Below are 72,089 nucleotides of genomic sequence, written 5' to 3' on the forward strand. Positions count from 1 at the left end.
CTGCTTTGTAATTTTGAAAAGTGTTTAGTTTTTCATCCTCTGGAATACAGTTTTGACGTGGATAACGGACCAAAAGCTGCTAAATTTATTAAGGTTTGTCACCTATCTTCTCCTTTGTCTAGTATTAGTTCTTGATTGTTTGATGCTTTGCTTCTATTAACTAATGCTAATCCTTTTACTAGATATGCGATGGCATGTTTGCACTTAGATTATATAAACTCCTAGGGTTGTTGATGGTGTTTTTGAGAAACACACACATGTATTTATGATGCCTTCAGTTTCTATTATTTAGGAAATTTAATTGGGAAGTGGTATTTTAATTATTTAGGAATTCTTTTGTTCAGAATTTCCTAGATAGTGTTGGTTTTATTTTCCTAGTTAGATTGGTTTAGTGTTTGTTTATTTAAAATAGCAGTTCCAATCCTTTATGAGCTTATTATTATGAGTAAAGATATGGGCATTCTCGTTGCAGTTGTACACTTAGGAGAAATGATTGCAAAATAGGAAAAGAACGTAGATATTCTGTTACCTAAAAGGATCTCAGTTTTCTAGTTGATTCTGGACTTCAAAATAATCAGTAATTAGTTATTATTGAGGCATATTACTTTTGAGGAATTATGCAATTACCCTTCTTGGATTAGCTATATTCAGTTTTTATTTTGAGCTCTATGGAATAGATGAGATATTTGTCCACACTCCATATCAAGCGGGTAAGTGATAAAAAGTAACTACAAATGCATTCATCCAGGACAATGACCTTGATAAAATACTAGTACATCCCACTTGGAGTTTCTTGTGTCCAGTGCACACTGAAAGTCGAAAAAGAATTAGAGAATGCAATATATAGTGTCATATTAGGTTAAGAATATAAATAGTACACACTTGAAGCAAAATAGATAGATTTAGAAAACAGATTGCAAGGATAGACAATCACCCATCAAGAGGATTTACAGCACCAGGAAAATATTCTCCAAAAGCTAGCCTATTAATCTTATGACTTATCTGTATCACAGTTAAATTAGTCATATGGCTTGTCCAACAAAACATGATAACTAGATTACAACCAATTTAATAATTTCTTTTTTATTTTTTTTGCACAATTTCCAATAATAGATGTCTAATCTCCTGCTAGGCTAAAAGCATAGATTATCTCTTGCATTAAAGCTGTCCTTTTGAAACGCCAGCAGATCGTGCACATGAACATTTGATTGTTGAAAACTCTTACCGGTTGCGAATTGAAAATTACTAGCCACCTTATTAACTTCCAAAAATCCATAAATATTGCATCCTTACCTTCCCCATCCTTAATCTTTTGTAGAAAACGTTCCCTTTTGCACTGAACATCAATATGCTTGTCACTTTCATCCAATCATGTTCTCCCAAATATAATCTAGTAATAGCATGACCACATCTAATCTAAAAGTTGCTTAGCTCCAAAAAACAAAACAAATTGAAAAACAAGCCAACCGACCTCGTCAATCAAATCCGGATTTGACAGTGCCCAACCTTTTTTTCGATATGCTTCACGAACTTCCTCACAAGAATTGCAACAATCCTCATCTGACTGCAATATATAAGAAAATATCAGAAAGCACTGCAGACAATGTTTAAAGACCTATCAATGAAATCTATTAGCTATATCTTCCATTCTAGGACACACTAACCCTGACCTGTACAGACAAAACATTAGACGACAAATTTACAGTGAGCCACTTATTTTACAGCCACATCTTAACGTCCATTTTCTAAAATGAATTATCTACACCTCCAAAACACAATTATTTCTTTGTGAGAATTATTTATTTTCATCCCTAATTATCTCTTTGCTTCTCACAGATGGAATATTTATTGATAATTAAAGAGTATATGTATAAAATTAACTTTAATTTTAGTTGTTAAGTCCTGCAAGTGTAAATGATAATATGATATACTCATTTACAAATAATAATAATAATAATAATAATAATAATAATAATAATAATAATAATAATAATAAAATAAATAAATAAATAATAAATAAGGTTACTAAAAACCTAATATGAACATCAAGTTTGAGATTACATACATTTGTTGAATTCTGTTAATAAGTACTATTTTAATTGTTTAGGAATTTCATTGTTTAGAATTAGTGCATTGATAATTATATTGTGATTTTTTAACTGGTGTATTGATAATTCTTTTAATTGGTGTATTGATAATCTTTTTATGATTTTTTTACTTTTTGATGTATGAGTTGTAAAAAAGAATTGCATATAATAGCTATGCAGGTTGTTTTTCATTCAAGTTTTGTATTTGATATATTGAGATATGGCCAAAATTTAGGGAAGATTCCACTGGATTTTCGGTTGAATTATTAGATATGCTAGTTAACTATAGAAACCCTATAACGATTGGGTTCCAATCACTAGAGGAATTGTCCGCTTTGGTCGTAAGCCTCACTGTTTTGTCCCATAGGTAGAATGGAGAACTTCCCAGGAGGTCACCCATTCTAGGATTTCTCTCAAGCGAGCACGTTTAACCCTGGAGTTCTTCCAACTCTCCAGGCCATTCCACCAAAAGGTGCCTCTAATAATTAGTTTTCTTATTTCATATATCATTACTTTTTGAACCCAAGACCATCTCCGTGCTTTGCCGATGTGGGATTTGCCTAAGGGACCTTTCTCCCTCCCCTTTCGGGACTTAGCATCCTCGCTGAGGTTTGCCCCACCATCTCCCAAGAGGACACGCGACCAGCTCTGATACCAATTGTAACGATTGGGCTCCAACCACTAGAGGAATTGTCTGCTTTGGCCATAAGCCTTACAGTTTTGTCCCATAGGTGGAATGGAGAACTTCCCAGTAGGTCACCCACCCTAGAATTTCTCTCAAGCGAGCACGCTTAACCCTGGAGTTCTTCCAACTCTCTAGGCCATTCCACCAAAAGGCGCCTTTAGTGATTAGTTCCCCATCTTATATATCATTACTTTGTGAACCCAAAACCATCTCCATGCTTTGCCGATGTGGTATTTGCCTAAGGGACCTTTCTCCCCCCCTTTTGGGAATCAGCGTCCTCGCTGAAGTTTGCCCCACCATCGCCCAAGAGAACATGCGAGCGGCTCTGATACCAATTGTAACGATTGGGCTCCAACCACTAGAGGAATTGTCCACTTTGGCCGTAAGCCTCACGGTTTTGTCCCATAGGTAGAATGCAGAACTTCCCAGGAGGTCACCCATCCTAGGATTTCTCTCAAGCGAGCACGCTTAACCCTGGAGTTCTTCCAACTCTTCAGGCCATTCCACCAAAAGGCACCTCTAGTGATTAGTTTCCCTATTTCATATATCATTACTTTTTTAACCCAAGACCATCTCCGTGCTTTGCCGATGTGGGGGGAGAAAAGTCCTTTAGGCAAATCCCACATTGGCAAAGCACGGAGATGGTGTTGGGTTCAAAAAATAATGATATATAAGATGGGGGAACTAATCACTAGAGGCACCTTTTGGTGAAATGGCCTGAAGAGTTGGAAGAACTCCAGGGTTAAGCGTGCTCGCTTGAGAGAAATCCAAGGATGGGTGACCTCCTGGGAAGTTCTCCATTCCACCTATGGGACAAAACCGTGAGGCTTATGGCCAAAGTGGATAATTCCTCTAGTGGTTGGAGCCCGATCGTTACAAACCCGTTCATTGCCTTACTCACATTTGATGCGAAAGGGCAGTGAATTGTCCTTGTAGAGAGTTTGGATTTGCATTCTCTACTGGTAAATGGTGTGGATAGCAATGTTTCTCCAAATATTTATGTATATTCTGTATGGTGTCTCCCTTTGTTCTCTAGGTGCATGTTTCGTATAGTACACTCGGAGAACTATGGGAAAACGCTATCTGAATTTGTACAAATATATGGAGAAACATTATCCATTCTGAATAGGCTAGGTTCGAACCTTTTCAATGGAAAAATAGAGATATAAGGAATTTTATGAACCCTTATATGGAGTTATTTATAAAGGCATGTTGCTATTTTGTTTATTCATATCAAGAATTTGTTGCTTTGATTGCATGGAATAAACTTATACTAAATGTTTCCATTGCAACATATTTAAATATTTTTATAGAATATGGATACCCCCAGGAGTTGGATGTATACTAGGAAGTTGCCAGATGGACTATTGAACTAGGAGTTTGTTCGTGGTTTGGAAGCATTTATCAATTTTTCTTGTAGTAAGCCAAAATTATGGTCGGTGGTAAAATAAGATGTCCGTGTACCATTGTTATCAAAGGCGCGCCTCAGGTGCAGGGCGCAGCAAGCATCACCTGAAGGGAAGAAAGGCGCAACATCTCACTAAGGAGCACCAAGGGTCGCCCTAACGAGACCAGGCACAGGAAATATATATATATATATATATATATCAATTTTTCTTGTAGTAAGCCAAAATTATGGTCGGTGGTAAAATAAGATGTCCGTGTACCATTGTTATCAAAGGCGCGCCTCAGGTGCAGGGCGCAGCAAGCATCACCTGAAGGGAAGAAAGGCGCAACATCTCACTAAGGAGCACCAAGGGTCGCCCTAACGAGACCAGGCACAGGAAATATATATATATATATATATATATATATATATATATATATATATATATATATATATATATAAGAGGGATTCTAGGGTTTCTTTTAAAAGTCTATCAGCAATACCAAAGAAAGAGGAGAAGAAGAAGAAGAAGAAGAAGAAGAGGAGGAGGAGGAGGAGACAACCCAAACCTATGATTTCCAGCAGCTCCAGCCAAGTATGTTTTAATTTTGCTTGTTTCTTCTTCTTCTTCTTCTTCTTCTCTCTCTCTCTCTCTCTACCACTCTCTCTCGTCCATGGTAGGGCCTTCTTCTCTCTCTCTCTCTCTCTCTCTCTCTCTCTCTTTCTCTCTCTGTTTTGTCAATGCACTACTACACTTTTTTTTTCTGTCATGCTCTCTTCGTCCCATATGCCCCCCCCCCCTCTCTCTCTCTCTCTCTCTCTCTCTCTATCTCTCTGTTCAACCAAATCCCAGCAGTTGTGCTCTTTTTTTTTTCTTCTGTCATGTTAATATGCCAATGCTGGTTTTCTTTTTATTATCTAAATTTGTGATTTTGTTTAGTGTGAATTTGAAAGAATTTTGACAATTTGGCATGTGATGTCCATTTGTTGAGACTTGAGACGCAATTTCCATTACTCTAAATTTCTTATTAGTTATTAGCTTTTAGTTTTATGATTGATTTAAATTGGGTTCATTTTCTTACTGCTACTTGCTATTAGGTCTTATTATAAATTGTTAAAAATATTATAATTGAGTTATGAATTTGTTATCGAAATTATTAATATCTATTATTATAGTTAATTATGGTATTATAAATTAGTTTGTATATTGCATTATTGCTACTTGATATTAGGTAAATATGGTTTATATTATTATAAATTATTAATTTCCTTGTCTCTAGTTTACTAGTTTATTAAACTTTACCTTTTAAGTAATTTATTAGTGTCTTTAACTTTTAGTAATTTATTTTTACCTTTTTTGGATTGCAAAATTATTATTACCTAAATGCTTATTAGTTATTATTATGTAGTTTTATGTTACTTAAAGTGTGATAGAATATTTATAATTTTTTTAAATTTTTGCGCCTTACCTCGCTTGGAGGTGCGCCTGAGGCTTGCGCCCAGGCTCCAGAATACTTTGGTGTCTTAGTGCGCCTTAAGCCTTTAATAACTATGTCGTGTACAAAGTGCATAAATTAAAAGTACCTACTTGTGGATGATGTTAAATTTCATTTTGTTAGCAAGGGGTTTAGACTGAATTATCTAGAATGGAGTGCACAAGGTGAATCATTGAGTTCTTCAACATATGCTATTGAGGTCAATGTACCAAGGCAAGAACATTTCCAAGGAGACAATAACCCATACCGTACTATGGTGTTTGATGTTGTTGGTCCTCATTTTGAAAACATTGCAGCTGATGCTCCTTCTCTGAAATAATATGGAAGACCTATCGAATCTAAAAGCACAAAAATTTTATGACATGCTAAAAGCAGCTAAAGAGGAATTGTGGTCTGGTTGTGAGATGCATTCACAATTGTCTGCCGTAGCTCGGATTGCATATTAAGTCGAAAAATCATTTGTCCGAAAAATGCTACCACCAAATTGTGAATTTTGTAAATGAAGTATTACCATATGAAAATTAGTTTGTTGACAGTTTTTGCAAGACAAAAAAAGCTTGTACGAGGGTTGGGTCTACCTGTGGAAAAATTGACTGCTGCAAACTTGATTGTATGATATATTGGGAGGAAGGTAGTACTTTAACCGGATGCAAATTTTGCGGACAACCAAGATACAAGCCTTGCAGTATAGTCTCACTACCTAAATTAAAATGACCTGATTAATAAATAAAAAAAATAAATCAGTGTCTACTTTAGGAATCAACGAAATAAGAGAATTTTGATCTGAATGATATTGTTATGAATAGAAATTTTTGGGATATGAGTGTTAACGCTAAAAGACAAAATAACAGCAATATTTAATTTGTTAAAGTTTGTTGACTATCTTTTCTCGGTCTAATAGCTGGTTTACGAACTCATCTATAAAAGCCATTGTTTATCTTGCTTTAAAGGCATGAAAGCATGAAAATTTTTTCTTTAATTTGAAGGGTTTTCATCCTTGAAAAACAAATTTATTGATTTCCATAGGCAAATGAGTTGAGAGGCTTCTAAAACACCAACCAAAACATATAAAATGTTGCAAAAGGTTGCAAAGTATAGTTATATAAAAATCATCTTTGTTCTTTCCTGCTTTTAATGACTCAAAGAAGTATTTAAGCTAGTTGCCGTTGCATGTGTTTGAGTAATCTGCTAAGATTATTTGTTATGTTCATTATTGGCACATCCTGAGTTTTTAGGGTATTTTCTCTACTTTAATGGAATTATTATATGTTTTGTTATTGGGATATTTTGTTTTTTTTTTTTTTAGAATAGTATTCTTAGAAATGCAGATTTTTTTCATTCAATAAGAACTCAAAATTTGAAGGTTATTTAATGAGCTCGTAAAAAGACCTGTTAGATCTTTCAAATTTTTAATATTATTTTTTATATGAGTGATTAATTTTATTTATTAAAAATATAATATGTTGATTTGTATCTCCTTTGCACTCTATTTTTAATTAATGAAATGTTTTTCATTTCTATATATAAAAAAATTATTTTATGGGACAACAAATTAATTTATTCTTTAATTTACCTCTTATTAAAAAAGTTGGCTAATAACCAAAAAAAATAACTTTATAATATTTTATAATCTACTATATTTTTTTAATTTTTAGCCTAAATTATAATATATTAATAAAATTTATCAATATAGCCTAACTTAACAAGAAAAATTAAACAAAAATGCATGTATAAATACTTTACAACTATATCTATTTAAGAAATAATTACATGTGCATTTTGTAATGCTAGTGAACATAAACACTTTTCCGTCACTACAAAAAAAAACAAAAAAAAAAAAAAAAGAGATTAGGGGACTATCAAAATCGTCCCCTAAAACCTTAAAAATGGTCCCCTAAACTTTAGGGGACGACAAAAATCATCCCCAATGTCACGACCCAACCTATGAGCCGGACCGGCACTAGGACCTGGGCGTTAAAGCTCCCGAGGCCCGTAGTAAGCCTAACTATTCATCAACTTAACTCTAAGGCCCATTTGGGCCTAATTTCAAGAATTCGATAGGACAGAGTCCGGCTATAAAATGGACTTTTTAACGGGGAGTTTTTGACTCATCCGACCTGTAAACATAATATGTAATCAATTAGGGAGCTCAACTCACCCTCCACATACTCATAATAACATAACGTCAAATGGGAGCTCAGCTCCCTCATCTAGTCCAACATACATGCATATAATAAGTTTACAGGTCCAACATGGCAAATTATATTACAGACCCAAATCAAATAAATATTTCTAATACATGCGAAAATTCTAGGAGTTAACAGAATTATACAAATATTACAAACATTAATAAATAATCTCTATAGCTATCTAAAACTAATGCACCCTGTAAAGTGAAATGCAACACCACCATAATTTTCATACAAATTACATCAAAAAGGCAATTTGGAGCACTCACACACCCAACACTGTCAAACAATACATATATGGGAGCTGATCCCCTATACAACCATCTTAATCCAACCTCTGCCAGCGAAAATCTCAAGCCAGACTTTCGCTTAATAAACCAATATAGAGTCCCAGCGAAGAACTCAAGCCATGTCTACCCCGAAGGACTGGGTCCTAGCGAAGATCTCAAGTCGTGTCTACCCGTCCTATCCATACCCAACACTATACCACACGCATGCCAACGCACACACACTGCTCTAAATTACTACAAACAACATCTATGGCACTTCAACATTTATAAATGCAATGTAAAATGTGCCTAGTGTTTAACTACATAGATACATACATATAAGTGATGCATGGGCATGCTTGAACATATAATAATATCGAAATTACAATTAAAATTAATATTTTACTCACAGACTTAATTGCAGTCACTGTGGTGGCTGGGTGGAGGAGAAAGGCTGTCCCAGCTCACCTGAAAATTTTTATTACAATTATTTAGTACATTTGACTCAATACAAGCTAAGAAAAAGACCAAAGATGTCCTAAGTCGTGCCGAAAATCCGACAGAGTCTCCCCTATACCTAGAACCTACTCAACCTGCAAAAGGACTTAAAACGCACTTCTATATCCACAAACCATATACCCACAACTCAATCACATCCCCCTCCTGGGCCCATCCAAACATTCATCAATCACAATATGTAAAATTACAGTTTAATCCTCATAATTTAACCCTTTTGCAAAAACTATCCAAATGAGTTCTAAAATTTTGAAAACTTTGCCCCGTTGTCCTTAGCATCATTACTAAGCTAATGCAAAAGGAATTATAATTTTTTGAGCTACCACGAATATTTTATAAATTTTTAATCCAATTCAAGCACTAGAAAATTAAGAAAAAGTAAGGTTCGGGTTTACCTATGCCGATTCCGACTCCGAGGACACACTCGGAACGTCTGATAACGGTGGAGTAGCTAAAATTTCGAGCCAATTCTAAGACTTTTTCGGTAGCCTGTCTGTCTCGCCGGAAACTCACAGACCCAGGCAACCATCATATTTTCGTAAATTGAAGGTACCTACACGAAGCCCACAACATGGGGGTTACTACATTATTTTTACGAAATTTTCTAAGCTCATTTAGTGCTCAGAAAAATACTACGAAGTTTTGTGGGACCCACCGAAAAACGATGTCGAAAAATTTTGAAATTTATATTGCCGCGAAGCTCTCGATAAGTGGAGCGCTCTAATACTCTCAGTTTTCTCATGGGATTCATGGTTTGCAAGAAATCTAGCCCAAAATTCGAAATTGGCTAAAACTTCCTGGACAAAAATTGGGCAAACCGCTAGATAGATTTTGGTGTTCTTGGTGTCTATAGAAAGCTCTCGAGGTGTAGATGAGTTTAGACACAAGACCCGGCCCAAATGCGCGTGCATGTAGGTGGGATTTCACGTGCGTTTTTCAGCCGCCTAGGACGTTGGCCGGCCGTGGGGAGCCATTGGGGAGGCGCCCCGGCGAGGTGGGGAGGGCTGGGTGGCGGCAGCGCGGCCTGGGGAGGAGGGAGGAGAGAGAAAACGAGAGAGAGAGAGAGACAGATAGAAATACGCAGGGAAGGGAACAAAAGAAGAAGAAGGCCAATTCGATTCAACCGGTCCGATCCGGTCCAGTTTGTTTCGGCCGGTCCGATTCAAGATACAAAATTTTGAATTTTTTACTTTCCCTTGAGACCGAAAACGAGGCCTAAAAATTCCGAAAAAAATTCTAAAAAACTCAAAAAAATTTGTAGAGTCTAAATATATTTTTAGTTTTGCCACGTGGTTTTTAAATTAAATTTTAAAAATCATCAAAGTTTTACATTTTCGGAAAATCAAACCCGATTTCTAAAATCTGAAAAATTTCAAATAATTCCCCAAAAATTAAAATAAAATAATATATTAATATTTACCCACAAAATAATAAATTTAAATATTAGGTGTGTTACATTCTTCCCCCCTTACAGAAAATTCGTTCTCGAATTTTATACAAGGTAGAATAAAGTATAGAATTACACATTGAATAGATAAGGGTACTTGCTATGTTTGTCCCGCTCTAACTCTCAGGTGCACTCTTCCACTGACTGGCTCCTCCACAAAACCTTAACCATAGGATCTGTTTTGATCTTAGCTGCCTCACTTGGTAGTCCACTATGGCCACAGGTTGCTCCTCAAACGTTAAGTTTTCTTTTAGCTCTACTACATCCGACTGTAGCACATGAGAAGGATCAAGTATGTATTTTCTAAGCATGGAGATGTGAAATACAAGATGAACATGAGAAAGGTTGGGTGGTAACTCCAACCGGTAGGCAATTGCTCTAACTCTATCAGTAACCTCAAAAGGTCCAATATACCGAGGTGCCAACTTGCCCTTCTTTTCAAATCTCATGACTCCCTTCATCAGAGAAACCTTCAGGAATACGTAATCGCTTACTGCAAACTCTACATCCCTCCGTCTGGGGTCTACATAACTCTTCTGCCTACTGAAAGCTGTTTTCAATCATTCCTTGATTAAAGAAACTATCTCTGAAGTGTACTACACTAGGTCTACATCATGTACCTTTGCTTCTCCCATTTCCATCCAACATAGAGGAGACCTACACTTTCTGCCATATAGTGCCTCATAGGGTGCCATCCCTATGCTAGAATGATAACTATTGTTGTAGGCAAACTCCACCAAAGGTAGCTGATCATCCCATTGACCTCCCAAATCCAAAACACTCGTGCGAAGTATGTTTTCCAGTGTTTGGATTGTCCTTTTCGGATTGTCCATCTGTCTGAGGGTGGAAAGTGGTACTAAAGTTCAATTGCTTGCCAAGTGCCTCCTGTAACTTTCTCCAAAATCTAGAAGTGAACTAGGGCCCTCTGTCAGATATTATGGAAGCAAAAACTCCATGCAATCTGACTATTTCTCGAATATAGAGCCGATCTTACTGTGCAACAGAATATGTGGTCTTCACAGGTAAGAAATGAGCTGATTTAGTCAGACGGTCTGCAATTACCTATATCGAATTATATCTCTGCGTGGTACGAGGCAACCCAGTCACAAAATTCATAGTAATCATTTTCCACTTCCATTCTGGGATAGGGAGCTCTTGCAGCTTCCCTAATGGCCTCTAGTGTTCAAACTTCAACTTCTGACAAGTCAAGCATTTGGACACAAAGTTTGCTATGTCTCTCTTCATGCCATTCCACCAATAGCTATCTTTCATATCATGGTACATCTTGGTGGAGCCTAGGTAGACATTGTACAGTGTATAGTGTGCCTCTCGCATGATTTCATTTCTGAGATTGTCCACATTGGGCACACATATCCTGGATCCTTGCATAACGGCGCCATCACTGGCGAGGTGGGGAGGGCTGGGTGGCGGCGGCACGGCTTGGGGAGGAGGGAGGAGAGAGAAAATGGGGGGGAGAGAGAGAGAGAGAGACGGGAACGCACGGGACAGGGAAGAAAAGAAGAAGAAGGCCGGTCCGATTCGATCAGTCCGATCCGATCTGGTTTGATTCGGTCAGTCCGATTCAAGATACAAAATTTTGAATTTTTTACTCTGCCTTGGGACTGAAAACGAGGCCCAAAAATTTTGAAAAAATTCTATAAAACTCAGAAAAATTTGTAGAGTCCAAATATATTTTTAGTTTTACTACGTGGTCTTTAAATTGATTTTTAAAAATCATCAAAGTTTTATATTTTCGAAAAATCGAACCAATTTCTAAAATCCGAAAAATTTCAAATAATTTCCCAAAAATTAAAATAAAATAATATATTAATATTTACCCATAAAATAATAAATTTAAAAATTAAGGGTGTTACACCCAATATTTTTCCCCTTAGTAAGCATCCCCATTTCTTTAGGGGACAACTTTAGAGAGTCGTCCCCATTTTTGGAGACAATTATCATCCCCTAGTATGGAGACTGTTGTCATCTCCATTTTTAGGGACGAGCGTCTTGGAGACGATTATCATCCCCTAACATAGGGACTATAGTCGTCCCCATACTAAGGGGACAATAATCATCTCCATATTTGGGGACAACTATCGTCACTTAATATGGAGACCTATCCCCATTTTTAGGGACAATTATCGTCCCCAAACATAAAGATTAAAGTCATCCCATATTAAGGAACAATGATAGTCTCATTTTTGGAGACGATTACGTCACCTAAGATGGAGACTAAAGTCGTCTCCATGTTATAGGGATGATATTCATTCCAATTCTGTAAGGGACAATTAGCATCCCTAATTTATAAGGATGAATCTTCTCGAAGGAAAGGACTACTGTCTTCCCCATATATCATATTATAGGAGACAACTAGATTTAATTATCTCTAAATTTAATGTTAATTTAATAAATTGGGCATGAATACTGGCGTTAATGTTAATCGATAAAGGATCATTGTTGTCGTCAAATATAAACATGAATATTATATTAAATTTTATTTTAATTTACTATATGTTTGGCATTGAGGTAAGAGTAATCATTCATACAATCACAATTGTTATTAGACGTAGTCACTTGTAATTGAATAAAAAAAAATTATATATTTAACAAACTAAATATTTATTAATGAGATATTTAAAAGATTACAATTATCGAAAAATAGTATCAAAAAAGAAATATTCTCATATGATAAATGGGATAACACAATGCATCTACACTAATTACAAAAGAGAGCCATATACACTAGAGGTTTACAACTTAAGTGCCTTCACATAAAATATAGTCATAAAAATCTACGAACATAGAGATGGTTACTGTTGTAGAAGATTTCTCCATACCAACACAAAGAAAGGGTAATACATTACCTTGCCAGATTCTAGCAGTTCACTCAAGTCATGAAAGATTGAAATGCAAGATTCATAGCACAAGTAAATGCCAATAGATTGTTTGCATTGCAAATAAGTAAAAAGAAAAAAAATAAAATAATTAATATAATGAAGAAGAAGAAGAGAAACTGACCTAAGCTTTCTTTGGCAGTTTAAAGTGTTGTAAAGTTCTCATTGGAACCTCACCAACTCTAATGTAGTTAGTCCTTGCTCATTGGAAAATATAATCTCTATCATGTCTTATCTCTCCCCCTCTCTTTGTTTCTTCCCTCTACCCCATTTTCTTCTGAATTTTTTTTTTTTATGCCACCAGACAGTCAAAATAAAAGAGATGTGATAATAAATAGATGACAATGAGGAGTGAAGGTGAATGGATGACAGAGAGAGAAGAGAGAAAGTAAACAACAAATGGTGGAAAACATGAAAGAGGTAAAAGTGAAAAGTGAGAATAAAAGAAAAAATTTAGGGATTTTATTATGCAAATTCAATGTTAAAAACTAATTGTTTTGATTGCTTAAAAAATTAATTGTTTTGTTTTTATAGAAATATAATAATAGATACAAAACTTTTGCCAAAAAGATATTTTAACTTCAACGTTAATTGATTATTTGTAATTGATAATAATATTAATTTTAAATATTAACCTTTGTAATATTACTTTACTAAAAATTTTAAGATAAATTTCAAAGATAGATTATAACCATTTCTCATTGTTTTCTCCAATAAAAAAAAATTAAGAATAATAATTTTAAAATATTTTAATCAATATAATATTATAAGAATATCTTTTATTTTTTTAATATATAAATTTTATACACTTTAATAAGATAATTTTTTTTTCTTTTTCCGAATTCTCTCTTTCAATAAATAATAAGATGTGAATATTTTCTAAGAAGAAATCCCCTATCGCATTTATTTTTTTTTTAATATTTAAAACTTTCCTAAATTCTCCTTCCTTGATTCTTGTTTGATGTATGATAAAATAGTCTCCTTCCTTGATTAGGTCTTTTCAAATAGATGAGTTTTCAATTCAGGATAGTCTCTTTTTTTTTTTGTTTTTTTTCGTTGTTTCATTATATAATAGGTAAGATATTAGAAATGGGCTTTGGTAATTAGGGAAAAATTTATAACATTTATAACTGTTGTTTTTACAATAAATTTTGTGTTTACCATATTTTGTATCAAATTATAAATTACAGAAAAAAAAAAGTCTAATTTGGAACACATTGCAAAAGTCTTCTTACTTGGTTCTTTTTTATCTTTTTTTTATTATTATTAATTACTACCTTCTCATAAAAGGTCAACTAAATTAAACATATGATTAAATTTTAATTTAAGAGCCAATAGATGTCACGTCTTGAACCCACAGGCCTGATCGACACTAGTATCAGAGCCGACATCAAACCCTCGAAGCCCGTAGTAAGCCTTATTAATCCTACATCGATAATCAGGGCCCAAAATTTGAGGCCCATTATGTAAATAAAATAAGATAAAATATTATATTATAGTTTAATTTAGGTCAAACCAACCCGATAACTATTCAAATCTAAAGCCAAGGGAGCCCAGCTCAACCCTTAATCAATCAATTATAAACTATATAAATATCATAAACATTTCATTTATTAATATCAAAACTTAAATTAATATAGTATCCAACAAGGCCCATGCTACTACTAATACATGCAGAGCTTTAGATTTTAAATTTTGAAAATAATAAAACAAATAAATAACTAATGTTAAACCTGCGAGGAAGAAAACAGATTACTCTGAAAAAGAACTCCTCCTGTAGCCTGGAAAAATGATTAACAGGAGAGAGCGTTCGACTCAGAGAGTAAATATTTATTTTATATACAATTTAAATATTTATTTTACATACAATTTCTATAACTATCTAAATCTAATGCATCTTTGGAAATGAAATGCATCCTCATACAAAGTCAAACAAATCATATTGAGTCACATTAAAGATAATTTGGAGCACTCATGCACCCGTGTCAAGTCTATACTTACGCATATATATATGGAGAGCTGATTTCCCTACCCAGCTCTCTTAATCTAATGCCTGCCAGCAAAATCAACTCGAGCCTAATTTTTGCTTAATAAATCCATATGCGGAGGCTAGCGAGATCAACTCAAAGCTATGCCTACCCCGACTTATCCATAATAAGGATCAGGTCTCAGCGAGTCAAGCTCCAACCGCGTCTATCCGTCCTGCCCATATTCATATACTCCACATACACACCAATTCACACACACAGCTTCCGATTATCAAAACACAACAACCAAAGTAATATCATCATGTATAAATGCAAAACAAGGCATGCCTAATATTTAACTATATAAATATAAGTATAAGTGATGCATGAGCATCTGATAAATATAATAATATTGAAATTGTAAATAAAATAAATATCTACTCACTGATTGATCATAAACTGCTACGGTGGCTGAGAAGAGAAGAGAAGATGGATGACCTTGATCACCTAGATAATTATGTTATAAATTTATTAATGCTATCCCAAATCAAAATTTTAAAGAAATAAGGATACCCTAATTTATGCCAGAAATCCGGCAGAGCCTCCCCTGTACCTAAGACTTACCCAACTTGCAAAGCAATTCAAATCACACTTCTAAAGCCACACATCATCTCAATGACAACATATGGCCCCTCCTGGGCCCTCCAACTCAAATAAATCTCACATAATCTAACAATTCAATTATAAGGTTTAACATATATATTTTGCAAAAGTCATTTTAGCTAGCTCTAAAAATTCTAAAATTTTGTTCCGCAGTCCTTAGCAATATTATAAAGCTAATACAAAAGAAATTATAATTTTCTAACTACCTATGAATATTTTATAGATTTTTTATCTTCAACCATGTATTAAGCAAAAATGAATAACTTAGAGTTCGAGTTTACCTATGCTAAATCTAACACCTAGAACACGTCCAGAACGTCTGAAAATGCTAGAATCGACTATAATATTGACTACGTTCCGGGACCGGCCATCAGGCAGCCGGGTCTGTCCGAAAACTTAGTCCTGAGGCCGGTGAGCTGTTATCGATCCAATCGCACCTACATGATGCCCAAAAATTATCAATAATTATCATCAAATTATTTCTAAATTTTTCACAGTTAAAAAAGCTCGAATTCTCACAAGCGATCTGGACCGTTCGATGATCGCCTTTTTCAAACGGTGTCTGATTAGAGTGGGGCCAGTCCTATCTTGAAGATTTCGCTGTCCTAAGTCCATCGATGGTCTCGGATTTTTGATCCGATGGTCGAATCGCGGGGAAAATGGCTTGAAAGTCCACTACCTCAACTTTCTCTCTCCCCTTTCTCTATCTTCAACTCGCTGGAAAACTCCATTAAAACTGGCGAGTCTTGGTTGGAGGAGGAACCCAGTGCTGCCAGAAGCTCGCTGCCAGCGTCCCCTGTCTTCCCGTCATCGAAGATGGCCGGAAACGGTATTAAATGGCCCTCTCCCCATCGCATGGGTTCCTCTCCTTTCTCTCTTCATTCCGGTGGCTGGAGGAGCTTTAGTCGGTGTTTATGGCTACTGGAGTTGGACTGGTCGACGTTGAAGCCGCTGAGGTGGTCACCGACAGGGGATCTCTCGCCGACAAGAAGAAAAACGGGGGGGGAGGAGAGAGCATTGGGGAGAAAGGAAAGCGAAAAAAAGGGGGGGTGGGGTGGTGTGGGGGGCGAGGGGGAGAGGGCCTATGCACTGCGTTTTGGATTTCTTTCTTTTTTTTTTAACTTTTGATTTTATTGAAATCCCTAAACTTTTCTTGTTTGTTCACATAGGTCCCTAATATTTCTTTAATACATTTAAATTGATAATAATAATAATAATAATAATAATAATAATAATAATAATAATAATAATAAATGACCACTAAATCAATTATTAATAATATAAAATAATATTTTATTAAACATTTAATATGGATGTTTAAAACTAGTCATATAATAATAATAATAATAATAATAATAATAATAATAATAATAATAATAATTATTATTATTATTATTATTATTATACATGTAAAAATAATACCCATTTAACTAAAATAATTATTGTAAAAATATTAATTTACATCCATGAATAAAATATTAATAAATTATTAACTCAATAAAAGAAAAAAAATAAAAATATATTTATTTAAAAAATTGAGTTGTTACAACAGAGATAATTATTTTCATTAGTTTAATTAAATATTACACATAGCATATCCTTTTAAATTATAAATTTGGTATCCAACTCTTAGTTTCATAGAAATTGAAATAATAAAATATTGTGCTCCTATTGTATTTAATATTATTTAACAGGAACCACAAAAATAATTGGTCTCCTATTTTTTTTCCCTTATTTCAGTAATTTTTTTTATAGTCACTAAATCTCTATCATAACTATAAACCTCATAAAATATTCATTTTGAATTCTACCATACGAGTTACAATTTGAAAATCATAAGAATGTATCAAAATATGAAGAATTCATGTTCCTCTATGAACAATTTTATTTTCATCTTTTATTAGTGATTATTTTTTATAAGAAAAAAAATGTGAGATTAAATTCTACATATGATTAAATTTTAGTTAAAAAGTAATAGCAAATGAAAATTGTACATCTCCTAATTAGCTAAAAATTGACCTTAATACTTTAATACTAATTTATTAAATATATATATTTTTTTTCAATTACAAATTTGGTCTCCTAATATATTTAATAGGGACAACAAAAAATCATCCCCTACAGTCAATTTTTACAATATTTAGGATGACATACATATATGTTTCCCTTGTATATGAGATTTGTATCATTAGAGACAATTTTTAAGTGATCCTCTTTTATTGTTCCCACAATATATTTTTGGGGATCATTTATTTTTTATCCTCCCTAAATATTATTAATAGGGGACGATAAAGAAAATTGTCCACAATTATTTAAGAAACTATTAATTTTAACTTGTCCCCTAATATGGTCCCTTATTCTTACTAATTTTGTAGTGCGTCAAGCCAGTGGTCATTCCTGCGATCATCAGAATCCAATGACCACAAGTGCGTGCTATGGGATCGCCTACGACGTTTACGATGCTTTGCATGGCTTCTGCTGTCCTCATCACTTGAGAAATCTAAATCACTCGACTCTGACCTGCAGTGACGCTCGTGATGCTTTGAATAACTTCTCCTCTTGATTGTACCATTGTCATCATCACTTGAAGAATCAGAAGTACCGGATTGTGATTGCCTGAGGCATCGGCGATGCATTGCATGGCTTCTTCCTTTGATCACTTCATCATCATTATCTTCATTTGAAGAATCAGAAGCACTGGAATTTGATCTTGCATTGTGATGCCTATGTCTTCTATGGTTTCTCTTCTTCCTCCTTTCTTCTTCAGAGTCGCTCTCAAAACCATCACCGATAACGTCATTGGAGTCTGAGGATCGCCTTTTTGGCTTTCGCTTGGATTTCTTTTCGCTCCTTTTCTCATTGTCACCTGAATCAAAATTAGCATGCTTTCTGTGTTTTTTATGGGTACTTTTGCGGGACTTTTTCCCATCTTTGCTATCACCATCACTGTCAATGTCAGACTTTGAAATAGATCTTTTATGTTTTGCCACCTTCCGCTTCCTCTCTTTGGCTTCAGCATCAGCCTTTGCCTTCGCAGCAACTTCTAATTTTTGCTCCCATTTCAGAGGGGCTTCTTTCTTCTCCAAAGCTTTCTTCTTTTTCTCCTCAACCAATTTAACTAGATGAATTTTTTACGGTCCATTCATATATAAAAACAAGCTCAATATCTGCATTTTTGTATGGCGATGACCAGAAATACATCTCACAAAAGAGAAAAAACAATGTTAGTTCTTCCATTATAAAAAAAATCCAAAAAAAATGCCATAAAGAGAACAGAGAATAGTGTTTCTTCATACAAGTTCTTGATGAGCAAGAAGTGCATGTGACATCTTATATGATAAAGCAGATATACAATTAACAAAAATGTAAATTACGGACAATTGGTAAAGCACTGTTGACTAAACAATTTTTATGTCCCCAACACAGCTAAATGCTTAGCATTTCTACCACCTTAGGTTCAAATCCCATTGTGATAAGGAAGGAGTTATGGGAAGAAACTGTTGGAGGTAAACAGAGAAATTTTTCTAAAACAGAGGAAAGAAGTTCTGCTAAAGATAATTGGTTCAAAGAGTGCTAACATTGCTATTACATAATCATATTTAAAGATACAAGTTTCTCAATGGCTTATACCAATTAAGCATGGTTGCAAAACAACTTTTCAGAAAGCATGCCTCCCCTTACTTCCAGAAGTACAAAAGTAGATTAACAAGACAATTCTGACCCATACTTGTAACTGACAAACAAGTTAAACAAAAGAAATCAAAATAATCAGATTTTGAGATTTGATTTAAAAGTGTTAACTGTCAACAGAAACAAAGCTATCATAGTTATGCAGGAAAAAATAATTTTATGACATCAGATTTTACGGTAATTTCATGGCAATATATAGAAAAGGGAATGTGACTGACAAATGCTTCATGTGCAACCATAGAGTGATTATAATTGTTGTTACACTAGCCATCCTATGTAAGCCTTCAAATGGTTACAGTCATGTTAGGGGACAAAAGGCTAATGCATATCATAAAATGATCTGGATAGCATATTATAGCATGCCATACGCATGTTATGATACTAAGAAACATGGGATGATATGAATAAAAAGCCATATCATGAATAACAAGCAGGAGTAATTAATTTGATTCTAACTTTCCTACCTTATGTACAAACAAGAAGCACATCTGTCCAAGCTCAAGCTAACTAGTCCACCTCAGTCAACAAGAAAATCTGCAAAGTTGATAGAGCATAGCTAAATTTTGATTGGAAGAGCACTTCAAAAACGAAGTAAGGAAAGTGAAAATCAGTGAATATTTAAAAGCCTGGTTTCATAAAAATTAGAGCTAAGCCAAGATTGAAGCAATTAAGAGAGAGAGAGAGAGAGAGAGAGAGAGAGAGAGAGAGAGCATAAGGGTGTCACTCTCAGGAATCAAATACAGTTTACACAGAGTTGAGCCATAATTCATACACATATGTGCTCACATGTGCATAATTAGATTAAATTAAATTATATATATTTTCTAACAACTATTTAGGGCTAAATATACATTTGACAAATTCTACAAATATCAGAATTAGTTGCTTTGCTCTGTGTGTTTGATTTTCATTAATTAGTAAAAGCAATTCTCATGTACTACCAGTTAGAAACAGAATTTAAAACACATAATACCTACTTAGCAAGGTGTGGTGAGGATGGAAGTTCTTGGGGTTATTGTAAAAGAACTTATGATGAACGAATTTGTTATTACTTATAACCATAACAAAAGAATGTCCCATGACTAAATATTAAAGCCAGGCTAGTCGAATTCCTTGCCAAACTCGAAGCAACTGGTGATAGTTAGTTCCCCAATTACCCAGTTACTTCTCTTTGTTTTAGTTTATGTTAAAGTCCAAGTTCAATTAGAATTAGAAAAGTAGATAAAATTTTAAATTGTGAAGTTTAATAATTAGAGTCCCAAAAGAATTACATTTTAGTGGTCTATATATATATATAGTTGATTGGCCATTATATTGAATGTATTGTAGAGAGCTCATGAAGTGGAGAGATGTGTCAAATTTCATGAGTTCTGTTTGAGTGATTTGTGAGGGTGAGAAAAATAATTATTAGTTATAATTATTTTACCTTGACAGTGAATTTATTTGGTGAAGTAGGCTTATATCGAATCATGTTAAATTTTGTATTCTTTATTTTCTGTAGGTATTGTTTTTCATAACAAGTAGTATCAGAGCTGTGGTTCGAGATGTCAAAGATGGCAAGCACAAATTTTGAAGTGGAGCTATTCAATGGGAAAAATAATTTTAGTCTGTAGCAAAGCACCATAAAGGATGTATTTGTGCAACAAAGATTAATCAAAGATTGAATGAAAAGCAACCGGAGACCATGAAAGATGATGACTGGGAGGAGCTTCAATAAAGTGCGATGAATACGATTAGATTGATGCTAGCCCCTAATTTGAAGTACAATATTTTGAAGGAAACTTCGCCAGTTATTCTATGGAAGAAATCAAAAAGATTGCACGTGTCAAAGTCACTCACAAATTGCTTGTACTTGAAGAAAGATAAAGATAAAGCATTCTTACTTCTAACCTCTCTCACAATCTTATAAAAGTTTGGTGATAGCCGTAACAGTTGGAAAAGAGACTTTGAAGGTAGAAGAAGTTACCATAGTTATTTTGGATAATAAGAAGTTCAAGAAGACAAGTGGTGGCAATGAAGATGGAGCTTTTGTTACTGGTTCTAGTCGTGATAGAAGCAATCTACGTGAAAATAATTGGCAAATAAATAGTAGATCGAGCTTAAAAGCACAAGTAGACCTTGAAGATAGACAGTGTTATTGTCACGACCCAACCTATGGGCCAGACCGGCACTAGGACCTGGGCCAGCCTAAAGCCCCCGAGGCCCGTAGTAAGCCTTACTATTTCTCAACCCAATTCTAAGGCCCATTTGGGCCCAATTTTAAGAATTCAACCGGACAGAGTTCGACCATAAAATGGACCATTCAACGGGAAGTTTTTTACTCGCTCGACCTGTAAACACAATATATAATAAATTGGGGAGCTCAGCCCACCCTCCACATAATCAAAATACCACAACTCAAATGGGAAGTCAGCTCCTTAATTCAATACCATCATGCATACAGTTAATAATTTTACAAGTCCAACATAACTTTTATAATATAGGCCCAAAATAAAAATAAGTACTTCTAACACATGCGGAGTCTAAAATTTAACTCAATTAGATAAAATACATTAAATACTATTAATGAACCTACGAAGAAGAAGAGCAGGTTAGCCACAACAAATAATCCTTCTGTAGCCTGAAAAAATAGATAAACAGGAGTGAGCGTTCGACTCAGAGAGTAAAATACCAATTTTAACCATAATCTCTATAGCTATCTAAAGCTAATGCACCCTGTGGAGTGAAATGCAACGCCGTCAAAATTTTTATACAATTCATATTATAACAGCAAAAAGGCAATTTAGAACACTCACATACTCAACACTGTAAAGCAATACATATATGGGAGCTGATCCCCTATACAACCCTCTTAATCCAATCTCTGCCAGCGAGTGTCTCTCATGTCGAACTTTCGCTTAATAATCCAAATGCGGGGTCCCAGCAAGTATCTCTCAAGTCGTGTCTACCCCGACTTATCCATAAAGGACTGGGTCCCAGCGAGTGTCTCTTAAGCTGTGTCTACCTGCCCTGTTCATATCCAATACCATACCACACGCACGCCAATATACACACACTGCTCCAAATTACCACAAACATCCATAAAACTTCATCAATTTAAAATGCAATATAAATCATGCCTAGTATTTAACTACATAGATATATATTTATAAGTGATGCATGGGTATGCTTAAACATATAACAATATTGAAATTATAATTAAAATTAATATTTTACTCACAGACTTAACCGAAGTCACTGCGGCGGCTGGACAGAAGAGAAAAGTTGTCCCGGCTCACCTGACAATTTCATAGCAATTATTTAATATATTTGACTCGATACAAGCTTGGAAAAGACCAAAGACACCCTAGGTAATGCCGAAAATCTGACAAAGTCTCCTCTATACCTAGGACCTACTCAACTTGCAAAAGGGTTCAAAATACACTTCTATATCCACAAATCTCACATCCACAACTCAATCACATCACATGGCCCCTCCTAGGCCCATCCAAACAATCAACAATCACAATATGAAAAATTACAGTTTAGTCCTTATAATTAACCCCTTTTGCAAAAATTACCCATATAAGCTCTAAAAATTCTAAAACTTTTCCCTGCGGTCCTTAGCAATATTACTAAGCTAATGCAAAATGAATTATAATTTTTTAAACTACTACGAATATTTTATAGATTTTTAATCGAATTCAAGCACTAGATAATTAAGAAAAAGTAAGGTTCGGGTTTACCTATGCCGATTCCGACCCTGGAGGCACGTCCGGGACTTCTGAAAACGGTTGAATAGCCTAGAACCTCGACCCAATTCGAAGACTTTTTCGGTAGCCTGTCTGCCCGGCCCGAAATTACAAACCCGAGCAACTGTTGAATTTCTGCGAATTGAAGGTACCTACGCGAAGCCCACAACGCGGGGATTAGTATATAATTTTTATGGAATTTTCTAAGCTCATTTAATATTCGAAAAAACACTGTTAAGTCTTATGGGACCCACCGAAAAATTGTGTCAGAAAAATTTGAAATGGGTATTGCCCGAAGCTCTCAACGAGTGGAGCACTCCGGTACTCTCGAATTTTTTATGGGGTTTACGATTTTCGAGATATCTAGCCCGAAAGTCAAAATGGGCTAAAACTTCTCGGACAAAAATTGGACAAACCACTCAATGTATTTTGGTGTTCTTGGTGTCTATGGAAAGCTTTCGAGGTGTAGATGGGTTTTGACACCAGACCCAATCCAATCGGTGGCCGGAAAGACCGAATTTTGGCCGGAAAGGCAAAACAGCGCGCGTGTGCTAGGTGGGTTTAACGCGACATTTCCAGGTGCCTGGAGGCTTGCCGACGGCAGGGGAGTGGCAAGGGAGGTGCGCCGGTGAGCTGGGGAGGTTGAGGCGGCGGCTGACCGGCGAGAGGTGATAAACTCATTTTATATAAGTATTTTATGGTAGTTTTGCATCCATTTTGCTTTTTTAGTTTAGTAATTTTATGCTCTTAATGCTTATTTTAGTTAATTTGTTAATTTTAATTTCATTATATTTAATTTTTGAAATTTTAATGTTTTTGATAGGTTTTAATAAGGTTTAAAGGCAAAAAGGTCCATATAGAAGAAATTCAAAGTGATTTGAAAGCTTAAAGTAGTGTGAAAAGTGAAGAAAATTCGCTTAAAGAAGAAGACCAGCCGAGACTTTTAAGGGCCTCAACATGCCCCGTGTTAAGGGTCATGTGAAGATAAGAGTTAACCAGCAGGAATCCACATAAGGCATGTAAATTCACACTGGGTCGTGTAAACAGAGATTTCGAAACAAAACACGCCGAAAGTTTCATGGACTTTAACATGCCCCGTGTGACAGGTTGCGTAAACAGAGATTTTGGAGCAAAACACCCCGAAAATTTCATGGACTTTAACATGTCCCGTGTGGCGGGTCGTGTAAACAGAGATTTTGGAGCAAAAAAAGCCGAAAGTTTCAGGGACTCCCACATGCGCCGTGTAGCTGATCGTGCAAAATCTAAAGGCTCCTCCTCTGAATCAACATGATGCATGTTGAAAATAACTTGAATCAACATGAGGCATGTGGGATGGCGCTGGCAGATTTGCTGACATGAAAAAATTTTATCTTTTCATGCATTTTACACCTTTTGTTTTTATCCCTTTAGAGACTATTTTTAGGGCAAACCTTGAGGGGATATATAAGCATCATATTCTCATTTTTACCATAAGGAGAGAGAGAAAAATCAAAAGAGAGAGGAAAGAGGGAATCACGCCATTTTTGGAGGAAGAACACCTACACAGTGACGTTTTCCAGCTTCCATTTTCAGAGATTTGGATCTTCTTCTTCTGGGTTCTTTTATTTTTAGTTTTATTGTCATGTTTTCTTGCTCTATTTCATATTTTCTACTTGTAAATACAAGAATAAGTGAGTAGATACTTAAGATTTCAGAGTTAGGTGTAATGATTTAAGTTTTATTTGTGAATTTGGACTGGTTTTAACCAGATTTTTAGTATATATAAGCTTTAATTCTTATCTTGTGTGCTTATTTACATACCCATTATTGGTACCCTTTGGGTTTTATTATTAATGTTAGATTGAAAGACCGAGAGATGAAAATCTATGATAGATAATCAAGATAATGAACTTAATCACCTAGTGTTAGAAATAAACTAGTGGGTTAAGAGGAATTTCAAGTTGATTAAAATGCTTAAAGGATTTTGGGTAATTAAACATCGCATGAGAATAAGGTTTAGTTTCCTTTAAAACACTCTTTAGTTTGCTTGAAAGAGAAATTAAAGGAAATCAAAATCAACTTCCTTCGAACTTGTATTTCCCTTAATCTTGGCTTTGCCTATCCAAATCCCAATGAAATTTACTTCATGAACCTCAATTCTGGAATCAATTTTTACCATTAATTAATTAAATCTTTTGTCACTTGCTGAAATTTTAGTAAATTAGTATAGTGCTTAGAATTATAATTACTTAATTCATTATAATTTCCTTGTTTTTTCCAATTTAATTTGTTGCATCTCTTACTCTATTTTTGGCACAAATTATCGATAGCCCAAATAGTCATAACTTTTATAGTTTGATACTCAAAAAACAAATCTCTGTGGGAAACTTGAACAACCCGTATACTTGCGGAGTACGCAACCAAATTTTTGGCACCGTTGCCGGGGATTTGTTTTGTTTGATATTAGACGATTGATTGTTTGGTTACTTTGGGCATTTTATTTTTTATTTTAATTTCTCTTCTTTATCATTTTACTTTGAGATTTTCTTATTTTGGTTTTTCAGGTACATATCTTTTCTATAAGAAGAACAAAAAGTGCAGAAATTGATTTAATTTTTGATCCTGAGATTGAAAAGACAGCTAAAGCTTTAAGAGCAGAGTCTAAAAGAAGAAAAGCTAAACTCAGAATTTAAAGACAGCAAGAGCAACATCAAGAGCAACAAGTGATAGAAGCTATGGCAAACAACAATAACAGATCAATTAAGGATCATGCTTTTCCTAATTTTGGAGATTTTAGATCGAGTATTACAAGGCCTAGAGTGGAAGCAAACAACTTTGAGTTGAAGCCCTCACTTTGTCAAATGGTTCAACAGTCACAGTTTGGGGGAGGTCCTACTGAGAGTCCACATGTGCACCTTGCACAATTTCTTGAAATTAGTGACATGCTAAAGATAAATGGAGTGTCAGATGATGTCATCCGACTGAGATTATTTTCTTTTTCTTTGAAGGATCGTGCTAGGGAGTGGTTGCATTCATTACCTCCGGGTTCAATAACTACTTGGGATGAGTTGTCATAAGCTTTCTTGGCTCAATACTTTCCTCCTAGCAAGACTGTAAAATTGAGAAATGAATTAACTTCTTTTAGACCAAGGGATGATGAGAGTCTCTACGAAACTTGGGAGAGATATAAGGATCTGCAAAGGAGATGTCCACACCATGGAATCCCTAAATAGATGCTAGTTCAACATTTCTACAATGGTGTTTCTCCAGCAATTAGAAGTATAATTAATGCATCTTCAGGAGGTAATCTTATGGAAAAGTCAGAAGATGAAGCTTATTCAGCATTGGATAAAATTGCTTACAACAATTATCAATGGAGCTGTGAAAGAAATGAAATGAAAAAGCCACCAGCTGGTGTATATGAATTAGATGCCATGAGTATGTTCAATGCCAAATTTGATGCTTTGACGAGAAAAATGGATAAGTTAAGCATGAAGGTTGACTCATCAATTGGAGGATCTAGTCATACAGAAGATGTTGGTACGGGAAATATGCATTGTATCAATGATTTTCCTTCCTATGGGCAAGAGTTTGAAAATGAGCAAGTTGATTTTATTGAGAATTACAATCAGAAACCAGTTGGTAATCATTTTTCTGCTACATATAATCCAGCATGGAGGAACCACCCTAACTTTTCTTAGGGAGGTCGACAAGGGCAGCAACAGAATTATCAACAAACTCCTAATTTTCAGCAACAGCAGCAGAATTTTCAGCAAAACAGAGTACCACCTGGATTTTCACCACAAAGGAATCAAAATGCACCTATTCCACAACCACCAATTCAATCTTCAGACCAAGATTCAATTTTTAAGTCTATGATGGAGAATTTCTTAACTGCTCAACAAAAACAAGGAGAAATAATTCAACAATTAACTTCAAGGATATACCAGCTTGCCACTCATAACAGGATGTTGGAAAACCAAATAGCTCAACAAGCAAGTTCTTCTAGTAAAGCATAAGGAAAACTTCGTCAACCAGAGAATCCTAGAGAATATTGGAACGCAGTGATCCTAAGGAGTGGGAAAACTGTGGGAGAAGAAGAGAAAGATGAGGTAGAAGAGGAAAAGAAGAAAGAAGATGAAGACAAGAATGAATTCACTTCGAATCATGATGAAGTTAATGAGGAAGCAAACAAGAAGAAGGAAGTTGAAAAAGAAGAAGAGGAAAAGTATGTGCCTCCACCACCATACAAGCCACCATTGCCATATCCTCAAAGGTTTCAGAAAGCAAAGCTAGATAAGTAGTTTGAAAAATTTTTGGAAGTTTTGAAGAAGTTATACATCAACATTCCATTTACAGATGCAATTTCTCAAATGCCCTCATATGCTAAGTTCCTAAAGGAAATCTTGTCAAACAAGAAAAAATTGGAGGATTATGAAACTGTTGCACTTACTGAAGAATGCAGTGCTATATTACAGAATAAGCTTCCCCCTAAGCTTAAAGATCCAGGAAGTTTCTCAATTCCATGTCACATTGGAGAGACAAGATTGAAAAGGCATTGTGTGATCTTGGAGCTAGTGTAAGTTTGATGCCACTCTCCATTTGTGAAAAGTTGAAGGTAGGAGATTTGAAACCTACCACCATTTCTTTGCAACTAGCTATTAGATCTATCAAATATCCAGTGGAAATTTTGGAGAATGTGCCATTGAAGGTTGGACAATTTTTTATTCCTGTGGATTTTGTCGTTCTAGAGATGGAGGAGGATGTAAGAACACCCATTATACTTTGAAGACCATTTTTGGCTACTGCAAGAGCTAATATAGATGTAAAGAATGGGAAATTAAAGTTGAAAGTGGGAGAAGAGGAAATAGAATTCAATTTATTCCAAGATTACAAGGAATCGGCTATGGTAAATTCTTGCTATAGGGTGGATGTTATAGAAGATTATACTAGAATGGAAGATATTAAGTTGGAGAAAAGTCAAATTACTCTTCATTCTCAGTCTAATTAGCATACAGTGCGAAAGAAAAAGTCTCCTTTGCCACTTCCTTTTGATAAGAATGAAACTCCAAGAGTAAAACTTAAGGCTCCATCTAAACAACTCAAAGCAAAAGGTTCATATCAAGTTTGTAAGAGTAATTTGCAAGGTATGGTTGGGATTCTAAACAAAGCAACAAGTGTTTTCATAGTCAATGAGAAAAAGTTGAAGTACAAATTTATTGCATCACCTGTTGAGAAGGGAGGTAACACTTTCCAATTCCAACCACCATGAACTGAAAAGGGGTCAAGCTAATGACCTTAAATTAGCACTTCTTGGAAGACAACCCAAGTTTATTTTTAGTAGTTTGTTAATTTTCTTTTTCTTATTTCATCCCTTATAACTCAAATTTTGATATTTGTCTAATTTTTGGTTTGTAGGCAAAATGCAAAGATTGGATGTTTTGGAAATTGCTGGAAAGAAAACTATATTGCTTATTTAGGGGAAGTTTTTTGTGTTTCTTTTAATTTGTTGGTAAACAGTAAATTTTTTGCCATGATGATGTGTTGCTTAAGCTAGAATGAAATCAAAAAATTTAGTTGAGAGAAATTGATGATAAGGATTAAATTTTGCTCTAGGATTGTGCAATGATGCTTAACATGTTTATATTTAATTTTGGCTTATTTCAGTGTTTTAACTATGTTTATATGTGTTAGTTTGACCAATTCAGCTTATTTTAAATTTGTTAATCTTGAAGGGATGATTGCTATAATTTGGAGTTAGTAATATGCTACAAGAAGGAAGGGTAACTGCTGTTTGGGGAAGTATTATGCACTTTTATCTCATTGTGAACAGTATTTTTTTTTTTAATGCCAAATTGCTATTAGGTTGAATATACTTTGATGAAATGAGGAAGTTTGGTTGATATATGTGTTTTGAAGTGTTAATTTGGTGAAAATTTAATATAAAGTGTCAATGTATTGATTTTTGTTATTTTGAGTGTCAAGCATGCATTAAAGATTGAGTTTGCTATATATTTTTTTCGTGTGAATAGTACTTTCTTGACTTTTATTGAATATATTGAATATGCTTTGATAGTATGAGTATATGGGTTGACATTACATGATATTGAGTTAAACTTTTGTGTTTTGAGGTGTGAACTATGGTTGAGATATATTTTGAAGTGTTTTGAAAAATAATTCATACTAATTTGATTGTTCTTTGGTAGAGTATTTTTAGAATTTTGGGTTTTTAGAGTGAAATCTTGAGTTTTATATCAGGTCTGATAGCATTGACTATGACATGCCTCATATTAAGGGTTATGCTATCATGTGAGCTATTTGAATTGCTTAAAATTGCAAAATTTTTGAAATCCACCGAAATTTTCAAGGGGCATGACATGCCTCATGTCAGTACCCAGTGTCAGTTGATCAACATTCAGCACAGGGCATGCCAATTTACCTTTACTTCAACATGCCTCATGCTACTTAATCAGCACACATGTTCACCTAAAAACGAAAAAATCTAAAATTTTCCAATTCACTTTTCTCTTTTTCACCTCACTCACTTCTATTTAATTTGATATAATTGGAACACTTTTACACATATTTTCTTCGAGCTACATTGTTCATATTATTTTGAGCTTAATTTTGAATTAATTGTTCTTATTTAGCTTTAATTCCCAATTGTACATATTGTATGAGCTGATTAGTTTATTTACTGTTTGTCCATCTTTGCATTCATTTAAGCCAATGAGAACATTGTCTAATTTGAGTTCGTGAGAGGGTAAAATTTTTGCAAAATTTTTAATCCTTTTTATTTACATTACTTAAATTGCATTTCATTGCATTTCATTTATATTTAGTTACTTAGTTCACATACACCATACACCTACACCATGTAAATATATACACTTGCATATAGATATCATATAGATCATGTATAGTTTTTATTTCAATTTTTTTTATTTTATTTAATTTTTGCATTCATTTAAGAATCATATATATATATATATATATATATATATATATATATATATATATATATATATAAATTTTTACCTAATTCTTAGAAGATTGAGAATCATTTTGAAAAACAATTGAACTTGCCTCTAGATGTGTTTGATGGATTGAAAGTTCCGGATTGGTATAAGGCTATAAGATTCATATCTAGGTTTATATTTTCTTAACCAAGGGCCACCCAATTAATTACATTGAGTTTTGAGTACTTAAAGAAAACTCTAAAGTAAAAAATAACTAATTGTGTCTCACCAATCCTAGAACAAGCCTTCTAGACCTTTCAAGGCGATATTTTAGCATTCACTTGAAAAGAGAAATGATTAAGGCATTCTTCGAATTTTAAACCCACATTTTTAGCCTTAACCAACCTCACTTTAAAATTTTCCCTTTGAAACCAATTTGAGCCTTCATTTATACCTCTTATTTCCTTGGCACCCTTAATTTACCTAGCCATAAACCTAAACACTTACCTACCCTTCGTGAGAATAATTTGTTTAAGTGATAGATATGAAAAAAAAATGGTATATAATAATCAAGTGGGAGAAGTATTAACGTAAAATTGGCTAGTAATCATATCATGTTGCGAAAAAAAATTTAAATTATTTACCACCCAAGTATACAAAGAAATGAGTTTTTGGAGTGGATTAAAAAAAGACAATTGCAATGCAAAATTCAATGTTATTTATGTAGTCCTTAAAAGAGTTGTAAAAATTGTATACTAGCATTGGTGATTTATTGTAAAGTTCTTCCTCCCATTTGATTTTTAAAACAAAAAAAAAATAATGATAAAAATAAAAATAAAAAATAAGTGTATCTTGATCTTTTTAACAATTTAATTATTCTCATATTTTGCTTCTCTTTTGCCTTCTCTTTGTTAGCCACATTATTACCCCTTAGCCTCATTACAACCATTAAAAGTCATTTTGATCTCTTGATTGTGTTTTGCTACATTAGTGGAGATTGGATTAGTTGGTTTGCCTAAGGGATTGGCACATTATTCATCCATTTAAATTATTTTCATCATCATTTGAGACACATTAGTTTATGGATTGTTTTAGAGTCTATTTTAGCATGATTTGTCTATGTAATTGATTGGTTTGAGTTTGATGGAATGAATAATTGACCCAAAGCTAAGCGGTGATAACTTTGGTGAGAATTAAATTCCTTATATCTTGAAGGCGGGTATATGATTTGTTGGTGGCTAGAGGTAAGTTTGAAAGCTTGAATGAGTGATTTTCGTGAATTTAAGAAAAGGTACCCCAATTGCAAATAATTGTTTTTAATTTGCTTAAGAACAAACAAAGATTTGAGTTTGGGGGAATTTGATAAAATCATTTTATATAAGTATTTTAGGGTAGTTTTGCATCCATTTTGCCTTTTTAGTTTAGTAATTTTATGCTCTTAATGCTTATTTTAGTTAATTTGTTAATTTTAGTTTCATTATATTTGATTTTTGGAATTTTAATATTTTTGATAGGTTTTAATAAGGTCTAAAGGCAAAAAGGTCCATATAGAAGAAATTCAAAGTGATTTGGAAGCTTAAAGTAGTGTAAAAAGTGAAAAAAATTCGCTTAAAGGAGAATACCAGCCGAGACTTTCAAGGGCCTCAATATGCCCCGTGTTGAGAGTTATGTGAAGATAAGAGTTAACCAACAGGAATCTACATAAGGCATGTAAATTCACACTGGGTCATGTAAACAGAGATTTCGGAACAAAACTCACCGAAAGTTTCATGGACTTAACATGCCTCGTGTGGCGGGTCGTGTAAACAAAGATTTTGGAGCAAAACACGCCGAAAGTTTCAAGGACTCCCACATGCCCCGTGTAGTTGGTCGTGCAGAATCTAAAGGCTCCTCCTCTGAATCAACATGAGGCATGTTGAAAATAACTTGAATCAACATGAGGCATGTGGGATGGCAATGGCAGATTTGCTGACATGAAAAAATTTTATCTTTTCCCACATTTTACACCTTTTGTCTTTATCCCTTTAGAGACTATTTTTAAGGCAAACCTTGAAGGGATATATAAGCATCATATTCTCATTTTTACCATAAGAAGAAAGAGAGAGAAAAATCAAAAGAGAGAGAAAAGAGAGAATCACGCCATTTTTGGAAGAAGAACACCTGTAGAGTGACGTTTTACGGCTTCCATTTTCAGAGATTTGGATCTTCTTCTTCTTCTGAGTTCTTTTATTTTTAGTTTTATTTTTATGTTTTTTTGCTCTATTTCATATTTTCTACTTGTAAATATAAGCATGAGTGAGTAGATACTTAAGATTTCAGAGTTAGGTGTAATGATTTAAGTTTTATTTGTGAATTTGAACTGGTTTTAAAGAGATTTTTAGTATATAAGCTTTGATTCTTATCTTGTGTGCTTATTTACATACCCATTGTTGGTATCCTTTGAGTTTTGTTCTTAATCTTAGATTTAAGAACCGAGAAGTGAAAATATATGATAAATAATCAAGATAATGCACTTAATCACCTAGTGTTATAAATAAACTAGTGGGTTAAGAGGAATTTCAAGTTTATTAAAATGCTTACAGGGTTTTGGGTAATTAAACATCGCGTGAGAATGGGGTTTAGTTTTCTTTAAAACACTCTTTAGTTTGCTTGAAAGAGAAATTAAAGGAAATCAGAATCAATTTCCTTCAAACTTGTATTTCCCTTAATCTTGGCTTTGCCTATTCAAATCCCAATGAAATTTACTTCATGAACCTCAACTCTGAAATCAATTTTTACCATTAATTAATTAAATCTTGTCACTTGCTGAAATTTTAGTAAATTAATACAGTGCTTAAAATTTCAATTGCTTAATTCATTATAATTTCCTTATTTTTTCCAATTTAATTTGCTGTATTTCTTACTCTATTTTTGGCACAAATTATCGATAGCCTAAATAATTATAACTTTTATAGTTTGGTACTCAAACAACAAATCTCTGAGGGACGATATCTTTTCTTTACTATTTGAACGACTCGTATACTTGCGGAGTACGCAACCAAGTTTTTGGGCCGGCGAGAGGCGAAGGGAAGAAAGAGAAAATGAGGAGAGAAGGGGAGAGGTCGGGACGCGCGGGGGAGGGGGAAGGGGAAGGGGAAGGGGAAGGAAAAAAGAAAAGGGCCGGTCCGATTAGACCGGTCTGACCCAGTCCAGTTCAATTCGACCAGTCCGATTCATGATACAAAAATTTGAATTTGTACTCTGCCTTGGGATCAAAAACGAGGCCCAAAAATTTCAAAAAAATTCTAGAAAACTCGAAAAAATTCATAGAGTCTAAATATATTTTTAGTTTTGTCACGTGGTCTTTAAATTAATTTTTAAAAATCATCAAAGTTTTATATTTTCAGAAAATTGAACCCGATTTCTAAAATCTGAAAAATTTCAAATAATTTCCTAAAATTTAAATAAAATAAAATATTAACATCTACCCATAAAATAATTAATTTAAAAATTAGGGGTGTTACATTCTTTCCCCCTTACAGAAAATTCGTCCTCGAATTTTACACAAGACAGAATAAAATATCAGAATTACACATTGAATAAATAAGGGTACTTGCCATGCATGTCTCGCTCTGACTCCCAGGTGCACTCTTCCAATGACTGCCTCCTTCACAAAACCTTAACAATAGGGATCTATTTTGATCTTAGCTGCCTCACTTGGTAGTCCACTATGGCTACAGGTTGCTCCTCAAACATCAAGTCCTCCTTCAACTCTACTGCATCCGGCTGTAACACATGAGAAAGATCAGGTATGTATTTTCTGAGCATGGAGATGTAAAATACTGGATGAACATGAGAAAAGTTGGTGGGTAACTCCAACCGATAAGCAACAATTCCAACTCTATCAATAACCTCAAAAGGTCCAATATATCGAGGTGCCAACTTGCCCTTCTTTCTAAATCTCATAACTCCCTTCATCGGAGAAACCTTCAGGAATACGTAATCGCCTACTGCAAACTCTATATCCCTCCGTCTGGGATCTGCATAACTCTTCTGCCTACTAAAAGCTATTTTCAATCGTTCCCTAATTAAAGAAACCATCTCTGAAGTGTACTACACTAGGTTTACATCATGCACCTTCGCTTCTCCCATTTTCATCCAACACAGAGGAGACCTACACTTTCTACCATATAGCGCCTCATAGGGTACCATCCCTATGCTGGAATGATAACTGTTGTTGTGGGCAAACTCCACCAGGGTAGCTGATCATCCTATTGACCTCCAAAATCTAAAATACACATGCGAAGCATGTTTTTCAGTGTTTGGATTATCCTTTCAAACTGCCCGTCTGTCTGAGGGTGAAAAGCAATACTAAAGTTTAATTGCGTGCCAAGTGCCTCTTGTAGCTTTCTCCAAAACCTAGATGTGAATTGGGGCCCTCTGTCAAATATTATGGAAGTAGGAACTCCATGCAATCTGACTATTTCTCGAACATAAAGCCGGGTGTACTGTGCAACAGAATATATATTTTTCACAGGCAAGAAATGAGCTGATTTAGTCAGACGATCTACAATTACGCATATCGAATCCTATCCCCGCGTGGTACGAGGCAATCCAGTTACAAAATCCATAGTGATCATTTCCCACTTCCATTCTGGGATAGGGAGCTCTTGCAGCTTTCCTGACGGCCTCTGGTGTTCAAACTTTACCTTCTAACAAGTCAAGCACTTGGACACAAAGTCTGCTATGTCTCTCTTCATGTCATTCCACCAGCAGTTATCTTTCACATCATGGTACATCTTGGTGGAGCCTGGGTGGATATTGTACAGTATATAGTGTGCCTCTCGCATTATTTCATTTCTGAGATTGTCCACGTCGAGCACACATATTCTGAAACCTTGCATAAGGGCGCCATTATTGGCAAATCCAAACTCACCACCTTCACCCTGCTGTACTCTTTCTATGATCTTCATCAATTGTTGGTCTCTGTGCTGAAAAACTCTGACTCTGTCTCGCAGGTCTGTTCTCACTGAAAAATGGGCCAATAATACCCCCTCATCTGAAAGATCTAATATCAGACCTTGATCCATCAACTCATGTACTTCCTGAATCAACGATCTCTTCTTCGCTGATATGTGCGCCAAGCGGCCAGAAAATTTTCTAACTCAAAACATCTGCTACTACATTGGCATTCCTAGGGTGTTACTGGATGGTACAATCATGGTCCTTCAGAAGCTCCATCCATCTCCTCTGTCTCAAATTTAAATCCCTCTGTTGGAAGATGTACTTCAAACTCTTGTGGTCGGTGTATATCTCGTACACTTGACCATACAGGTAGTATTTTCAGATTTTTAATACAAAGACTACAGTCGCCATTTCCAAATCATGGGTGGGGTAGTTCTGTTCATGCCTCTTTAACTGCCTTGAAGCATAAGCCATTACTTTTCCATTCTACATCAAAACACACCCTAAGCCAACTCTGGAGGCATCACAGTACACGGTATATCCTTCACCACTCATCGGTAATGTCAACACAAAGGCAGTAGCTAGACACTCCTTAAGCTTCTGAAAGCTCTCCTCACAATCATCTGTCCAAATGAACGGAATATTCTTCCGAGTTAACTTAGTTAGGGGAGCTGCTATCCTGGAGAAATCCTGTACAAAGCATCTATAGTAGCCAGCTAGACCCAAAAAACTTCGCACCTCAGTGACTGTTGTAGTCCTAAGTCAATCAGTTACAGCCTCAATTTTCTTGGAATCCACTTAAATGCCTTCACTAGAAATCACGTGTCCCAAGAATGAGATGCTTTTTAGCCAAAATTCACATTTTAAAAATTTGGCATATAGCTGGTGCTCCCTCAAAGTTTGCAACACCATCCTCAGATGCCACACGTGTTCTTACTCGGTTCGAGAGTATACCAAAATGCCATCTATGAATACAATGACAAAACGGTCCAGGAATGGCCTGAATACCCTGTTCATCAAGTCCATAAAGGCCACTGGTACATTAGTAAGTCCAAAAGACATTACCAAAAACTCATAATGACCATATCTTTTCCTGAATGCTGTCTTGGACACATCCTCATTCCTAATTCTCAACTGATGGTAGCCTAATCGTAGGTCTATTTTGGAAAAGAATCTAACCCCTTGGAGCTAATCAAACAGATTATCGATCTAATGAAGTGGATACTTGTTCTTCACAGTCACTTTGTTCAGCTATCTATAATCAATACATAACCTCAAGAACCCATCTTTCTTTCTCACAAATAGAACAGGAACGCCCCAGGATGAAGTGCTCGGACGTATGAAACCCTTGTCCAAAATCTCATGTAGTTGTTTCTTTAGCTCTTTCAATTCTGCTGGTGCCATCCTGTAAGGCGGCATTGATATGAGGTTTGTACCCGGCACAACATCAATGCAGAACTCTATTTTCTTCCTGGTGGCAACCCTGGAAGCTCCTCAGGGAAGACATCCATAAATTCTCTGACAACAGGAACATTTTCAATGTTAACACCTTCTAGAAATGTATCTCTTACCATCAAAGCTAAACTCTTCTACACTAGGTATATGAAAGTACACATTTTTGTTCCTGTAATTTGAAGTGGCATAATGAGTTGCCAACCAATCAATTCTCAAAATTACATCGAAATTCATTACTGGTAGAGGAACCAAGTCTGCTGGGAAGATCCTTCCATCCACTACTACTAGGCTACCCGGAAAAACCATATCCACATCTATGTTGTCACTAAGCGGGGTAGTTACAGACAAAGGGCATTCTAAAGTTGTAGGGCTCCTACCCAATCTCATGGCAAAAACTGGAGAGACAAATGAGTGTGTAGCACCGGAATCTATCAAAACACGAGCCTCATAGGAACAAACTAAAAGAATACCTGCCACAACTACATTGGAAGCCTGAGCATCCTGGTGGGTCAATGTGAAAACCCGAGCTTGACCCCTACCCTGCATTGCAGAACTCTGAAATTGACTTCTACCCCCTGACCTGCCTCCAAATCTACGTCCTCCTTGTCCATAGCCCTGTTGGCCGCTGAACTGACTGCCTGTCATGCTGGAAGCACCAGGATATAATTGACGAGAAACATTTGCAACAGAACCTTGTGACCCCATCTGTGGTTCGCTGAACACTGGACATTCTCTAGCAAAGTGACCAGGCTGGCCACACCGAAATATACTCCTGAACCTATCATGAGTTGGCAATGGTTTATTTAGCCCTATCCATAGCTTCATAAATATATCCCATGGCTGGTTTCTTTTAATTATCAACCAGTTGAAGCACACCAACAAGAGGACCAGAGACTTTAAAAGCATATACAACATGATTCCAAAAGGCAGGACTCAATTATTCTTTCACACTTTTTGCCTTTCATTTCTTTAGCCCATTTACTAGTTGCCCAGTTCTCTGAAGTAAACATTTTTCTAATGTTGGCCTTCTGCAGGTAAATCCTTCCCAATGTAATAAAAGCAGTAGCAAATCTAGTTTGCTCTGGCCTTAGCAATTCTACTCCTTTAGTAAAATTCCACAACATATTCAGAACTCTTGAAGAGCCGTATATGAAACCAATAAGCGCAACAGCTTTACGGAATATTTCTTTGAAAACCCTTATCTTAAAAATATCTTCCAACATCAAATCTATACAATAGGCTGCACATGAAGTCCAGTATAGATGGACAAAATTTACTTCCAATATTCTTCCTGTCGTAAACAAATGGATAATTCATTTTATTAATAATAAAAATAAATAAACAAATAGATTTTTCTTTAATAGATAATATTAAATAAAAACTTTACCTACTGCAACATTATTTGATGCATTATCTGTAACAACTTGATCCACTTTTTCAGGACTAATTTCCATCAGTTCTTTCTCAATCAAACTGGTCAACAATGCTGCTGTCTTTGATTCATCACTAGCATCAACTGATTTAATAAACACACTTCCTTTTGAGCTATTAACTAAGAAATTAATCAATGTTCTCCTTTTCTATCCATCCAGCCATCACACAACAATGAACATCCTTAATTTGTCCATTCTTCTTTACGAGACTAAAGAAGTTCATTTGTGGTCTGTGCTTCCTTGTTAAGTAACCTAAGGTTTCATTTCTCTTCCATAATTTCCTATAGCTCGAATCATTTCTCCAAAACTATCATAATTCACTGCATTAAAAGTTATTCCTACATCATACATCTATCGTGCTATGGCAACACAAGCACGCTCCCTTAACTCCTTCTTAGCTGAATTATTTTCATCAATAGTAGTTTGTCTCACATTTTTTTCCCATAAATTGGGGGGAAAATAAGCATCAATAGGCCCTTTGTTACTTTGTTATTGTAGAACTTTTACTCTTTTTGAAGCACTAGTACCACTACCATGAATTGTTTCCCTTTGTTTTCCACTATCAATTTCTTGTACCACATCATCCACTTCCTCATTTTCATCAATTCCTAGGGTTTCAACATTCACAAATTTAGACAATCTTTCCATATTCATGATTGATTTTTACTCTCTTTTTTTACTAATGAAGTCTTGCATTTGACTTCTCACATCTTATGGACATTTTAAACAACGAACCACATTTTTATAACATCCAGCAAGGTGTTGCTTGATTCTATTGACTCCCCCTTTATAAACTTTCATACAATAAATGCACTAAAGATCATTCGTATTATTTTCATTAACTTGAATCACATGTACCCATCTTGGGTCCATTCTTTTACTGCTAGTAGAAGATCCAATTGTATTACACTTATTACCCATGATCTAACAAAAAAAGAAGATAAAAAGTAATATAATTAAAAAGTGAAACAACACTATAAAGATTGTGCTATCTCCATTCAATACTAGCAACAAAAGCAATAAATATAAGAAAATAAGAAATTAAAGCAACAACGATAAATTCAAGCAAATAAGAAATGAAAATATTGGACATTTGATTTTTTTTTCAATAATTTGCATAATTATACATCATGCTATATTGATATATTTTAAAAGCATTTATAATACTAACAATAATCAACATAGAGAAGCAAATTACAAATTAATTAATTAAGTAATAATTCTCAATACTTTCCCAAACTCCCAATTCAAGCAAATAAGAAATTAAAATATTAAACATTTGATTTTTTTTCATAAATTTGCATAATTATATATCATGCTATATTGGTATATTTCAAAAGCATTTATAATACTAACAATAATCAACATAGAAAAGTAAATTACAAATTAATTAATTAAATCAATAATTCTCAATTCTTCTCCAAACTCCCAATTCAAGCAAATAACAAATTAAAATATTAAACATTTGATTTTTTTCAATAATTTGCATAATTATAGATCATGCTATATTGGTATATTTCAAAAGCATTTTTAATAATAACAATAATACAACATAAAGAAGCAAATTACAAATTAATTAATTAAAGAAATAATTCTCAATTCTCCCCCAAACTCCCAATTCAAGCAAATAAAAAATTAAAATGTTAAACATTTAATAAATAAACAATAATTTTCATAATAAGAAATTACAATTTACACATCAAGAGCATTAATACTCATTTAATAAAAACATATCACATAATCACAATCACAATACCCATTTAATTAATATATCACATAATATCCATTTAATAATAAAATTACATCACACTAAATTTTTAATAAATTTAAGTACTTAACCAAAAAAAAATGTGAACCTTGTAATAAATCCGGCAGCACAATGGCATGTGATGGAGGCATGGAGCACAGCAGAAAAGGGGGAAAAAAAAAAAGATGAAGAAGAGCAGATTGATTGCAACAATGAGAGGAGTAGATTGATGGCAGCAGTGAAAGGAGAAGTGGAGATGAGAGAGAGAGAGAGAGAGAGAGAGAGAGAGAGAGAGAGGGACAACATACCTGATTACTGTGGTGCGTGATGCTCTGTTCTTCATTTTCTTGCAGTAACTGGGAAGGATCGTCTTAGTGGCTCGCTGGCTTGCTGGCTTCTTGCAATTAGATAAGTGATAATAGGTTTAGGGTTTCATTTATTTCTCAGCTATTAAGAATAAAAAAAAAAAAATTTTTAAATCCCATCACTTTCACGAGGAGGCGCCTCGTGGCCACGTCGCTTGGTCGCCTCTTGGCTTCGAGCCGGCCGCCTCTTTGAAGTCGCCTCGCCTTGGCCTAAGGAGTCGCAGCATGCTCGCCTCACCTCGCCTCGCACCTCTTCTCGCCTTTTACAACACTAAAGATAGAAAATGCTACTACTGTCATAAGAAGGGCCACATTCAATGCTTTTGTAGAAAGATGAAGAAAGATCTTGCAGAGTTTAAATAATTCAAGAAAAAGAAAGAATTGCTGCAATTACAATTGATGATGATATTAACAGTGAATGTTTGAATGTGGATGATGATAAGAAATAGTCAAAAGATCCATTATAAGATGAGTGGTTAATGGATTCTACTTGCACATTCCATGTTTACTCAAAGGAATGGTTTGATATGATTGAAGAGAAGAAAGGAGAGAAAGTGGAGCTAGCCAATGGGAATATGATGGAAGTCGAAGGTGTTGCTAAAATGAAGATCAAATTACATGGTGATCGTGTAAAATTGTGAGATGAACTGAGGTATATTCCTAAATTTGAAAGAAACTTAATTTTCTTAGATAAGTTGGATTCTTTGGGTTATGAGTGTTCAATTCATGATGGAATCATGAGAGTTAGCTGAGGTATTCTTGTGATCATAAAGAGTAAAAATATTGGTGCAAAGAATTACTACAAATTGAAAAGAAGCATATTAATTGAAAAAATGTAAGTTGAGGCAAGAGGCAACATTGACAATCAAAAGTGCAAGAAAGTATTTCAGAAAAAATTGACTTTTACAGAAATTATGAAAACTAATTCTATTTGACTTGGAGATGGAGATTGTTAGAGTCCAAGTTCAATTAGAATTAAGAAATTAGATAAAATAAGAAATTTATAGAATTTAAATAGTAAATTTTAATAATTAGAGTCCTAAAAGACTAAGTTTTAGCGGCCTATATATATGAATAGTTGGTTAGCCATTATATTGGATGTATTATAGAGAACTCACGAAATGAAAAGGTGTGTCGAATTTCGTGTGTTTTATTTGAGTGATTTATGAGAGTGAGAAAAATAATTAGTAGTTGTAATTATTTTTCCTTGATAATGAATTTGTTTGGTGGAGTAAGTTTACATCAAATTATGTTAAAATTTTGTGTTCTTTATTTTGTGTGGGTGTGATTTTTCACAACAGTTTACATTTTGTTGCAAGTTCCTTATTACCCTCCATCCCAGCCCCCTTTCCTTCATTTTACAATAACTAAATTGGATATTCTCTGCTCCTCATATTTGTGTCTACAAAACAGCCACCTTTAGGAGAAGGCCCCCAATCCACAATAACAAAATAAACATAGACAGTAGAAACTCCTACAAAATGCTTAAGAAACAGCCATTGATATCTACATTCCTTAGAACAACGACACTGAAATGAACCAAACATACTAAGCAACAAGTTTCAGGGACTGGATAAGCACAAATACCACCAATATCACATCAATTACCCTTAGGAAAGAAATACATGGCAAAAGCCCCTGAAAACTAATGAGACTCACTCATAGCTCATTCACTTCCAATCAACATTTTAACCTATTCACCACTTAGTTCAATCATAAATCATTCACACTTTTATAATAGTTAAAATGAATAAATTTAACCTTAAAGAAGCTACGTATACATAACCTTTTTCCCCAACTTTAATTTTCCAATCCTAGTGTTTGATCCAACCTATGATGGCCTCCTTCTTCTTCTTCTAGCTGCCATGGGTGCCACTCTCTTCCTTCTAAGTCCCTGTTTTGCCCACCTCTCACTACTGAAGTTTTCATTTTACTTCACTAGCTTGCTATCTACAAAGAAATGATGGAGAAATCTTGGAGGAGGAAAAAAAGGAAAATGGATGATTATGTAGATGAAGAATCCCATGGTGATGAAGGAGATAAGAGATGCTGATGAATGTGGGAAAAGAAAATGGTGATAAGGAGAAGGAAAAGAAGAACCAATGGTGGAGTCTTCTTTCTTGGCTGAAAATATCCACTCGCCTTTTTTTTTTCTCAGAATAGGGATGGAGAATAAGAATTCCCCTTTTACTCCTCCCATCTCTTGATCATTTGATTCTTAGCCTTTATTGTAAGTTTTCTTTTCTTTTCTTTTCTTTTTGTGATAAGCAATAGAGAGATTTTATTAATAAAAAGTAAGGAAAAACTCAACTTACATCCCTCAACTAAAACCTGATCGATAGGCCTCCCCAAAGAAACCAACTTAGAGGAGTGCAAGGTAAGTGAAAAAACCTGACCAACAGCACAGACACCATGAACAAAAGAAACCAAGCCAAACTAGATGAAAGGCAATCAAACACAAGTCAAAGCAAACACTGACCAAAACCAAATATGCAACATGACCAAAGACCAAAATCATAAAGAACTAGCAACCAGAAAGCGAACCCAAACAAACCTGAAAAAATCAAAACTAATATAAGGAAGCAGTACAACTATACACCCACAAAGACAAGAACTCAACCAGCAGCTGAATCTAAATCTAAATCTAAAAGTGAAAGGCAAAACAAACAGTAATAAGAAAAACCCAAGCAATCACCTACAGCCAAGCCACAAAGTCCTCACTTCAAGATAATCCTTGCTTAGCCAACAAATCTGCAGTGGAGTTCGCTTCTCTAAAAGTATCAGAGAAAATCGTATGAGGTAAAGCAAGCAAGCAATTGAGAATTAAATTCAGCATTCCATTAACTCTCCAAGGAGCTTTGTCTGGATGAGAGACCCAAGAAGAGCAATTCCAGAATCTGATTCGATAATAACATCACTTACACCCATTAACACTTGAGAATTGGAAACTAGTAACTCCAATGCTTTATGAATTGCTTTAAGTTCAGCAATATTCGAGTCTAAGACACCTGTGAAGAATGAAAACATACCCAGTAAAGAACCATTAGAGTCTCTAAGAATTCCACCCATTGCACTACGTCCCGGCTTACCCAAGGAAGATCCATCAACATTCCATTCAATTGAATTGGTATGAGGGGCAACCCAAGAAAAAGCTGAACGCTGAGACACTTGATTAGACCAGCATTTGATTGAATCAGCAGAAGAAAGAAGGTCTAAGCCTGAATAGGGGAAGTCCAGATCAATAGACTTTAACTAAACTGATACTCTAAACAAAATTGTTGAGCACAATGAGACATGTGCCAGATCAATATTCTTAAAGATTTTTTGATTCTGCGCAATCCAAATAGACCGCACAATGGCATAAAACAAAATGACTCAAAATTTTTGTTGAAAACAACCACATACAAGCGACTTCCATTGTGCCAAAAGATCCTTAACATTTGACAGCAAACAAGATGGATGCCCTACCAATTAAGAAACCACAACCAAATACGCCAAAAGGATTGACATTCAACAAAGATGTGATCGATAGACTCCTCAACAATGCCACAAAGGGGGGCAAAAGGCTTCACTAATGGGAATGATATTTAAATAACATAGCCAATCTTTCGTGGTAAGTCAACCCTGACAAATTAACCAAACTAGAATTTCGATTTTAGGAGGTGCAAGACCTTGCCAGACAAAAGGAAAATTAGTGTGCCCTTATGAACAAGCATCAAGCAGTTCAAGGTACAATGAGTGAACTGAGAAAGCAACATTCGTGGTTAACTTCCATATCAGATGATCCTTAGGGCACAATGGAGATGAATTAATAATATCCAACAAATTATGTACAGAGGCCAATTCCCAAGAAAAAAGATCCCTTCTCCATGAAAAATTCCAAGTCCACGTATTGCCAACCCAAGAGCCCATTTCACTTACTGTGGCATCTGGGCTGTTAGAAATAGAAAACAAACGCGCAAATTGAAATTTCATAGCGCCACCAACGGCCCAATTATCATGCCAGAACTTAGTGGAGAATCCATCCCCAACAAGGATCATTAAGTTCTCCATAATTAAGAAACTTGATGATGGAGAAGAACCCGAAAGCTGAATGTCCCTCCAGAGAGAAGATAAAGATGAACTAGCAGCCAAAAGAATACCATTCTCCAACTGGAAATGATATTTGGACTATAACAGAGTGCCCCAAGCTGAATTAGACTGATTCTAAAGTCTCCAAAGCCATTTAAATAGAAGGGATTGATTATGCAATAACAAATTAGTAATCCCTAGGCCCCCTTTGGACTTCGGCAATGTCAAGATTTCCTATTTCAACAAATGAAGCTTCTTCCTATCAACTCCCCGCCCCCCACCACCACCCCCCCCCCCCCAAAAAAAAAAAAAAAAAAAAAAAACGATCTCATTAGTTCAAGTTTTTGGGCAACCATCTTGGGCATTTTGAAACTGATAGATAATACAATGTAGATTGGAGGCAAGACTTAATTAGTGTGAGCCAGCTAGACATAGAGAGAACTTTACCTTTCCAAAAAGAAAGTCTATTTTCCACCTTCCGAACAACAAGTGCCCAGGCCGCAGACCTTTTCATGTTGGCACCAAGCGAGAACCCCAAATACTTAGTAGGTAGCACTCTAATCTGGTAGCAACAAAGATGTGCAGTATGTGAAGCAGTCTGACTGTCAATGTTTATCCCAAAAACTTGACTTTTGTGGAAATTAAGCCCAGAAATTGCATAGAAACACCGCAAGATCCTTGCAATATTACTAGCGAACTCCAGCTGGGGAGGGGAAAGGAATATGGTGTCATCAGCAAACTGAAGATGCAAGACAGTTGCTCCACCAGTACCAATCGATATACCCTGAAGTTTCCCTAACTCACAAGCCTTGGAGATTAAAAGACTTAGGGGTTCCACAGCTACATTGAAGAGAAAAGGGGAGAGTGGATTCCCTTGGCGAAGACCATTTCGCATTTTGAATCCGGCCGAAGGGCAACCATTGATGAGGATGGAGATTCGGCAATGTGAATTGCAGGTGGAGATCCATGAATGCCATTTACACCCAAATCCCATGAATTCCAAGGTCTTGTCTATATGCTTCCATTTTACAGAATCGAAAGTCTTCAAAATCCACTTTAAACACATGGCAACTCAGTTTATTCCTCCTATAATAGTCAATAGCTTCGCTCGCAATGAGGAAGGAATCCAAGATTTGAAGGCCACTGATAAAAGCACTTTGCTGTTGGCTAATAACAGAAGATATAACACACTTAAGCCGCAAAGAGAGAACCTTAAATCTTATGGGCCTGAAATCTTGGACTCTTGAAGCACCTGCCACTTTTGAAATTAATGCAACAAAGGATGAGTGGATAGCATGGGGAAGAGAAGAATTTCGGAAGAAAATATCCATTAAATTCAACAATTCATCCTGAATGAGTGGCCAGGCTCGCTTATAAAAATTAAAATTAGCTCCATCCAAGCCTGATGCTTTCCTTGAATTACAATTCCAAACAGCTCCCTTAATTTCGTCAAGAGCAAAAGGAGCTTCCAAAGCTTGAGCCTCCGAACTAATTAGACGCAGGTAATTTAGGCTTAAGGCAAGACCAAAAATCTCGTAATCTTGGCAGAAGCTTGCCGTGAAATGGTCAAAATAACACCACGAACATCTTCCTTTTCTGAAAGTAATTGCCCATCCGCCACAATTTGAGTTATAGAGTTTTTCCTCCAACAGTTGGAACACTGAATGTGGAAAAATTTCATGTTCCTATCCCCTAGCATACACCACAGCATCCTGGATTTTTGTCTCCAGAAGCACTCAGTGCGAGAAGCCCATAATTGCTTTTCCTTGGATAGTTCTTGAACATACTGCTGCTCTTGCGGTGATAAAGATCTCACTTCAGCTGTGCTTTCCCATTGATCAAGAAGCTTCATTGTTTCACTGAATTTAGAGTCAATATGCCCAAAGACATTCTTATTCCAATCCCTGAGCTTAATACGAAGAAGCTCAAGCTTAACTGGCAAAGAGGACGATGGAGATTTTCTACATATTTCATCCCACAGATCTTTTAGGAAACCCGGAAAACCAGGCCATAACCACCAGGAATCCAAAAATCGAACTGGCTTAGGGCCCCAATCGATGACTTCAGAGCTAAGGAGCAGGGGTTGTGGTCAGATGGACCTCTTGGCAAACCCCTTATTCTGTTTGGACGGTTACTCTGTTTGGATGGACGGGGTGAGGAAAGATAAAGAAATGTAATAAAAGTATAAATATATTAATTTTTTATTAAATAATTTATTAAATGATAAATTTATTATGATAAATTTTAAATTTATAAATAATAATGATTTATTATAAATAAATTATAAAATTAATAAATTAAAATAATAATATATAAATTTAATAAAGATTGAATAAAAAATAAATTATTTAAAAAAAATAATAATTAAAAGATAATAATTAAAATAAACTATTAAAAGAATAAATAAAATAATAATAATTGAAGTATAATAATTGCTATAAATTATTTAAAGATAAATGATTGAAAACAAAAAATTTATATATAATCACTTGAGAAAAAAACATTTATTTATAATGATATGTTAAGTTTACTTTTAATGAGTATAATTAAATTTTTAATAAAAAATTAAAAATATAATAAAAAAATAAAAAAAAATAATTTTCATCTCTTTCATCTTCTTGCTTAACCCCCAAACTAAATAGTAAGAGAGAGTAAATTTTATCCTTACTTACTCTTATCTTTACTTTTATTTACCCTTTCCTCACCCCAAAGCAAAGCATAAGGAACAAATTGGGAAAAGAGACGAGCCATTGTGGAGAAACAAGTGCTCTGTCAATTCTGCTTTTCGACTGAGAATTTGTCCAAGTAAAAAATTTTCCAAGGTCAGATAAATTCAAAATGTTAACAAAAGTTTCAAAAATTTTCGTGACCAACAAGTGAGGCACTGCCACTGCTTCTTTCTCTATTACTCAAGACCTGATTAAAATCGCCGTTCACAAGGATTGGGGAATTAGTTGCCTCTGGCGTCTGGGCTACATGCTGCCAAAAGGATTCCTGCTGACCAACCTCACAAGGAGCATAGATCAAACCAACCAGAGATTGAAACTCACATTTCATAAATTGCTCATTTAACAAAATCCAATTATTGAAGACCCGAACCTCAGAAACCATAACTGAATCTTTGTTCCAAATAGCTAAAATACCACCCGACCTACCATCAGAACTAGAAGAAGTCCGGTCCGAATTAACCATACCACCCAGCCTCCTAATTACAGAAAAATTCATCACTTCAAACTTGGTTTCCAGAATAGCTAATAAATCAGGATTTGATTTCCTAATATGCTTTCCTTAGATGAGATTTTGGAACATCCTCCAAGCCCTCGACAGTTCCGAGACAAAACAGTAGCCATAATGCACCTTGGAGATGGCAAACTGAACTAACTTCTTAGAATCGCAGAGGTGCATATCTCCTTTGATTTGCTTCACAAAATGGTTAATAACAGAGCCCTCTTCCCCATCAAATGCAATACCTAGTTCCTTACCCAAACCTACAGTATCCGAAGCTTCATTTGAGGGGCAAGAAGAAACGTTGTTACCTGAGTTAGATGAGAGCAGCTTGTTCATTCAACGAATGTCACTGTAGATGGGGTTAGAAACATTCCTTGAAGCCTTCTTTTTAATTTTTAATTTCCCTCCTGATGCTTTTGAAGAAAACCCCGAAAGCTCAGCAATCGGTTTGCCATGTTTTCGCCGCTTAGATATTCTTGAGGTCTTTAGTGATGCCAAAGGTATACCACTATCCAATGTAGGGCAGAAGGGCTAGTCTACTTGGCCCAGCGGGGGATTAGGCACATTGTGAACAATGGGCTCAAGCCCAGAAGGCTCTAAGTTAATATGAGGACAACCATCAACGTGGTCCAGATTCACCTGCCGCGCCCTCAAGGGGCTGATTGACGTTGGGAACGGAGGACGATTCCACAGGGGCTGCATGGACGGTGGAGGTGAGAGGAGGCTCAGCAAGCGAAGCAACGATATTAAAAGGAGAAAACCATATACTACAAGCATTTCGTTCACCGTTAATTTTATCTGCACAGTAGAATTAGAATTTCCGGAGTGTGACAATCTCTTTGAAGTTTATGAAAAATTTGCTTCACAAGAGAGAAGAAAAGAGAAAACTGCTTGTCCACTTGCAAAGAAAGCACGTCCTAGGAGCTAGTAGACTGAACATGAAAATTTCTTAAGAAGGCTACCGGAGAGCTGCAATGTCTCAAAAGATAAGTTTGATTGTGTGCTTTGATAAAGAAAAAGAGGAAGAATAATGCTCAATTACCAGATATCTAATAACTCTTTAGTATTTATTGTATTTGAAGCTAAATGTTAAGAGAATGTCAACAAAATCAAACAATTTTTCAGTTTATTCAATTTCCATTAAACGTGGGTTGCCTGAGCCAAGATTAAAAAATAAACCAAGAACCTGGGATGTAAAATGATCCAAACTACTTGAGATCAGCTCATTAAAACGTCTCATTCCATAATTAAGTAGACAAATTATCAATCAAAGCAGCAAGAAGAGCTTGCAAAGAGTTGCAGCAGAGAAGTTGATTAGGAAAAGAAATACTTTAGTTTAATATTTATTTTATTCTTTTAGTTTTGCCAGCTCAGCTATAATACAACTGGACACTTTTCTTTGATGTGTATATAAACACTGTATTCATTAATTGCAATATATGAGATTCACATTTTTCTTGACTGTTTACTCTGTAATATGGTATCAGAGCAACGCTAGATTTGAGGCAGTTATTTTCTCTTTGGCTTCTCCTTTACGATTCTTCTCATTTCTTCTTGTCACTTTTTCAAGTTTTCTGGTTCATTAATGGCAGATTCAAGCTCATTTCAGCAAGATGTTGCTTCTGGATCTAATGTCAATCCTGTGGAAGACACTACTTCTCCATTTTTTCTTCATCATTCTAAGAATCGTAGTTCAATAATTGTTACTCCAGAACTCACTTTAACAAATTTTCCATCTTGGAAAAGGTCCTTTCTCTTGGCAGTTTCTATACGTAATAAACAAGGGTTTCTTGATGGATCCATTGTTAAACCCTCACCATAAGACTCAACATATCTACCATGGATAAGGTGCAACAATCTCATTGTGGCATGGCTCTTGAGATCAATCTCACCTCCAATTGCATCAATAGTGTTTTATATGGAAGATGCGAAGTAGATCTGGGAGAAATTACACTAAAGGTTTTCACAACCTGATGATTCTAGAATCTGTCACCTTCAACATTTGTTGTGTACCATTACCCAAGGTACAAAATCTGTGGATGCATATTTTACTGAATTAAATGGTGTTTGGAAAGAATTAAGGAATTTTAGGCCTTTTCTGCATTGTTCTTGTGGTAAATGCAATCAAGAATGTTTTCAAAGATTTGTGGAGGTTCAGCAAAGAGATTATGTGTTTAAGTTTCTTAACGGGTTAAATGAGACTCATCAAGGTTTAAGATCACAAATCATATTGATGAAGCCTTTTCCTACCTTGGATCAAGTCTATAATATGCTTTTGCGCGAGGAAACACAAAGATCTCTCATGATTCAGACTCAGAGTTTTTCAGAAACTTCTGCTATGGTTGTTAAAAGGTCCAAACCTGATGTAACTTGCTTTCATTGTGGCCAGCCTGGACATGTTAAGGCCAATTGTTTTCGACTGATAAGGTTTCCTCCTAATTTCAAATTCTCAAAATCCAAGGTAGGATTTGGTAGTTCTTTTGCAAATTCTAAGCAAGCATCTGCATAGCAAGTCACAGGCAAGTGTTCTGTTGATGTTGTGGTTGATAATATTCCTAAGTTGAATCTCTCTAAGGAATAAGTGAACAAGCTAATGTCACTTCTCAATGATCAAGCTAATATCACTGTCCCTAACCCTGTTTCATTTTCATCTCCAAATCAAAATGTCTCACAAGTGAATACTGTAGGTATACATTCTTTTGTTCTTTCTGCTGCATCACATTTAATTTTTCATAAAATTCTCCTCACTGATTTTATTCAACCACCATGGATTGTGGATAGTGGTGCCACAGATCATATAATATGCAATAGTTCTCTTTTTCACACTTCTGTTTCAGTTGATGATTCATTTCTTTCTTTACCTAATGGAGTCAAAGTCCAAGTCATAGCTGTTGGTACTGTTAAGCTTAATCCTTATCTTGTTCTTACTAATATTCTTTTAGTTCCTTCTTTTAATTTCAATTTGTTGTCCATAAGTAGACTCATTCATTCCAATCAGATATGTTGTATAATTCTTTCCAATTATTGCTTTATCCAGGTCCTTTCATCATGGATGACGATTGGACTAGCTAAGCAAAAGGATGGATTGTTTTACTTGTTGCAACAATATACTATCTCTCCCAATACTATCTCTCCCAGTAATTGCTCCACTGTGCAGTCTCCTAATGTTTCTTTTGATACTTGGCATCATAAGTTAGGTCATCCTGCTGATGAAAGATTAGCTATTTTACAGTCTTTGCTTTCTTTTTCCATAAATAAGTCACATCATCCTTGTTATACTTGTCCTTGAGCCAAATAAAGAGGCTTCCTTTTCCTAAACACATTTCTATTACTTTTTCTCCATTTGAGCTTGTGCATATGGATGTATGGGGCCCTTACTCACAAAAAGATATTAATGGAAACCATTATTTTCTTACCATTGTTGATGATTTTACAATGTGTGTTTGGACTTTTCTTATGAAATCCAAGGCTGAAGTCTCTTTTCTTGTTCCCCAATTTTATCAATTTGTCCAAACTCAGTTTCAATGTCCAATCAAACGAATCAAAACAGATAATGGCACTGAGTTTTTTTAAATTCTTTTTTTGCTTCTCATGGTGTTTTGCATCAAACCAGTTGTATCTATACCCCTCAACAAAATGACACTATTGAGAGGAAACATCAGCATATTCTCAATGTAGCCAGAGCCTTGTTATTTCATTCTCATATGCCTCTTTTATTTTGGGGTCTTGCTATTCTCACAGCTACTTATCTCATTAATAGAATACCTATGCATAAGTATAATAACAAGTCTCCATTTGATTTGTTATATCATAAAGTTCCCTCCTACCGTCATCTAAGATCTTTTAGTTATTTGTGTTTTGCTTCAAACCTTCTAGCTCACAAAACTAAATTTGATTCTAGGTCTAGAAGATGTGTTTTTCTTGGGTACCCTACTGGTATTAAAGGATATTACTTGTATGACTTGGATATTAAAACATGTTTTGCTTCAAGAGATGTTATCTTTCATGAACATGTCTTTCCTTTCTTTTGTTCTTCTGTCCTTACCCCTTCTACTAATACTTTTGATGTTCCAAATCTTGTTTTACCTACTGTTCCTAATTCTTCATTATTCTCTTTTTCACCTACGGAGTCTCCTTCGCCTATTGAGTCTTCTTCATCTGGCATTCCTATTCAGTCTCCTCCTATGTCTCCAAGTCAGTCTCCATCTACTGTTTCACCTAATCTTGATCAATCTCAACCTATTGGCTCTCTTCCAGTTTTAAGAAAAAGTAATAGACAAATCAGATTGCCCTCATATCTTCATGTTTATCATTTGAATCTTAAGCATCATCATTCTAATCCTTTTATTTCATGTAGCATTTCTTATCCTCTCCACAATTATATTTCTTATGATAAACTTTCACCCTCATATCGTTCTTTTATTTTAAATGTTTCCTCTACTTTTGAACCTAATACTTACCACCAAGCTGTTAAGTTTGATCATTAGCAAGAGGCAATGCAAAGTGAACTTGATGCCTTAAAGTCAAATCAGACTTGGGTTATTACTTCACTACCTCCAGGGGCTAAAGCTGTTGGATGCAAATGGGTCTATAAGGTGAAATTTTGGGCAGATGGAACTATTAAGAGGTATAAGGCTAGGTTTGTGGCTAAAGGATACACCCAAAGAGCAGGGTTTGATTATCAAGAAACCTTTAGCCCTGTAGCCAAGCATACTATTGTTAGAACATTCCTTGCACTTGCAACTATGTATGGTTGGCATTTATCACAATTAGATGTTAATAATGCTTTTCTGAATGGCGATTTGGTAGAGGAAGTCTATATGGAAATTCCACCTAGGTATAAGCTTCAGGGGAGTATGGGGATACATCTAATCTGGTTTGCAAGCTTCAGAAGTCCTTATATGGACTAAAAAAGGCTTCCAAACAATGGAATATAAAGTTTACTAAAAGCTTGTTGAAGGAAGGGTTTCACCAGTCAAAGTCAGATTATTCTTTGTTTACTAAACAATCAAAAGAAGGATTTATTGCTTTACTTGTGTATGTGGATGACATCATAATTGGAAGTAGTAACAAAGACTTGGTTGACCAGTTGAAGTCTAATTTGAGTTCATATTTTAAATTGAAGGCTTTGGGAAATCTACAGTATTTTCTAGGTTTGGAAATTGCAAGATCTAGTAAGGGAATTGTGGTATCTCAAAGGAAATTTGTTTTGGAGATGCTAGAAGAGTATGGCACTCTTGGATCCAAGCCAAGTTCTATTCCTATGGAAGTTAATCTAAAATTAGTTCATTCAGAAGACAGATTACTTGCAAATCCTAATAACTATAGGCAATTGGTGGGCAAATTGATGTATGTTGCCTTAACAAGGCCAGACATAGCATATGGTGTTCATGTTTTGTCTCAGTTCATGGACAAGCCTTCTGAATCTCATCTACATGCAGCCTTTAAAGTTCTCAAATATTTATGTAACATCCCTAATTCTCAAATAATAATAATAATAATAATAATAATAATAATAATTATTATTATTATTATTATTATTATTATTATTATAATTATTATTATTATTATTATTATTATTATTATTATTATTATATATATATATATGTTTTATTCTAACTCTAGTATTGTGGACTTCGTGTATGTACTTTCATTTCGTAAAAATTCGATCGTCGCTCAGATCTGCAATTTCGGGCTGAGCAGATAAGCTGCTGGAACCATTTCAGAACCGGGTCAAGATTATAGGCTATCCCACCGTTTTTAACGTGTTTTCTCAAATATACACAGAAGTATAATTAGTTAACTAATTTTGAAACCTAGTTGGTTAAATTTTATATAGGTATAAAACTAGACAACTGCAGTGAGAAAGTAGTTAACTAAAAATACATGTACAGATAATACAACACTAAACAAATATTCAACCAAATTAAGCAGCAAATTCATATCAAAGGCAACAAATATCATTCAATAGCTTCACTTATGCCAAGTTCCCTTCTAATCCTACAAAAGTTTTCCTCATTGAGTGATTTTGTAAAAATGTCTGCAAGTTATTGTTCTGGAGGAATAAACTCCAACTCAATGTCATCATTGTGAACATGATCTCTAATAAAGTGATGTCTAATCTCTATGTGCTTTGATCTAGAGTGCTGGACTGGATTTTTAGTTAGGTTGATGGCACAAGTGTTATCACACTTTATAGGAACATGATCAACCTTTATACCAAAATCTTTTCATCCATAGGATTTGGGCAACATAACTTCCTGCAACAATGTATTCTGGTTCAGCAGTAGAAAGAGCTACAAAAGTTTATTTCTTGCTATGCCAAGACACTAGGGCATGACTTAGGAATTAGCAAGTACCCAAAGTACTCTTTCTATCCAATCTACTTCCAGCAAAGTCAAAATCACTATAACTAACTAGATCAAATGTGTTACACTTAAGATACCATAAACCAATTAAGTGTGTGCCAATGAGGTATTTGAAAATCCTTTTAACAGCAATTAGATGAGATTTCTTGTGACATGATTAAAACCAAGCACACAAACACACACTAAAATGAATGTCATTCTTAGATGCAGTTAAATACAAAAGTGAGCCAATCATACCTCTATATAGCTTTTGATCAACATTTTTACCTTTTTCATCCTTTTCCAACTTGATGGTAGAGCTCATAGGAGTTCCAATACTCTTCAAATCATTCATCTTGAACTTTTTAAGCATTTCTTTGATGTACTTGGATTGATTAATGAAGATACCATCGTTGTGTTGCTTAATTTGTAGTCCAAGGAAAAAGGTGAATTCACCCATCATACTCATTTCAAATTCATTTTGCATCATCTTTGAAAAGCTTTTGCATAAAGAAGCATTAGTAGCACTAAAAATAATATCATCAACATAAATTTGAACAATAAGCATATCATGTTTGTGTATCTTTGAGAAAAATGTGTTATCTACTTTTCCTCTTTGAAAACCATTTTCTAAAAGAAACTTATTAATCCTCTCATACCAAGCTCTAGGGGTTTGTTTCAATCCATATAAGGCCTTAGTGAGTTTATAAACATGATTAGGAAATTCACAGTTTTTAAAACCTGGTGGTTGTTCAACATAAACTTCTTCATCAATATAACCATTCAAGAATGCACTATTAACATCCATTTGATATAACATAAAATTCTTATAATATGCAAATGCACATAACATCCTAATAGCTTCAGTTCTAGTAACCAGAGCAAATATCTCATCAAAATCAATACCTTCCTCTAAGTACCAATGATAGAATGATTTCTAGGCCTAAGAATAAGTTTCCATACTTTATTTCTCTTAAATTGATTGAGTTCTTCTTGCATAGCAAGAATCCAACTCTCATCACTATGAGCTTCATCATAAGACTTTGGTTCTAATTGAGAAACAAATGCAACATTACCAAAGTATTTTTGAAGTTGAGCTCTTGTCATCATCTTTTGTGAAGGGTTATCAATGATATCCTCCTTTCGATGATCTCTATGATATCTACATTCTTGAGGTAGATCATCATGTTGTGGTTCATCAATTTGGAGCTCTTCAATATTGGGCAATACTTCTTGATTACCTTCTTGATCTTTCTCATTTGCATTTTCATTGACAATTGCATCTACATTTGCACTTTAAGGTTCATCAATAGGTTGACTTTGTTGCTTTTGAGTTTTATCCCTTTTTGTTCCAAAAGTTTCACCTAGTTCATCATCATCACAAATAGTCTTTCTTTCCAAGGAGTTGTTAGTTTCATCAAATAAAACATGAATAGTTTCTTCAACTATCAAAGTTTTCCTATCAAAGACTCTATATGCTTTGCTATGTATGGAATAACCAAGAAAAATACCCTCATCCGATTTCACATCAAACTTTTTAAGGTTATCCTTCTTGTTATTCAAAATGTAACGGTTACAATTAATTGCATGAAAGTAAGAAATGTTAGGCTTTCTCCCTTTCCATGACTCATAGGAGATTTTCTTTAAGATTGGTATAACCATTGCTTTATTCAAAATATAACAAGCCGTGTTTACAGCTTTCGCCCAAAAATATTTGGGAAGATTGTTTTCACTAAACATTATTCTTACTATTTCTTGTAAAGTACTATTTTTTCTCTCTACAACTCCATTTTGTTGTGGAGTTCTAGGAGCTGAAAAGTTATGGAAATGCCATAGTTTAAACAAAATTCATTGAAAGATTGGTTTTTAAACTCTCTCCCATTGTCACTTCTAATGGAGGAAATGAGTAAGCCTTTTTCACTTTGTACTTTCTTGTAAAAGGGTGTTAATACATCAAAAGTTTCATCCTTGTGTGCAAGAAAATAAATTCACGTATACCTAGTGTAATCATTTACTATTACTGATGCATGTGCTTTACCACCAAGACTTATAGGTGTAATAGGACCAATAAATCAAGATGCAATAACTCAAGAGGTTTGGATGTAGAAACAACATTCTTTGGTTTGAAAGAAACTTTGGTTTGTTTTCCAAGAGAATAAGGCTTGCAAACATAATCTTTTTCAAAATTAATTTTTTGCAAACCTTTAATAAGATCACATCTTACAAGTTTTGAAATCACATGCATACTAGCATTACCAAGTCTTCTATGCCACAACCAACTATCTTCTTTAAGAGATACAAGACACCTTTCATTTCCATTTTCATTATCATTCAAATTAAGCAAATATACATTTTCACTTTTAGGTGCAATGAATAATGTATGATCATCATCCAAACTCCTAATCTCACAATGTGAAGAATTAAAAATAACTTTGTAACATTTATCACATTGTTGACTTACACTAAAAAGATTGAATTTCAAACCTTTAACTAGGGTAACATCTTTTATGCTTGGATTCTTCCCAATGAAGTCACTTTTAATGATGCAAACTTTGCCTTTGTCACCAAATATCACATGTCCACCACTATCCATGGTAAGGTTTGAGAATTTTTCTTTGTCTCCAGTCATGTGCCTTGAGCAAACACTATCAACATGCCACTATTCACACTCTTGCTTACTTCAAAGGCATACTTGTAATTAGTTGACTATTTCTTAGGTACCCAAGCAAATTTGGGTCCTTGGGGATTAAAGAAATTAAAAACTATTTCTTTAGATATCCAAATCTTTTTCACCTTTAAGGAACCTTTCTTTATGGGACAATGACAAACCATATGACCATTTTGATTACAATAGAAGCAAATAATATTTGGTAATGAAGAATATGAAGCTTTCACAAAGGAATTTTTGTATTTGCCATAATGCATGAATCCATCATAACCAAGACCAGATTTTTTATTTGATAATCTTTGAGAACCAGGTAAAATATCAAGAATTTGTGTATCATTGGTGAATTTAGCTAAATCATTTATCAAAGATTCTATCTTGGCTTCCAAAATCTTGTTTTTCTTAATGAGTTTTTCAAAAGTAGTTTTTGAATCCTCTAACTCCTTTTTCAACTCATCAAACAAAAGCATTTGATTTTTATAAAACTTGTTTTCTTGCATAGCAATAATCATAGAGATATTTTCTGATTTAAAGAAATAAGTTCTTTGTTTAAAGAATAACATCTTTTCTTATAAACTTTGTATTCTTCATATACTTTGGCAAATGGATCTTCATATTCTTCAATATTAAGAGATTCAGAATTATTTACCTCATTGTTGCTTTCTCTTAGTGAGAACTTTCTGGCTTGTTCTTTTCTAGAGCTATGAGACAAATGTGTGCAACCTCCTTGTCACTTGAGGAGTCATCACTATCCTTCTAGCCAGCAACTAATACTTTTTTGCTCTTGTCCTTTGAATTCTTCTCCTTGTCACTTGAGCTATCACTTGAGTTGTCACTCTGATACCAATTTGTTATCTTAAAGAAAATGACCAAGAGGGGGGTGAATTGGACATTTTAGATAATTTTTTAGTCCTTGTTCAAGACTTAGTAAAAAATTATGGCTGAGCACTTAAAAAAATGTGTATAACTCTATTTTTAAAGTGTAATCTAAGTGACCTAACAAGTTTTGCACAAACAACAGCTGAATCAAAAGATAATAACTTAATATCAAGTATTTCTATTCACATATAGTTTAAAATATGCAGGTCTGATTGTCTAAGCTCAATATTAACTCAAAAAAATAAATTCTCAACACATTCAGTATATAACAGAGTAATAAAGTGTTGGAAATTAAAGAGTTAAGGGAAGAAGATTATCAAACGTAATGTTTATAGTGGTTCGGCTTTCTTGGCCTACATCCACTTTTCTTAAAGTCCCACTTTGAGAGTCACACTACTATTTGATCTTTTTCAATTGGCAAGATTCAAAGCCTTTACAATCTCAATAAGCTTCCCTGGTGCTTGAAACCTTTATAATGTCTTTGCTTCCCACAAATGACTCACAAGCTTCACTAGGTGCTTGAAAACCTTTCACAAGTGTTCCCTCACTTATACAACCTTAAATAGATTTTGGTATAGATGAAATCACTCTCAATAACTCTTAAATACAAAAATAAATGCTAAAAGATTGAGAGAGAAGATTTGTCATTTAAGCTCAAGAGTATTGAATGAAAGCTTTGTAAACTTAGCACAATAAATTCTCAATATATAAAAGCACTTTTATTAGGTGAAATAGTAGTAAATGAAGCCTTTTATAGGTGCTTTTCATGGCCAAAAATATCTACTAGAGAGTGTGCCTAATGGCTCTTTAAATTTTAAAAAACTAGCTGTTAGTTTATTAAAAATCGTGCAGCAAAGTTGTGTCAGGTCAAAGCATAAAAATAGTTAACTAAAATTTTTACAGGTTAACTAGTTTCGTAAGATAGAAAATTTAGCCAACAAAACTAATTAACTAATTTAACTACTGTCTGACTTGAATTTTAAAAATCTTATTTTTTGAAGGAAAGTTATAAAAATTATTTTGATCATTCAAAAACCTTAAGAATGATGTAAAAATACTTTCTAAACACTTAAATCTAAAAACAAAATTGATTTTAGGTCTTAAATGGCATAATCTCTCCAATCTTGTACAATATGCCTAAGAACTTAATTTCTATCATATTTCTTCATGGACTTTGATTCATCTTGTGCTATATAAGATGACAATCTCCTTTTAGATCAGTCATTTCAATAAAATAGTCATTCCATCAATGTATTTACACATTATAACCTATAAGATCACTTCAAATACTATACACAAAGGGTTAAAGTATATTTTATTAAGCTTTGTTATCATCAAAACTAAACTTATTGTAGCTTACTGGGCCTACATGAAAAATGAAATAAATTTCAAACACACCAAAAACAACTACAACAACAAGATATACTCTTTTTTTATATGTAATTAAGTCTTACAAGAACTCAAGATCTTGCAGCAGCCCTGAAGACCACTCAATAACACTGAGCTAAAGCTCAATAGTAAAAATATATACTTATTTTAATGTTAGAGCATTGTTATATTAGATATGTTATTTAAATAAATAGTACTTTTTAAAGAAATTCTCATATATAATTAGGTTTTGCTTTTTAAAATTAGTTTTATTTTTTTAATTTTATTATAAAAATCTAATAATAGAAAAAGTTAGGCTCTAGAAGCATGTTGGCATATGCGAAGTGCTTCTCTTGCCGTTGAATTTAATAAGAGACAGGGATTAACGCAATAATTGTTTGACTTATTCCATCATTCTTATAAGATAATTAAATAATTATTATGCTAATGTATGTAGTTATTAATAATTGTAAATTTTTAATTGTAATATATAATTTTAGTTTTAATATATATATAAATTAGTCACATAATAATACTATAAAATAAAATGTCATGTGTCATATATATATGGATTAACATGTTTAAAAGTTAAATCTATTTTAATTGGAAAATAAAATAGGTTTTTAATTAAAAAAATTCAAACAATTAATAAAAATATTTTTGTCCCGAGATTTTTTTGTTCTTTTTTTAATGTTCTCTTCTGTTTATTTTTTTTTTTATAAGTAAAATTTATAGAAAATTAGAAAAGAGAACAAGAAACGTGAACTCTCAGGCTACACCAAAAGAGAACATGCTAAGAGAAGATCCAAAAGGAAAAATGCAAACGCCAAAAGGACAAGACTAGAAGCCAAATAACCAGCTGACCCAACCAAAGCCAGATGCAAATGTGTTTATTGTTGATTTCTTTTTGCAAATGTGTTTCTAAATTTTTAAAAATGTATCCTTATAAAAATTTTTATGAAAGAAAAAAATATTGATACACAATGATTATTATTATTATCATTATTAATTCAATTTATTTTTTATGATAAATATTATCAGGAAAATAATATTTTAATGTCTCTATTAATATAGAAAATTTATTATATTGCATTTTTTTTAATAAAATATAAAAAAAGGAAAAATAATAACTAATAATAATTAAGTTTAGAAGATTGGAGTTCACTGCAAGAAATTTAAAATATAGCTACTAATATTATCAATTATTTTAGAAGAATTTTAGTTGGTAATTTCATTTACCAATCATTTATAATAGTCTATATATGTATTTTGACAATTTAAAATTTTATTTTTTTATTTTTTTTGTTTTATTTTACCTACCAAACTCATTAGGTTCGATAGTTACCTACCATCACTAGTAGTTGGTATAGTTTTTTTTTTGGCATTTTAAAATTATTTTTTATTTTCTGTTTAATTTTATCTACTAAAACCATAGTTGGTAATTTATCAACTATCTTGTGTGATCGGTATATTGTTTTAGTATTTCAAAATTTTATTTTTTATATTCATTTTAATTTTATCTATTAAATGCATGATGATCGGTAACTACCAATAAATTATTTACTCGGTTAATTACTAACTAATTATTTTTTATTAAATTATATTTATTTTAAATAATGTTTTAAGTATATTTAAATTAAAATCAATGACATAATATTAAAAATAAATAGATGTAATGTTTTTAGTAATTAGTGATATAAAGGAATTAATATGCGAAGACAAAATAATTTGTCTCTAAAACATTATTATAGAAAAATTCTAAATATAGATTTAAAAATAAAAAAAAAAATTTGTCTCTAAAAATAACTTTAAGGGCAAATAATATAATTTGTAAAAATATATGGAGAGAAATTTTTTATCTCTATGAAGCTAGTTTTACAGATAAATATATTTATTTTTAAAAATTAAATAGCATCAAATATAAATTTATTTATATTTATGTCACTAATTATATTTAAATACATCAATAAATACGATAAATATTTATTTTTCTCTAGACATAGAGATAAATATATACAAGAAAGAACACCAACGTATGGAGGAATTTTTTTTAGGGGTAGCGGCAGTTCAAACTGCCCCTAGAGACATTTGGTGCGGTTGTTGAAGCCGCTGCAACAGTGTCGTCAATGACACCGTCTCTACTACGTAGGGCAATTATTCAAATCGCTGGAGTAGGCTGAGGTGGTTTATAGTGGCAATTTTAATCGTCCCAATTCCATCCACACCCGCCACTTCCAAGATTTTTGGGTCACTCTTCCACCATCTTTTGGGGCTATTTAAACTACCCCTACTGCATCCATGCCTGCCATTTTCAAAATTGTTAGGGCATTCTCTTGCCATCTCTAAAGGCGATTAAAATCGCCCTTCGGATTTTTAATTTGAAAAAAAAAAATTATTAATTATTAATTGTAGGGAGGTTGTACTTATGAAGGCTTTATTGCCTGTGCAAATTTCTTTTTCTTAAAAAAAAAGATTATTCAAATGATCCTTTTACTTATGTCCAATTTGAGTTGCAACTAAATTATTTTTGTGAAAATTAATACAGTAATTTCTTTATCATTAAAAATTAATTGAAACCTACTAAAACAAAAAGGATTGCATTGAACAGATTAATCATCCATAAACATATTAAATATATAGAAGTCAATCAATTCCATGCAAATTATTCTAACCATCCAATATCAATTTCGAAGAACTAGTCTCAAAAACTTGCAAAAAATAAAAAATATCCAACCTTTTAATAAAGAAAAATATGAATACTAGACTAAAATGAAGTCTCAAACGATCCGTACATTGTTTCCATGGCTCATGATTTAAATGCAAGGAAATGTTATTTGGAGATGGACAATCATCATGAGCACTTACATTGTCATTGACCTGTTCATAACAAAATAATATAATAGTTTAAATTTAGGGGGAAAAAACAAATTGCTATTATTAATCATTTGAATGAGTATTAATAGACTTGAATGATGAAACAAACAATCAATAATTTCTTTTCAACATAAAATTACAGCACAATAAAAGGGGGAAAACCTAATAAAAAAATGAAAATTTATCTTGATTTATGGACAAATTTTATTGTGGCAAAATCATAACTTTAGATATATTTAAACAGGGGACTAGCGATGAAGGGCCTTCTACCAGAGATTTTAAGTCGTGTATTTTAGACAGAAATTTAGGAAATCTAATTTAGTAGCAGCATTTTACTTATTTAGGAGTTTTTGTTAATTTATTAAACCTAATTGTACATCAACCAGCCTTGCAGCAAAATTGCAATTGCAGATCACTGATATAATCACCTAGCATATTACAAGTCAATATAGAATTACTACAATAAGGGGCAACTACAGCATTTAACATAACATACACTTGAAAGAATTAAACAATTCCATAAGCACTTTGAGATGTGCCCAAATGTTTACAATATACCATTGGATGATTGATAAATAAATGGATTTTTCTCAAGTAAGGCCTGAAAAGCAACAAAAAGAAGATGCAAAAGGAAACAAATTGTAATAGGATAACCAGTATAATAAATTTAGGTGTATACAATGAAACTAGTAGGATTCATATTCTGCACACTATTTCCACTCTCTAGTATCCATTTTTATTATCTTTCTCCTTTCTTGTGACCATATATAGTATTGTGCATGCTATAATAAATTCAGGACATGAGTCAAAGAGATTGCAGGTGTACTACTTCATGCACATACCATTCATCCAAGCAAAAGTATATATACATAAGTGGTGTGTAAATTTAAATACAAAAGCATATCAGATGAATGAGAGATTTATTAATGTTCCCTTTGTCCAGGGCTAGTGTTATGAAAAACAATTTTAACAATTCAGAGAGAGAGAGAGAGAGAGATTTTGATGATTTAAAATTCACAATCTCAATCCGGTGACCTAAGAAATTAATTCAATGATTTCTGCTTAATAAAAGCAAATGAAGAAATTAATTCAATAATTAATAGGAATAACCGATGAAGTACAGAAAATGAGAAAGGATTTAACAATCGTCAAAGATCAATCTCAAAGTTACCGATATATACCTGAATTGTTATCAAGTCTTCCATAGTGAATGACTCACTAGTAAGAGTGTTATCAATTGATTGTGGACAGGAAATCCAAATCCTATAATATTATTCACAAATAAAAAAATAATATTATTAACACATCATAAAAATTAATTATCATAATAGCAATAAAATTAATTAAAAAACAAAGAAAATAGGCAAAAATAATCTTTAATTGTATAACCTAGTGTGGTTTCTTTGTTGTATAACGTTAGTTATTTTACCACCGAAAGAAAACTGTCACTAATTCTGTTTCCACTTTTTTTTTCCTCTAAATCTATTGCCCATTCATTTTACTTGAGATTTATGATTGAGGAACGCATTTAATATGATTAATGGAGACAATAAAGCTATTTCATGTATAAAAATTAATTTATTTTACTAAAATATTCTTTAGAGAAAATAAAGATTTGAAATTTAAATTTTAAATTATGTTACCACATTTATTATAAATACAAGTTTTAATATTTTATTATTATTATTATTATTATTATTATTATTATTATTATTATTATTATTATTATTATTATTATTATTATATAATTGGATATTAATAATTGGTGGATGTTATTACATTGATCGTATAATTTTAAACAATCATAAATTAAGGTAATCTTAGCATAATAAGATCTTAAGAGATAGAGAGAGAATTATCACGAAGCCCTTGGTGCCAGCCTTTTCATGCCCTAGCTCCTTTATGAAAAGGAAAGTGCTCATTTTATCTTTTCCTGGAAAGAGTAATCAAATGCATCACTCATTCTGGTTTTTGAATGCAGCTCCCAATAGCAAAGGCCCTCTTTTCTTTAATCACATAACCTTTTTTATTTTAAATTAAGTTTTTACAATTAGAAAAAAATTTATTTACGTAAATTAAAAAACAATTTAAAAATAAAAATAAAAATAAATAATATATTTTTATTTAAATGTGTCAATTGATATTAAAAAAAAAATACAAGACATTACATTATTATATTTGAATAAATGATTGATCTGAATTTAAAATGATTAAATTGACTCAAATAGTGTATATATGATAATAAATAATTAATAAATATTATAATTTAAATGAATTCAATTAAATTAATTAAAAATAATTTTATTTCATATAAATAAATAGTATATTTTTATTTAATTGACTTAATTAAAAATTCAATTGACTAAAACATATGATTAATGCAACATATCATATACTCAATTGATTCAATTGACGAAGGGCCTGTTTGATTTAACTGTTAAGTGTAACTGATGACTGTTAGCTAATAGTTGTTATTGTTAGCTAATAACTGATAACTGATGGTAACTGATTTATGTTAAGTATTTGGTAAAATTATGTTAGCTGTTGTTGTTAATATGTAAAATGACTAATGATGATATATATCATATAATTTATTTTATTATCAAAATAATTATATAATTATTATTTATTATATATTATAAATTATTTTATTATTAAAATAAATATATAATTATTAATTTATTATTTCAATAATTTATTTTATCATTAAACTATATAAATAAAAATTAAATATTTTAAAATAATATTTTATCTAAATGTGCTTGAGAAAAAATGAGAGTTCTGATTAGAATAGGAGAGAAAATAAAATAACAAAAATAAAGATAGAAGAAATCAGTGTTTTCACTAAAATAGGAGCAAGAAAATAAAAATGAAAATAAGGTAGAAGAGAATGTTAGAGTAGGGATTGTTTTGTCAAAAGAAAAAAATATAGCAGTTCTCAATCAGCTCTTATTTTAGAGTTGATACAAATCCCATCAGCCACCAATCAGGAATCCTTTAATTTTTTGGAATATTTGTTAAACACATAGGTTCAACTTTTTAGATACCCATCAGCTATCAGCTGCATCCAATAGTTAAACTAAACACCCTTAAATATATATATATTCAATTGAATTATTTAGATGATAATTGTCACAATTGACCCAAAATATATATGACATTGCACATAATAATTTGATTCAATTTACTCAATTAAATAATCAATTAACTAAAATAAATGATTAATATGACATGTCACATACTTAAATTAATTCAATTGCCTCAAATATATATTCAATTGATTCAATTAAATGATAATTATCACAATTGACAAAAATATATATGATCAATATGATATTACACATATAAATTGATTCAATTTTTTTTATTAAAAACTCAATTGACTAAAATGTATGATCAATATAATGCATCACACACTCAGATTAATTCATTGACTCAAATATATATTCATTTGAATCAATTAAATGATAATTATTATAATTGACTCAAATATATATGGTCAATGTAACATTATATATAATTAATTGATTTAATTTACTAAATTAAGAACTCAATTAATTAAAATATATAATTAATGTGGCATATTACAAACTCAAATTAATTCAATTTACATAATTAAAGGCATATATAATGTAAACTCTCTATATACAATGTGATTTATTTTGCTTCAATATTATGTTACAATTACTATGTTACCAGGCGAACTTGCACGGACGATATCAACTTCAATTTGAAGTATACAAGAAAGTGATGAGATTTTTTTTTTTTATCGATAGAATGCACACACTCAACACTTAGGGACAAATTTTGACAACTGTCCCTGAACTTATCTAGTTATAACATTATAGTCTTTCAACTTAAAAATGTAACATTAAATCCCATCAACTTTTAAATTTTGCACAATAAAATCCCTCTAACATCTAATTACTGGTTTTTCAGTTAGACGCTGACCTGGACAGTTTCAACATGGAATTTAGTCAGTATTTCTCTTTTTTCTCTCAAACCATGTATGAATTGAATCCTTCTTCTCTTTATAGACAGAATAATTTTTCATGCGTAAAGAGAATAGTTTTACACTTTGCATAAGAGATAAGAGAGAAATGTTAACTAAGCGCCATACGGGAGCTATTCATTTCAGTTTTTAACTGAAAAATTAGTAATTGAAAGTCAGAAGGATTTCTACTGTGCAAAATTTAAAAGTTTAGAAGGTTTTATGCTACATTTTAAAGTTGAAAGACTGTAGTATTATAACTATATAAGTTCAGGGATAGTTATTGAAATTTATCCCAACTCTTAGGGACAGAATTCAGCATTATATTATTGGCTCAAGTCTGAACGAAAATATCAACCATGGAGATTAATTAATTAATTAATTAATTAAAATAGCTATTCAAAATTAAAATTCCAATATTACGTATTAATTTTTTTTTGAAAATTTTTTTTCTTGAAAATAAAAACATAATTTTTTATTATTTAGTAAAAAAGGAAAATTTATATATATATATATATATAAAGTAGGAAAGTATTCCCAAGAAAATACCACGTGATACTCTCCTTGAAGTGTTTACCACGTATCACATTCCATTAATAATTCTCTTTTATACTAATTATTATTTAATTCTCTTTTATTTCTCTTTTAATTATCATTATTATTTACAATATTACCTTAATATTTATAATTTAAATTATTATTTTTTTAAAAAAATTAATTTTTAAAAATTAAGAACTTTGTGATTAAATACAATATTTAAAAATTATTTATATTATTTTTTTATAAATTCATTTATATAAAAATATTATTTACCACATGTCACCTTTCATAATAATAATAATAATGGATTAAAATAAAAAATAATTTAAAATATGATAACAATAACAACAACAATAATAATAATAAAATGTTACTGATGGCCATTAATTAGAAAAAAAAGGTCATCAATTTATAATCTCATAATCAACTATCATATAATTTAATCAACCTTAAATTATTTCATATATTTAATAAATATTTTTATTATATTGTTATATTTTCTATTATTTTTATTATAAAATCTTTATTAAAAAATTTGAGAGACAAAAAATATAGCATACATAAAAAGTTATTAAAATAATATATAAAGATTTGACTTTTTTATAATTAGTATGTATTATTTTTGGATAAATTTTGACAATTATCTTTGAACTTATCTAGTTGTAACATTACAGTCTCTCAACTTAAAAATGTAACATAAAACCCCATCAACTTTTTAATTTTGCACAGTAAAATCCCTCTAACATTCAATTATCAGTTTTTCAGTTAGACACTGACCTGACAGTTCTAGCATGGAGTCAGTATTTCTCTTTTCTCTCTCAAACCATATGTAAATTGAATCAAGACGCTAACCTGGACAGTTCTAGCATGGAGGTTAGTCAGTATTTCTCTTTTCTCTCTCAAACCATGTGTAAATTGAATCATTCTTCTTTCCATAGACAAAATAATTTTTCATGCGTAAATAAAATAATTTTACACTTTGCGTAAGAGATGAGAGAGAAATGTTGACTAAGCACCATACGGGAGTTATTCACATCAATTTCTAATTGAAAAATCAATAATTGAAAGTCAGAAACATTTTACTGTGCAAAATTTGAAAGTTTAGAGGGTTTTATGTTACATTTTAAAGTTAAAAGACTGTAGTGTTATGACTATATAAATTCAAGAACAGTTGTTGAAATTTATCCTATTATTTTTTATGTTAATAATTTAATATTCTTTTTATTTCACTTTCCTAAGATTAATTAATACTTATTATTATTATTGTTATAGCCAATTTATAGCCATTGAATTTAAATGATTAAGTAAATAGGAAACATTTTACTGTTATAAAAATTAAATTTAAATACTTTGTTATCATTTTTTAATTAAATAATATTTAATTATAAAATTAAATTTTTATTTAAATAGTTTCCATTTGATTGTCTGTATATAGTACGTCATATGAGATATTTTATAAATATCAACTACTCTCCTCTCACCAAGTACTTTCATTTCACCTAATTACTCTCAAACTTTTTTTCTAATTTACTCTTTTTTTATTATTTCTTTTAAAAGTTATTGGTTATCCTTCTCAAAATTTATTTATTTACATATATTTAATTAATATTTATTTAATTACTAACTTGTTTTTATAAATTTCTTATTTAATATCTCTTAAATTTTTTAATATTTTATTTCATTATAATTATATATCGAATACAATTATAACTACTATTTTGATTATCTATATTTTATTATCATTAATTTTCAACTTAATTATTTTTAAATTTTAATTAAATATCTATATTTTATATATAAATTATCTCTCAACTATATTTTTATATAGAAGTATAATTTCAATGATAGATTGTGAATATGATTACATTGAAAATTTAGCTACAAGTAAAGATAATTAAAAAAAAATAAAGTTACAATATCAAAATTATGAAATATGTTTTTAAAAAATAATATATATTTTTAACATTTATTATATTAATAGAAAATGATAATATGTTAAAATTTAATTTTTATAAAATGTTTTTATCTTATATCATAAATTTATATAAAACGATGATCATTTGTGTGAAAAACTAATTTTATAAAAAATATATCAGATTAATAAAAAAATTATACTTTATAAAATTTAAAGATATGGTATTTTAAAAAATAATATAATAAAATGTTATTTTTAATTAATAATAATGTTATATATTTTTATTATTGTTGAAATTAAATAATTCAATTCATTATTAGTAATTTAATATATTTTTTATTCTATTAATAACAAAAAATATTATATTTATATATTTTTTAAAATATATTATTTTTTCATTAATATAATTTATTTTCTGTAATCTAAAAAAAATATGATTTACATAAATTATGAGATAAAATATAAAATTTTTTTAATAAAGTAATTTTGTTACATTTTAAACAAAGAAATCATAGAAACTACTTTTAATATATGTATAAAAAGAATTAAATATGTAATTTAATTAATTACAATATAAATTAATTAAAATTTTGTTATTATAATAGATAAAAATGTTTTCAAATTAAATTAAATAAGAGAAGTTTTAATTAAAAATTAATTTAATAGGAATAATTTATCTTATTTAGAATGTAATTAAAAATTAAATTAAATAATAAAAATTATAAATTATCAATGCATGATATAGGCATTATTCTAGCTAATAAATATAGTTGGAGAAAAGTTGTAAAAAGAGAGAATAGTGTAGAGTAGAAGGAAACTTTGCTTCCAAATATAGAAAGGTTAAATAAAGCATTCCATATTGTTTTTGCTTTTGTTCTGTAGTTTTCATGTAATTGTTGGGTGGCGTTTGTTCCTTAGGATTGGGTGTAAACGGTATGTCTAGTTGCATGGGTTGAAATTGGAACTTCCCCTCTCTTCCGCATTTATTCCTATCTAATAATACTCTATGCTAATAAAAAAAAAAAAAAAAAAAACCCCATTGATGAACATTAAATACGGATCATGATCCCTTGACCATTTCTAACTAATTTGTATTGAAACCTTATTCAATAAAATACGCAGATTTTAGTCATCATCTGACATGATTGTCGAGGTATGACATAATTCATCCGATTTAGTTATATAACAATTAATTACTTGATTAGTGCAATATCATAACTGGATTTTCATATTTCAATAAGTTTTAAGCTACAGTATGATGCATAGACCATAAGATTACTGAGGATGCCTAATAACAAATTACCCAAAGTACAAACTTTGCAAGCCAGAAAATACAGAGTTGGGTGATTCCATCTAGACTGTACTCCAATTTATTTTTATGAATTTAAAATTTGATCTTCCTCAAGCCCACCGATAACAAATGTAGAGCTTCACATCTAGTTCCTAAAGCAATTTCATTGAAAAGCAACTAGATTATGTAAAACACCAATTGATGTAAAACACAAGAACATCAAACATGTAAATTAAAATATGACGAATTTGGCATAGTTAGACAAGATCACAAAATATAACAGCCAAGTGTTGATAAAAGCAAACAAAATGTAGCCAGGGTGAACAAACAAATGGAACAACATTAACATAACAAAAGAGCTAACTTGATAACAAGACCCAAAATCTTGGTGAAGAGCTAGCCCAGCAGTAGCAACATCAGCTTACAAAGAAACATATCTCGATCAGAACACATAAAAGATTGGAAAAGTACCATCAACTTTTATTATTCGTACACGCTTCCCCTTGTGACTCCATGCTAAAGCAAAGTTTAGTTACAGCTCTGAATTGAAACAAACCAAAAGCATAACAAAATTTTAACATCTCGGAAATTTCTACAAAACAATGATTAATCCCATGCTTGAGTTTCCGAGTTTATTCCACAAAGATATGCTTAACTATCCCAAATAACGCAGGATGAGATAGGAACAAAAACAAATTATTTCAAATATTCCTTGTGCTTCTTCAAATAAGAATGATGACGTTGGAAGTCCATTACTGTCCATACCAAGTGTCCGAGACCAATCTCTGGCCACAGTGCAAAAGGAGAATACAGTATGCAATTGCTAGTCTGCCAAAGTAGGTAGTTACTTAGACGGCTCAACCCAGAAGTTCGAATCAGGACATCAGGATAAGGATTTACGTAGGTGTTTTTCTCAAGGTCTACAAGATTTATTCCAGAATATGACTCCGTCTTCTGAACAGGAATCACACTGTTTCCAGTTCCATTTGCCTCCTTAAATTCTTGTTCAGCTTCAATCCCATTGTTGCAAACTTCATTGGAGTTCAATTTATCTTTGGAGGATTCTTCTACAGCATGCACGATCTCATCAGTTGAACTATAGGCTATAGCAATGAGAAGCACAAACCTGGAATTATTGGCAGTAGCCCTCATAATTTTTTCTGCTGCAATCCTGATTGGCTCATCTAAAAGCTTCAGGTTACCTACAATACGTACGCCAACATCATATGCATTCATGATACTTTCTTCCACAATAATCTCTTCAATCTTCTCCATCATAAGATTCATTACGCACTGAACCTCCTGAGGTTGCCGTCGAAAATTATCAATGCTAAAGGCATAAATAGTTACGTACCTCACTCCCAACTCATAGCAATAAGTTAGTGTTTTCAGAAGAGCTAAATATCCTGCCTTATAACCTTCTGCTTCGTTCATTTTATGCTTCTTAGCAAACCTCCGGTTTCCATCCAATATGAAGGCAAGATGAGTAGGAATGGGACCTTGGGTTAGGATGCGATATAACCCTTTTCTCATAAATTTCCCAAAAAGTTTAAACACACTTGGCCTCTGACCCGTATATATTTCCATTTTCCTTAAACCCAAATCCGGATGCTAAACTGTTCATCAGCAAAAAAGAAAAAAAGGATCTCAGTTCGAATAACTAAACTAAGTTGATTATGTTAGAATTGTTATTTAAAAAAAAAAGGATCTCAGTTCGAATAAAAAAACTAAGTTGATTATGTTGGAATTGTTATTTGAAAAAAAAAAAAATGAAGAGCAAGGGATGGAACAAATTTACGGCAAACAATGAAATTACTGTCTTTAAAGGTTTGTTCACCTTCACCCGAAGCCTGCATGTGACTCGGCAAATCCTCCAAGATCAAATCTGGTTTGTCACTTAAGCACTCGATCAAATGAGCAATCTTAATGGAACACAAGAACAAGAGAAGAGAAAATGATGAGGGGAATGGTAAACATGTACCTTCAATGCTTCTCTAAATGGATATTTATATTACATGAACTAAGTTTAGACTATACTTTTTTTTTTTTTTTTTTTTTTGGTTTAGAATAAAGGGGAAGCAAACAAAGCACAGAAGCTTAAGTCACACAAAGCCTAGGATAGCTCATACTCAGGGCGAAGCCAGAAATTTAAGCTAATGGAATAAAAAATATTTTATTTAATTTAGAGAAAAAGAAAATATTGTATGCAATAATAAATTATCTAATGAGAGAAAAAAAACACATGTAAATTTTCAATGTGTGACAAAAATTGAGTAGACAAATAAAATAATTTCATAAAATAATAAATTCACCATATAATCATAAATTTACAATTTTTCTTGAAAAAGATTTGATTTTTTGAAAGCGTTTTTTAAATCACTTCATTATCGACGTTATCAAAGACATCTTTTAATGTATATAATCAAATAATCATTCAACAAATGATGTCTAATTCGATTTCAAAATTGAGTCTTCATAATTTTATTGCAGAAAATATCATTTCAACGCTTGTAATCACAATAGGAAATGTCAACACAATTTCACAACCAAACAAACTAATTAATATTATAGATTGTTCATATATTATATCTCAATTGTCAAACAATAAGTACAATACTTATTAATCTAAAAGCTAATTATATAACTACAATATTTATCAAAACAATAAATCTAAAATTATCAAATATAATAACATTTTAAAGGTTTTAATGGAATAAAAAAATTTTTAATAAAATTATGTGGGCAATTAATATAATACATATATGAGATATTTGAAAAAAAATTGAGTAGAGTCAATTGACCACACCCAAGACAAGGCAATTCTGCCCTTGCTCAGACCACATCAGTCCACATCAGTTAAGACTATGCTTTCATTTGGCGCAAAATAATTTACTTCTAAAAAGGAAGTATACTAAACTTATTTCTTAATAAGTATAATATAAATGTGTTTGGTATATAAATTAACTTCAATTTACTTTTTATAATAGTAACAAGTTTAAATTTTATTCATAAAA

At 32.8% G+C, this 72,089-nt stretch overlaps 1 protein-coding gene and 1 non-coding gene across 2 annotated transcripts; both read right to left on the minus strand.

The window, feature by feature from the left end:
* Positions 1-26,119: 26,119 nt before the first annotated feature.
* On the minus strand, positions 26,120-26,226 carry LOC131175788 (small nucleolar RNA R71). The gene has a single exon (XR_009145978.1). It is a non-coding gene; the product is annotated as a small nucleolar RNA R71 (small nucleolar RNA).
* A 43,169-nt stretch (positions 26,227-69,395) lies between these two features.
* Positions 69,396-71,098, minus strand: LOC110668032 (rubber cis-polyprenyltransferase HRT2-like). The gene is made up of 2 exons (XM_021829060.2): positions 70,913-71,098; positions 69,396-70,691 (listed from the first exon to the last, which is right to left on the minus strand). The coding sequence occupies exon 2, from the start codon at positions 70,660-70,662 to the stop codon at positions 69,772-69,774; it is 891 nt and encodes a 296-aa protein (XP_021684752.1). The 5' UTR covers positions 70,663-70,691; positions 70,913-71,098; the 3' UTR covers positions 69,396-69,771.
* Between the last annotated feature and the right edge of the window lie 991 nt (positions 71,099-72,089).

Source organism: Hevea brasiliensis, chromosome 17 (genome assembly GCF_030052815.1).
Source record: "Hevea brasiliensis isolate MT/VB/25A 57/8 chromosome 17, ASM3005281v1, whole genome shotgun sequence".
NCBI lineage: Eukaryota > Viridiplantae > Streptophyta > Magnoliopsida > Malpighiales > Euphorbiaceae > Hevea > Hevea brasiliensis.

What these genes read in the sequence shown, in the direction of transcription:
- LOC110668032 (XM_021829060.2), bottom strand. Translation starts at nt 70,662, where the DNA reads ATGGAAATATATACGGGTCAGAGGCCAAGTGTGTTTAAACTTTTTGGG.